General features: G+C 35.3%; 1 protein-coding gene across 4 annotated transcripts; it reads right to left on the reverse strand.

The window, feature by feature from the left end:
* Positions 1 to 10,607: 10,607 nt before the first annotated feature.
* On the reverse strand, positions 10,608 to 43,880 carry LOC122818778 (uncharacterized). Of its 4 annotated transcripts, none has more exons than XM_044093883.2 (4): positions 43,461 to 43,880; positions 12,612 to 12,678; positions 12,049 to 12,237; positions 10,608 to 10,944 (listed from the first exon to the last, which is right to left on the reverse strand). In XM_044093883.2, exons 3-4 carry the CDS (start codon positions 12,193 to 12,195, stop codon positions 10,633 to 10,635), a joined length of 459 nt encoding a protein of 152 aa, XP_043949818.1. In that variant the 5' UTR covers positions 12,196 to 12,237; positions 12,612 to 12,678; positions 43,461 to 43,880; the 3' UTR covers positions 10,608 to 10,632. The 4 variants fall into 4 exon arrangements, with proteins under 4 accessions (XP_043949818.1, XP_050745957.1, XP_050745956.1 ...); XM_050890000.1 differs by lacking the exon at positions 43,461 to 43,880 and adding an exon at positions 37,378 to 37,556; XM_050889999.1 differs by lacking the exon at positions 43,461 to 43,880 and adding an exon at positions 37,364 to 37,556.
* Between the last annotated feature and the right edge of the window lie 28,209 nt (positions 43,881 to 72,089).

A 72,089-nucleotide genomic window follows, 5' to 3' on the forward strand; every position in this document is an offset into this window, starting at 1 on the left:
ATTTTAATTTGAATTGAAAAATAAATAAATTTCGGTTCTGGTCGCCTCGATGACTTCGTACCTCGTTCATTTGCTCCTCGTTCAGTGCTCCGGTCCGTGAGTATGCTCGTCGCTGCTCTTCCCTGACCGGCGACGCGTGGCCTCTGGTACTCGGGGTTTCAGGCATACGCCGATCCGGGAATTCAGTCGAAACCGTATGGCTCTCTTAGTCTACTCCACCTGAGGCCTCCGTTCAAGTTTCCCACAACGACCTTCCATTTGTTCCAACTTAGCACTGATACCCATAAGCTTTCGATAACTCAGCTGGACTCCCCATGATATCGATACCCATCAGCTACCGAACTCGCTGGGGCAGCGTTTCCATTTGCTCTCTGTGATGTCCACTATAAATGATGATTTCATTTTGCTTATTTCCATCCAATCACAAACGTCCAGTGCCAATCGGTAGCCTAATCGATGCGCCCCCTTCCTAGTCTATGATGATTTTGCAAACTTCATGCATATGTTTCCAAATTTTGTAATTCCTTTTTCCTGCATTCTTTCTCTCTTTACTCTTCACTCTCTTCAGTCGGTTTACCTTGGCTTTACGCTGGTAACATTCAAGAGAGAGTGCTGAGACGATTTCGCATTTGCCTCGCAACCGAGGCAACGGGTAAGTATTGTGTTTTTTGTTTTCTGCTTCCTGAACTAACCCTTTTTTTTCCACATTGCATGAAGATAAAAAGTCATTATTGAGAATCAATTAGGGTGAGGCTTCCTCCTCTGGGGTTTAATATGTGTCTAATAACAGAGCAGGCGTTCCTGCTTCCAGTTTCCTCTTCCTTCGGCAGACTACTGATGTGTGTTTTCTGATCAGTTCCAACCTAGTGTTTGGATGCTTTGGCTTCCAGGTCGTTCTAATGTGTTTTTGACATATTTTTTTAAACCTTTGTAGTAACCTTGAAATAACTTTGGATATTTTTTGGGGTTACCTTGGAGTAATTTTGTAGTGCCTTGGAGTTATCTTGTAGTACCCTAGGAGTTATCATGCAAGTTATCTGTACTTTTTAATGTCTTTAGACATATTTTTCCAATAATAGTGCCTCTGGACCAGAGTAGTTCCTAATTAACAACTGAATTGGTAATTTCATTACAATTAAAATAAAAGAAATCGCTTTACTCGAGTGTCTCATGTATTAGGAACCAGTTACTCAGCTTTCAAATAAAAAATTGACAAAAGTTAAGTTAAAATGTTGGGATGGCCGCTTTTAACTTGGAATATGCTTTTAAATTTGGCAAGAAATAGCAATAGGCACACGGGCCTTGCCATAAGGGAGTTAGTCATAGACTAATATGAACACTCAATGATATACAGCGCTTTAAAGTTATATCCCCTCAATTTTACGGGTGCGAACTCTAACTCCTTTTACTGCCATCTAGTTCTTCTCAACACTGGGTACATGGTCTTATTGACGATGCACAATTATACACTCGGTCGAGAAGAACAACGGTATGGTGCACTGCTGACACGACTTCCAAAAGGAAACCAGTTCAACGCAGCGAATGGAGTAAGTATGCTGCCCCCGATATTAACGACTTATCCTCAGTACCCACAGTTTCGATCTCGCCTGCAATCCGGCACCGGAATACCCATAATTACCGGTGCCGCGGCGCGATCCTCCCACCGTAAAAAACGTCACCGTCCCAGTGACAAGGCGCTTACTATACAATTGTCTGTTAAATAACCAAAATGAGCTATATGGGCAAATCAAACAGCTCATTAAGAATTACGGCAAGGATTCCGCGAACGACGCAACCGAAACAGCTGTTATGTCGGAAGACTCGGATATTTAAGAGATCTCTGAAAATATTTTTGCGATCTCGATGAAGAGATCCAAAAACCGGCAATACCCACTGGAAGTAAAAATACATCAAGATTAGTGGTTTTTCAAGAGCTAGTCAAGAAATATCAAAAGATATTCCTGCATAACATTCCAACAGGAAGCGGGCCTTTCAAAGCCCCAGGCGAACTGCTGCCAATATACAAATTACAACAGGAGATTTATACTAAGAATACGAAATGAGTCTGCTTCGAGAAAACGACGCTCCATTGACCTTAAGCTTGGCATTTCCGCCAATTAGCCACCCAGAGCTTAATGGCGAGTGTCTAGACCTGCCATGATTCCATGATCTCTTTGTGGAATTGGTCCATAATAAACCACATTCGGCCGATCAAAAGCTACATATCCTACAGAGTTCACTTCGTGGTAAAGGGTTGAACTTTTTGACAGACACAGCCTTCTTACAGGGTGGCTATGACGACACCTGGTTACGCTTGATGGTTAGGATTCAAAACGGAAAAGTACAAGTATTCGCCGGCATGTTAAAAATAGTTGACTATAAGACTATTGACGCGTAGTTGACGCACTACATGACACTATCAAAAACTTGATTATTACCCTAAAAACCACTTATAGTGTTTCAAGTACGTCGAAAACTAGACAGTATACGTTAGCTACAATCGATTCAAACCACTCACTGAGGCCCCACTGCTGGAAAGTGTTTTATCCTTTTTAGAACGACGCTCCGGTATGTTAGAAAAATTCGATGCTCAACCCACGGCGTATATGAAACCAATGGTAACAATAGACTGCAACTGTTTTGACGAATGGTGTGTCTTAGCTAATTCTTTGTCAAGAAGAATGGCAGATCGACTTGCACTCGCATCACCAGAGCATCACTTAGTATTAACTGAGTTGAAAAACAGGAGGAAGGACCACCACCACGGAATCCGTCCTTGACGTCAAAGTGTCAGATGAAAGTCGAGGTATTTATCTTATCAGATTTGAAGAAAAGCCAACTATCTGAATTCATAGATGTGGGGTGTGTCTGCTTTGGGCGGCGATCATTCCACAATTACATAATACCCTAGACAACATTTCGAGCTCAACGAGACCAACGACGAATAACCCATGTGAGGAAGCAAAGACGACCCAGAGAAAAGACGAGAGACCGACGAGTAATGACGGAGGAGTTGAGTGTAAGCTTTTGACGAGTGCGGTTCGAAGACGTTGGCCGAAAGACGAAAAAGACGCCTAAGATTCAATTTATCAATGTTCATTTCCATATCTTGTATTTAACCTAAATTAAACAATAAATAAACTTAAATACTTAACCAAAATACTCAAAAAATCCCTCATAGATGACACTTTCTATTAAACGAACATTTTTTTTAGTCTGAAACATAGGCTACAAAAACATTTAATTTTATTCTTCAACTGGTTACAATATTTATAACCTTGCAGAGGGAAGTTTGCAACGCAGTGAAGGAGACGTTTCAGACCCCATAAAGTATATATATTCTTGATCAGCGACACTAGACGAGTCGATCTAGCCATGTCCGTCTGTCCGTCTGTCTTTCCGTTTCTACGCAAACGAGTCTCTCAGTTTTAAAGATATCGGGCTGAAACTTTCCCAAAAGGCTTCTTTCTATTGCAGGTAGTATATAATTCGGAACCAGCCGGATCGGACCAATATATCTTATACCTCCCATAGGAACTATCGGGGAAAAAACTAAAATAAAATTATATTTTCGGTGTTTTTTAACATATAACCTTCTAAGCTTGGAAATAGCATTTTTTAATTAGTTCTGAATTTTGAACTAAATATTTTCATAATCGGACGACTATAAAATATAGCTGCCATAGGAACGTTCGAAAAATTAGTGGTACAATAATATGACAAAATTATATCTTCGGTGTTTTTTGCCATATAACCTCCTGCGCTATATCAAAATCGGACGACTATATCTATGATATGGCTATATGCTGCCATAGAAAAAATAGGAAAATTAATCGAAAATTTGGAAAAAATTGTATCTTTGGTGTTTTTAAACATATAGCCTTCTGAGCTTGGAAATAACATTTTTTAGTTAGTTATGAATTTTGATTTAAATTTTATCGAAATCGAAGAACTTTATCATATAGCTGTCATAGGAACGATCGGAAAATTGGTGGGAAAATAATATGAAACAAATTATAGCTTTGCGGCTTTTTGACATATTATCTTACAACATTGGGAATATAACTTCTTATATTTTTAAGAATTTCGAATTCAATTTAATAAAATCGGATCACTCTAACATACAGATGTCAAACATATAGTCTTAAAAAAAATTAAATCATTTTTTTTTTAATTTCACTGAAGTCAGCAACAATCCTTAAAAATGTAAAGTTTATCATTTCTTTTAACTGCAAGGGTATACAAGCTTCGGCTTGTCGAAGCTAACTTCCTTTCTAGTTTTATCAATCGATAAGTATGAGCGTATGTATTCGTTAAATGTTCTGTGACTTCTTTCTACTGTTCCAATTGTCTGGTGGTGGTGTGTTTTAGATCATATATTTTTAATTTTTAAGTATCTGCATAACTCTTTTATAGTCCAATTTTTATACTCGGTTCCCGTGTCCGAAATGAACGTCTTCATTGGACCGTACCTTTATATAAAAGACTCCAAAATAACTTTTGCGACAGTGTTTGCACTTTTATTTGCAACTTTTGGTTACCAAAATCTGATTTTGTGTCTATTATCACTCTGTCGAAAGCACTTATTGGAGTGTCTATGATTGTCACAGGAGTCTTTGTATGTGTTGTCACTTTTGATTTTTGGCATTTTTTACATTTTCTTACGTAATTAGTAATATATCGGGTTATACCTTTTCAATAATAATAATACCTTTTGATCTTAGCCAAGGTTTTTTTTTATTCCGTATTTTTTTTTTGTGAAATGTAAACCCAACCTAGTGTTTGGATGCTTTGGCTTGCTTTCCTTCCAGGTCGTTCTAATGTGCTTTTGACGTATTTTCTTAAACCTTTGTAGTAACCTTGAAATAACTTTGGATATTTTTTGGGGTTACCTTGGAGTAATTTTGTAGTACCTTGGAGTTATCTTGTAGTACCCTAGGAGTTATCATGCAAGTTATCTGTACTTTTTAATGTCTTTAGACATATTTTTCCAATAATAGTGCCTCTGGACCAGAGTAGTTCCTAATTAACAACTTTAGTAATGAATTGGTAATTTCATTACAATTAAAATAAAAGAAATCGCTTTACTCGAGTGTCTCATGTATTAGGAACCAGTTACTCAGCTTTCAAATAAAAAATTGACAAAAGTTATGTTAAAATGTTGGGATGACCGCTTTTAACTTGGAATATGCTTTTAAATTTGGCAAAAAATAGCAATAGGCCCACGGGCCTTGCCATAAGGGAGTCAGTCATAGACTAATATGAACACTCAATGATATACAGCGCTTTAAAGTTATATCCCCCCAATTTTACGGGTGCGAACTTTAACTCCTTTTACTGCCATCTAGTTCTTCTCAACACTGGGTACATGGTCTTATTGACGATGCACATTTATACACTCGGTCGAGAAGAACAACGGTATGGTGCACTGCTGACACGACTTCCAAAAGGAAACCAGTTCAACGCAGCGAATGGAGTAAGTAAGCTGCCCCCGATATTAACGACTAATCCTCAGTACCCACAGTTTCGATCTCGCCTGCAATCCGGCACCGGAATACCCATAATTACCGGTGCCGCGGCGCGATCCTCCCACCGTAAAAAACGTCACCGTGCCAGTGACAAGGCGCTTACTATACAATTGTCTGTTAAATAACCAAAATGAGCTATATGGGCAAATCAAACAGCTCATTAAGAATTACGGCAAGGATTCCGCGAACGACGCAACCGAAACAGCTGTTATGTCGGAAGACTCGGATATTTAAGAGATCTCTGAAAACATTTTTGCGATCTCGATGAAGAGATCCAAAAACCGGCAATACCCACTGGAAGTAAAAATACATCAAGATTAGTGGTTTTTCAAGAGCTAGTCAAGACAGAGTCCTACAGAGTTCACTTCGTGGTAAAGGGTTGAACTTTTTGACAGACACAGCCTTCTTACAGGGTGGCTATGACGACACCTGGTTACGCTTGATGGTTAGGATTCAAAACGGAAAAGTACAAGTATTCGCCGGCATGTTAAAAATAGTTGACTATAAGACTATTGACGCGTAGTTGACGCACTACATGACACTATCAAAAACTTGATTATTACCCTAACAACCACTTATAGTGTTTCAAGTACGTCGAAAACTAGACAGTATACGTTAGCTACAATCGATTCAAACCACTTACTGAGGCCCCACTGCTGGAAAGTGTTTTATCCTTTTTAGAACGACGCTCCGGTATGTTAGAAAAATTCGATGCTCAACCCACGGCGTATATGAAACCAATGGTAACAATAGACTGCAACTGTAATTTAGTAATGACGGAGGAGTTGAGTGTAAGCTTTTGACGAGTGCGGTTCGAAGACGTTGGCCGAAAGACGAAAAAGACGCCTAAGATTCAATTTATCAATGTTCATTTCCATATCTTGTATTTAACCTAAATTAAACAATAAATAAACTTAAATACTTAACCAAAATACTCAAAAAATCCCTCATAGATGACACTTTCTATTAAACGAACATTTTTTTTAGTCTGAAACATAGGCTACAAAAACATTTAATTTTATTCTTCAACTGGTTACAATATTTATAACCTTGCAGAGGGAAGTTTGCAACGCAGTGAAGGAGACGTTTCAGACCCCATAAAGTATATATATATATAGTCGATCTAGCCATGTCCGTCTGTCCGTCTGTCTTTCCGTTTCTACGCAAACGAGTCTCTCAGTTTTAAAGATATCGGGCTGAAACTTTCCCAAAAGGCTTCTTTCTATTGCAGGTAGTATATAATTCGGAACCAGCCGGATCGGACCAATATATCTTATACCTCCCATAGGAACTATCGGGGAAAAAACTAAAATAAAATTATATCTTCGGTGTTTTTTAACATATAACCTTCTAAGCTTGGAAATATCATTTTTTAATTAGTTTTCATAATCGGACGACTATAAAATATAGCTGCCATAGGAACGTTCGAAAAATAGTGGTAAAATAATATGACAAAATTATATCTTCGGTGTTTTTTGCCAAATAGCCTCCTGCGCCTGCAAATAATATTTTTTTAATTGGTTTTGAACTTCGAATTAAATTGTATCAAAATCGGACGACTATATCTATGATATGGCTATATATATATGCTGCCATAGAAAAAATCGGAAAATTAATCGAAAATTTGGAAAAAATTGTATCTTTGTTTTTAAACATATAGCCTTCTGAGTTTGGAAATAACATTTTTTAGTTAGTTATGAATTTTGATTTAAATTTTATCGAAATCGAAGGACTTTATCATAAAGCTGTCATAGGAACGATCGGAAAATTGGTGGGAAAATAATATGAAACAAATTATAGCTTTGGGGCTTTTTGACATATTATCTTATAATATTGGGAATATAACTTCTTATATTTTTAAGAATTTCAAATTCAATTTAATAAAAGTCGGAGCACTCCACGGCGTATATGAAACCAATGGTAACAATAGACTGCAACTGTTTTGACGAATGGTGTGTCTTAGCTAATTCTTTGTCAAGAAGAATGGCAGATCGACTTGCACTTGCATCACCAGAGCATCACTTAGTATTAACTGAGTTGGAAAACAGGAGGAAGGACCACCACCACGGAATCCGTCCTTGACGTCAAAGTGTCAGATGAAAGTCGAGGTATTTATCTTATCAGATTTGAAGAAAAGCCAACTATCTGAATTCATAGATGTGGGGTGTGTCTGCTTTGGGCGGCGATCATTCCACAATTACATAATACCCTAGACAACATTTCGAGCTCAACGAGACCAACGACGAATAACCCATGTGAGGAAGCAAAGACGACCCAGAGAAAAGACGAGAGACCGACGAGTAATGACGGAGGAGTTGAGTGTAAGCTTTTGACGACTGCGGTTCGAAGCCGTTGGCCGAAAGACGAAAAAGACGCCTAAGATTCAATTTATCAATGTTCATTTCCATATCTTGTATTTAACCTAAATTAAACAATAAATAAATTTAAATATTTAACCAAAATACTCAAAAAATCCCTCATAGATGACACTTTCTATTAAACGAACATTTTTTTTAGTCTGAAACATAGGCTACAAAAACATTTAATTTTATTCTTCAACTGGTTACAATATTTATAACCTTGCAGAGGGAAGATTGCAACGCAGTGAAGGAGACGTTTCAGACCCCATATAATCGGACGACTATAAAATATAGCTGCCATAGGAACGTTCGAAAAATAGTGGTAAAATAATATGACAAAATTATATCTTCGGTGTTTTTTGCCAAATAGCCTCCTGCGCTTGCAAATAATATTTTTTTAATTGGTTTTGAACTTCGAATTAAATTGTATCAAAATCGGACGACTATATCTATGATATGGCTATATATATATGCTGCCATAGAAAAAATCCGAAAATTAATCGAAAATTTGGAAAAAATTGTATCTTTGTTTTTAAACATATAGCCTTCTGAGTTTGGAAATAACATTTTTTAGTTAGTTATGAATTTTGATTTAAATTTTATCGAAATCGAAGGACTTTATCATAAAGCTGTCATAGGAACGATCGGAAAATTGGTGGGAAAATAATATGAAACAAATTATAGCTTTGGGGCTTTTTGACATATTATCTTATAATATTGGGAATATAACTTCTTATATTTTTAAGAATTTCAAATTCAATTTAATAAAAGTCGGAGCACTCTAACATACAGATGTCAAAAATATGGTCTTAAAAAAAATGAAATTTTTTTTTTAATTTCACTGAAGTCAGCAACAATCCTTAAAAATGTAAAGTTTATCATTTCTTTTAACTGCAAGGGTATACAAACTTCGGCTTGTCAAAGCTAACTTCCTTTCTAGTTTTATCAATCGATAAGTATGAGCGTATGTATTCGTTAAATGTTCTGTGACTTCTTTCTACTGTTCCAATTGTCTGGTGGTGGTGTGTTTTAGATCATATATTTTTAATTTTTAAGTATCTGCATAACTCTTTTATAGTCGAATTTTTATACTCGGTTCCCGTGTCCGAAATGAACGTCTTCATTGGACCGTACCTTTATATAAAAGACTCCAAAATAACTTTTGCGACAGTGTTTGCACTTTCATTTGCAATTTTTCGTTACCATCATCTGATTTTGTGTCTATTATCACTCTGTCGAAAGCACTTATTATGTGTTGTCACTTTTGATTTTTGGCATTTTTTACATTTTCTTATGTAATTAAATTAAATAAAATTAAATAATACCTTTTGATCTTAGCCAAGGTTTTTTTTTTATTTCGTATTTTTTTATTGTGAAATGTAAACAGTATAGCTTCGTTTTCTTTATCATTATATATTACGGTCACCGGGTAGATTAGCGCTACCCTTAATGATTTCAGTGAATTGTTGTCCATATTTTTTAAATTATTTATTGAAACTTGTTTAATGATTTTTTCCCATTGCGTCACTTTTAGTTGGCTGATTTTGCATCTACCGGCTTTGGAAGTCAAGAACTCCATTGGTAAATAAATATTATTATATTTGGTAGTAATTTGTTTTCTATATTTAAAGAAACAGGTTATATTATTTAACTGCAAGGTCACTACCTTAAGTACTTCGTAATTATTGATGACTCCTTAAACGTTGGGCTTTGAAGTTTATAGATTGCCTAAGCAACTCTCTTTCATTTTCTCCTGCGCAGGATTTCTGTCTACTTTGATATTTTGTAGTGACTGACTTTCGATGTTTATTCTCGATAACGCATCTTTTACGTAATTGTCTTTACCCTTTAGATACTCTACAGTGAAGTTGTACTCTTCTAATTAAATTCTTAATCGCGTGAGTTTGGCACTCGGATTTTTTATTGAAAATAGGTACGTAAGTGGTCTGTGATCTGTTTTGACAGTAAAGTGTCTACCATAATTATATAGTCTAAAGTGTGTTATTCCTCAATGAATTGCCGTACGTTCCTGTTCCGTTGTACTTTTGTTACTTTCACCCTTTGTAAACGAACTTGATGCGTATGCAATTGGGAGTTGGAGTCCATTTTTGTTTTGATTTAAAACTGCTTTTGAGATATAGCTTGCTTACTAGCATCTGTTATTTTGCAACATTCTTTGCTGAGATCTGGGTATTGTAACAATGTTGGTTCTATCAAAGCTTATTTAAGATGTTCAAACGCATGCTGGCAGTCAGTTCATTCAAGTTTTACATTCTTCTTGCATAGCTTAGTTATGTGACGAGAATAGTCGGCCAAATTTTAAAAAAAGCGTCTGTAATAATTGCAGTGCATTTATGTTCTAGAAAAGTGACTTCATGCATGAGGTTTTATTTCCTACATTTCTCAAAAACATCTGTTAAATTATCATGCATATGTTTTTCGGAACAACCAATGACTATGAGATCATCCATGTAAAGGAATGCTTTAGAATTTTCTAGTCCTTAGAATTAGGGTTGTCGAAAATTTAAAAAAATATTGTATCGATGATATTTTTTTTATCAAAAAAAATGATATTATTTTAAATATCATATAAAAACATCGATAATATCGATATTTCCGATATTTTTCGTGTTAAATAAAAAAATTTCCCGTCCCCAATAAAAAGACAATAAGTTTCTTTTTAAAAATAACAGTATTATTAAATAGTTCTTAAGACCAGTTTGCCGTTTTTAGGGATTTTAGGATTACCCATTGGGTGCGTCCGTCATCCTTCTCCTTGAGTCACACACCACACATTTAATGGCGGACGCCAGCCGCTCTGAGGGCGCCGAACATTCCAGGGTGATTAAATATTTCATGGCCAGCTTGTACAGGCCCGCCATAGTCGCTTTGTGCGATTTCCATATTTCCAGGGGATTGCTTTCCGACGCAGCTTTGGGCAAGCTAAAATAAAGTTTTAGCTCCATATTCTCCGATTCGTCACTGTCATTTCCAATGGACTTGTTATGGAAGCACTTAAAGTCCTTAAAGTTATTTATTTGTTCGACATCAGAAATCTGTAAGAATTTAAGTAGTTAGCAAGTGTTTTTCTTATTTTAGCAAAATTTTAAATGTTATAATATTACAATTTTTATTTTTACGAGTTAATGAGTTATTACATTATAAAAATTTGTAATTTTATGACCTACCCTTTTTTCTTGGGTAAATATATTGGTTTCAATGGTTATGTCGAGAATGGCCTCCCTTACGGAAAGCAGTGTCAAATACATTTTTTTGAACCTAGGGTCTAAAAATGACGATTTTACTAAAATTTTATTTACTGAAACGACTGGAACCTCTTTTCTGAATTCCTTCAAAGAGCCTCCCTGGCTCGATTTCCCTCGTCTGTTTCCATATGAAATTGTTTCATGTTGTTTTCCAGTAGCGAAATAAGTGGAACCACCATGCTTACGGTGACGTACTGTTTACCGCTTATCTGCTCAGTGGCTTATTTAAATGTCTGCAGGAGACTACATAAGTCGCTGCACACACTGAGCTATAAGGCATTGAGCATTTCGGGTAGTCCCTTAACTCGTTCTGATCTTTGAATTAATATCACTGCTACTTTGGTGGCTAAGCCTACGAAGGACTCCATATGTCTACACATGAATTCCAGCGGGTGTCTACGTTTTGAACCAATGTTCTTATTTTTCCTTCCGGAGTACCCTCATCGGCTTGAGCCTTTCGCAGTTGGTCCATCATGGACGTACTGTGCTTAAAATGCATGACAATTCTTTTTATTTTATCCTAAATGTTGGTAAATAAATAAATCTCTTTAATAGTATCGTCTACTACCAAGTTTATGGAGTGCGCGAAGCACGGCACATGTTTGCCAGGCCCCATAAAAAGTTTGGCAGCGCACTTCATATTTGCTGCACTGTCGGTAGTGAGGGTGGTCCACTTGGCTCGATCTATTTGAAACTCTGAGCAAGCTTCTTTCAACAATGAGGCTATATATTCACTGGTATGACACTAAATTGAATGTGGAAAATATGTTTTACTTAATTATTTGCTAAAAAAAAATAAGACACAAGACACGTATCGACAGAGCAGAAGACAAACACGAAAAACAATGGACCGCAAAACACATATAAAATACGAATATTTATATTCAAACTAACCTGCTCCATCCTTGTAGATTTCAGACATATTGAGTTCAGTGACTCTTGATAAAGGAAGTGAGCTGTGATTGTGAGGAAGGAGCGACTTGATTTTGGAATGGTAACAGCGTCGCAGGTGAACGCCAAGTCCTCCACTTCACTCAACATCTTATTGAGACTTGTTTATTTCCTTTGTCTTAAATCCTTCTTCTAAAATGAAAATAAAAGTAAGTTAAGGTAACAAACGCCACCGGCTTCCCCTCGATTTTATTCATTTACATAAAGGTAAAGTTGTGCTTTAGTGGCTTTTGCTAAAAAGTTCTAGGAATTTTATTTCATTTTTTTTAAAGCTACCATAAAAAATGGCGGAAAGCGTGATTTCTAAATATTAATTGTTAAAATAGCAAAAAAGCTGCTGCTTATTATTTTCAATTAAATAATTAGAAATCACGCTTTCCGCCATTTTTTTTATTAATGTTTAGGTTTCAAGGTAGCTTAAAAAAAAAAAAAATTCGTAGAACTTTTAAGCAAATGCCCCTAAAGCGCAACTTTACCAACCAAAAAACCAAGAGATTTAAACATACCTTTAAAATGCTCAACATTCCTTAAAGACTACGTTATCGTCATAACTTTCTCGAAGTTCATTGAGAGCTAAGGAAAAAAACTTATTAATATATGTTGTGAACGTATACGTGTGCGTTTGGCGCCAATTTTCAGTCATATGTGCATAAGTTACATATGCAAGTTATATGACACATTATTTAGGGGCTCTTACCCAATTTATAAACAACTTTGAGCCGAGAGCCAATTTCCAAATATCTCTGACAGACCCGAGATAAATCCGTGGTCAGCTATTTCTTTCAACCTGGCATCCGAATCATTTCCACCCAGATCAATTTCACGCAGACCAAATCAAACGGATGCTGTAAACATCCAGTCCGCTAGCGTAAACAAAAGATACCCAAAGCGGTCCCTAAAACTCCGCTAATGTAAACACCAATTTCCGGCCAAGATTGGACTTCAAATTTAATTGGCAAACTGCATCATCCTATTTTCCGACTTTCTTTATCAATTTTTGGGGATAAATTCTCTTAATCCGAGGTTTGATTATTGATCATTGAACTAGAGATCAGGCAGTCCGTTTTTGAGATCCGAATCGAGCAGTAGTACAAATCGAGTAAAAGTAAACGAGCAGTGAATTAACTAAGTAACTAAGATTAAGTGATTAAAAAATAAAAATAAATTTTTTTAATTAAATCAGAAACCCAAAGCTTTAAAATAAAAACAAAAAAGTTTTAAAGTGAAAAATGAATTTAGCGCGGCCAAAACAACCCGATACAACCGACGAATAAATAAAAAGTTTGTGTTGATCAAAAAAACGAAGGTGGAAATTAATTAATGAAATAATCTCCTTGAAATCTCAAACTACAAAATAGTGATCGTAACATAAATTCACTGCTCGTACAATATAAAAATCAAAAAGCGACAAAAAAATTTTTCATAAAAAAAAAAATAAAAATAAACATTGTGAAAAACAATTTAAAAAAAATCTTCAAAATCAACAACAAAGACATTCTAAGAAAACAGGCTGAAGGGCAATCCCTCTCCAAATATTTGAAAGGAAGGAAGACCCAATTTAAAAACATAAAAAAAGAAGGACGACCGCAATCAGGATCATCATTCAGGATAAGGACGACCCCAACAGGAAAAATAACAACGAGAAGAAAAAAAATAAGGACGATTCGTGAGCGATACTATTTTTTTGTATTATTATTATCATACATTTTTTATTATTATTATTTTATAAAAAATTTGTAAGAAAGGAAATATAAATATACAAAGTGGAAGAGTTAATTTCTAATTACGAAAAAGCTCTCAAAATGTCAGAACCTTCAACAAGCCAGGCTGGAGCAAATAAAAGACTCCACATGAATCCGCCACAAGAGAATACAAGCCATCAGGCAATAACAAGCAACACCATGTTAAATGTAGGAGATTTATTTAAGCAAATTGTAAATTTTGAATTAAATCCATTAAAGGAAGAGATCGTTAACTTAAGATCGCAGCTTTCTCACAAAATTAAAACGAATAAGGATTATTAGATAGAGATCGTAGATCCGAATATAAAATGCGACACGTCTTATGAGATCATCAAATTTGTTAGGGAATATAAAGGTGAAGAGGATAAATATGTAAGCTGGAGAGAATCGGCAGAAGTAGCCATGGGGCAATATGCCAGCGAGATTGAAAGATTTTATTCTGCCTTATCTATGTTACGAAACAAAATAACAGGAATGGCAAACGACGCCTTAACCCATAACGGCACTGTATTAAATTTCGATGCCATAATGGCCAGATTGACTTCGTCTTTAGCTACGACCAATACACATTATTGAACAGGAACTAAGTGTATTGAGTCAGGGAAAGTTATCCATAATGGATTATTATGGTAGAGTTAATAGAAAATTAACTCTGCTAATTAATAAAACTATTATGACCTACGGTAGAAACAAACCTATAACAGCGGAAATGAATGAGAAACATAGGAAGACAGCTCTTAGAGTTTTCATTACCGGCCTCAACGGCCAAATTTCAGATACTATTTTCTCAATAAATCCACCTGACCTACCAAATGCAATGGCCATAGTTCAGGAATTGGAAAGCAACAACATGAGGGCTCATTTCGCAAATAGATTCTCTACTACTCAGAGAAAACATAGCGAACCAAACTCTAGTGGAAATGGACAAACACATTTCAACCACAAGACAAGACAGCAAAACAATAGTTACAGTAACCAGCGAAACAATAATAATTTAAGGTTTAATCATGACAACTACCAGAACAAAAATACTTACGGTTGTTATAATCAGAATAGAAATAATTCTTGGAACCACGGTAGATTTAATAATAACCAACAAAAACAGTGGAACACCTATAGGCAGCCACAAAATAACCCGGAGCCAATGGAGGTAGACGAGTCTATCCAGGTTCAGAATAAGCCCAACAACGGCTATAATCAAGGCAATAATAAATATCAAAATAATAACTATAGTCAGAACAAGTGGGATCAAACAAAAAAATTTGAGACCCAGAACACTCACCAAGGCCAAGCCCAAAATAAAAGGATACCAACTGGAACTGTTAACCAACCGGCTAACAAGAGGGTGAGATTAAATAACATTGAGGAGAACCATTTTTTAGACAAAAGTCAGGAGTGGGCTTACCCAACTTAATTAGAAATGATCCAAAAATAAATAAAAAATTAAAAATATTAATTGTCACTGGGGCAACCTCGTGTTATATAAGAACAGGAATTTATAAAAATAAGAACGAGCTTCCAATTTACAAAAGAGTATCCACAGTGAATGGATATTCAATAATTAAATATTATCATATGATAACTATTTTTGATATGCGATATACTTTTTATGAAATAGATGGGCTAGACTCAGATTTACTGGTCGGCTATAACCTATTAAAAAAAATAGGAGCGGTAATTGATACAGCTAAGAGAGTAATTAAATATAATGGAATAGAAGAAAAATTAAATTATGATAACGGAAACATATTAAACCAACATTCTTTAACAGAAGAAAACACCATTAAAAGAATTTATATTAAAAAAATACTTTGATAAAAAAGCTCAAATCAGATCCGAATCTGAAATGGGTAATCAAAGCTAATCTAGTTTGGGATATACAAATCCTGAACACGCCGTCGTTGAAAAATCCGACAAAAATAAAAGAAATAATAAATATCATCAATGAAGAGCATTCAAAAATAAATATGCAGATCCCATATAGGACAGATATCCGCGGTGAAATAAACACCGTAAATGATAGGGCCATTTACAGCAAACAATACCCTTATGCTCAATCAGCTTCAGATTTTGTGAATTCTGAAATAAATCGAATGTTAAATGAAGAAATTATAAGGCCAAGTAGAAGTCCTTATAATTCACCAGTACTAGTAGTACCAAAAAAGAGTTTCAATCAAGACGGAACTCCAAAACTCAGACTCGTAATTGATTTAAAAAACTTAATGAAAACACAATACCAGATAGATATCTAATGCAGGACCCTTCAGTGATTTTGTCAAATCTTGGAAAAGCCAAATACTTTTCAACAATTGACTTGGAATCTGGATTTCATCAGATTCTCATGAATGAACCAGACATTCAGAAAACCTCATTTTCAACAAACAACGGGAAATACGAATTCCTAAGAATGCCTTTCGGTTTGACCAACGCTCCAGGAATATTCCAACGAGCGATGGATGATATTTTAAGAGAACAAGTGGGTAAAACATGTCAAGTTTATATGGATGACATAATTATATTTTCAAAAACATTGAACAGCATTACAAAGATTTAATTCTCATTATTAAAGTTTTGCTGAACTCAAACATGAAAATTTCAATTGAAAAATCAAAGTTCTTTCAATTAGAGACCAATTTTCTCGGTTACGTTGTTTCCCACAATGTGATAAAAACCGATCCCGAAAAAATTTCTACTATCGTAAAATATCCGATACCTAAAAATATTCGAGAGCTTAGAAGCTTCCTAGGCCTTACAGGATATTACAGAAAATTTGTGCAAAATTACGCAAAGATAGCTAAACCTCTAACAAAATATTTAGAAGGCCAAAACGGCAAAGTATCAAAAAAGGCATCACGTAAAACTTTAATACAGTTTGATGATTCAGCTGTAAGAGCTTTTAACGAGCTCAAAGAAAATTTAATTGCACAAGTAGAACTAGTACATCCAGACTATAATAAAAAATTTACTCTAACAACGGATGCATCAGACTTAGCAATTGGTGCTGTTCTTTCTCAGGAAGGAAAACCAATTACATTTATTTCAAAAACTCTGACAAAAACCGAACAATTATACGCAACCAATAAAAAGGAACTTTTAGCCATTGTATGGGCTTTTAAAAATCTTCGAAATTACTTATATGGGGTTAACATCATCGAGATCTATACTGATCATCAACCTCTTTCATTTTCCATTTCTCAAAAAAATCCAAATATTGAGATGAAAAGGTGGTATTCCTTTATTGAAAGCTATTTACCCAAAATTATTTACAAGCCAGGAGCAACAAATGTTGTTGCGGACGCTTTATCTAGGATTCAAATAAATAACTTAACGGAAAGTAATGAATCGGTCTCAGATCAAAATACTCAGCATTCTGCAGAGAGTAGTTTTGAGAATGTGATACAAGAAACCCGAAAACCCTTAAACCAGTTTAAGCAACAATTGCTAATAGCAACGGGGAGGTATACAATACATGAGTCGATAAATATATTCGGAAATAATAGACATATAATAGAGAATGACACTCCAGAAAATTTAGTATCAATCTTAAGGGAATATATTCCACCCAATATAACAATAGGAGTTCACAGTACTCTAGAAGATTTTTACAGAATTAAAAAACCACTTAAGGACAATTTTATAAATACATCTTTATACACTAAGAAATTTGTCCAGGATGTCGAGAAAGCTGAAGACAGATCTCTTATTATCACAGAAACTCATTTTAGTGCTCATAGAGGGCTTGATGAAAATTATAAACAAATAACTAGACTCTATTATTGGCCAAATTTATACAAAAAGCTTAAGGAGTTTATAAAGAATTGCACTATCTGCAATCAAAACAAATACAACAGACACCCAGTACAGATTCTTATCGGTCAAGCACCAATTCCAGAAAGACAAGGTGAGAACTTGCATCTTGACATATTTTACGCCCAAAATCTTATATTCATTATTTGTATAGATTCGTATTCAAAATACTTAGTGATAAAAAAATCCCTAATAAACTAAATATAGAAAATAAAGTTTCAGAAATTTTACAACAATTTCCAATTGCCAAATCGTTGATGATAGATAACGAACCAAGTTTTTCTTCATCCCAATTTAAATCTTTTGCACAAAGAAAAGGAAAATCTTTATTTTTTACAGATCCTCGACATAGTACGTCTAACGGACAAATAGAAAGGGCACACCTACCTTAACAGAAATTGCTCCCTGCATTAAAGATGAGCTTAATTTAATTGATTAATCCGAAATTATAATTAGAGCAGCACAAAAATATAATTTAAAAATTCATTCAATAACCAATCATCGACTTGTTGATTTATTATTTAATAAAATCAAACACGATGATATTCCTAAATTATTGCAGCAAGCCCAAGAGAAAATGTTACATTTTCAAAATAAAGATAGACAAAATAAGAATTATCACGTAGGAGAGGTAATTTACGAAACGAAACATGGGGAAAGGAACAAGCTTAATTCTAGATATAAAAACAAGTAGTTAAGGAAAACCTCCCAAATAAAGTTATTATAAATAACAGAAACCGTACGATTCATAAAGAAAATATTAAATAACTTGTTCCAAATTACAGATAATGATTTCAATAATGTACTTATTATTGCTGGTAGCAACTGGTAGATTTAATACAAAATAATAACGATCAATTCGTTATTATTCTAAAATATTTAAAGAGATAAAATCTTTGTCTGAACAATTTAAATCAGCCTTTAAAAATCAGGAAATTCCACTTAGAAAATATCGTCTGCGTTTGCTTACTTACGATTCTATGAATTTAATGGACACAATTACACTTGCCAAAATTGATGTTTTTAATACTAAAATTCTAAACAATCATGATATACTAGAAATTTATAAGCACGAAGATAGACCTGTAATTATAACAGACCTTTTAGATATTATAATAATTATAATTATAATTTACATAAAATACCCTATTATTACCGATCGTTGTGACGTTTACAATTCAAGATCCATTTCACATAATGATGGTAAATTATTAATAGATATTCACGTCGCAAAATGTAGAAACAAGTACTATGTAATGTCTAATTTTAGGACAGAAATAGACAATAAGATATTGGAATACATCACAGCTCGAAAATATACCGATTTTTTAGTATCCGAATATATTATATCTAATGATTCGGAACTCACATTCGATAATATTAACATACTAAATCCATTTATTCAAATTAAACAAACTCAAATACCAGTTACGTTAATATTAATCATATTCACATTTATATATTTAACTATTATGATTATAATCAAATTCAGAAAATTTTTAATATTCAAACCATGGCAAAATCATATAGAAATTGAACCAGAAAATAATATTTCCGATAATGAAATAAATAATATACCCGACAATGAAAATACCCTAGAAGAAAATATCATTGTCGAATTAACCCAACAATTACATTCAATATACCCATCAGTTCCAATGAATCGGGACGATTCAATTTAGAATGGGGAGAGCTATATGACACATTATTTAGGGGCTCTTACCCAATTTATAAACAACTTTGAGCCGAGAGCCACTTTCCAAATAACTCTGACAGACCCGAGATAAACCCGTGGTCAGCTATTTCTTTCAACCAGGCCTCCGAATCATTTCCACCCAGATCAATTTCACGCAGCCCAAATCAAACGGATGCTGTAAACATCCAGTCCGCTAACGTAAACAAAAGATACCCAAAGCGGTCCCTAAAACTCCGCTAATGTAAACACCAATTTCCGGGCAAGATTGGACTTCAAATTTAATTGGCAAACTGCATCATCCTATTTTCCGACTTTCTTTATCAATTTTTGGGGATAAATTCTCTTAATCCGAGGTTTGATTATTGATCATTGAACTAGAGATCAGGCAGTCCGTTTTTGAGATCCGAATCGAGCAGTAGGATGACATAATTATATTTTCATAAACATTGAACAGCATTACAAAGATTTAATTCTCATTATTAAAGTTTTGCTGAACTCAAACATGAAAATTTCAATTGAAAAATCAAAGTTCTTTCAATTAGAGACCAATTTTCTCGGTTACGTTGTTTCCCACAATGTGATAAAAACCGATCCCGAAAAAATTTCTACTATCGTAAAATATCCGATACCTAAAAATATTCGAGAGCTTAGAAGCTTCCTAGGCCTTACAGGATATTACAGAAAATTTGTGCAAAATTACGCAAAGATAGCTAAACCTCTAACAAAATATTTAGAAGGCCAAAACGGCAAAGTATCAAAAAAGGCATCACGTAAAACTTTAATACAGTTTGATGATTCAGCTGTAAGAGCTTTTAACGAGCTCAAAGAAAATTTAATTGCACAAGTAGAACTAGTACATCCAGACTATAATAAAAAATTTACTCTAACAACGGATGCATCAGACTTAGCAATTGGTGCTGTTCTTTCTCAGGAAGGAAAACCAATTACATTTATTTCAAAAACTCTGACAAAAACCGAACAATTATACGCAACCAATAAAAAGGAACTTTTAGCCATTGTATGGGCTTTTAAAAATCTTCGAAATTACTTATATGGGGTTAACATCATCGAGATCTATACTGATCATCAACCTCTTTCATTTTCCATTTCTCAAAAAAATCCAAATATTCAGATGAAAAGGTGGTATTCCTTTATTGAAAGCTATTTACCCAAAATTATTTACAAGCCAGGAGCAACAAATGTTGTTGCGGACGCTTTATCTAGGATTCAAATAAATAACTTAACGGAAAGTAATGAATCGGTCTCAGATCAAAATACTCAGCATTCTGCAGAGAGTAGTTTTGAGAATGTAATACAAGAAACCCGAAAACCCTTAAACCAGTTTAAGCAACAATTGCTAATAGCAACGGGGAGGTATACAATACATGAGTCGATAAATATATTCGGAAATAATAGACATATAATAGAGTATGACACTCCAGAAAATTTAGTATCAATCTTAAGGGAATATATTCCACCCAATATAACAATAGGAGTTCACAGTACTCTAGAAGATTTTTACAGAATTAAAAAACCACTTAAGGACAATTTTATAAATACATCTTTATACACTAAGACATTTGTCCAGGATGTCGAGAAAGCTGAAGACAGATCTCTTATTATCACAGAAACTCATTTTAGTGCTCATAGAGGGCTTGATGAAAATTATAAACAAATAACTAGACTCTATTATTGGCCAAATTTATACAAAAAGCTTAAGGAGTTTATAAAGAATTGCACTATCTGCAATCAAAACAAATACAACAGACACCCAGTACAGATTCCTATCGGTCAAGCACCAATTCCAGAAAGAGAAGGTGAGAACTTGCATCTTGACATATTTTACGCCCAAAATCTTATATTCATTATTTGTATAGATTCGTATTCAAAATACTTAGTGATAAAAAAAATCCCTAATAAACTAAATATAGAAAATAAAGAAATTAGAAATTTTACAACAATTTCCAATTGCCAAATCTTTGATGATAGATAACGAACCAAGTTTTTCTTCATCCCAATTTAAATCTTTTGCACAAAGAAAAGGAAAATCTTTATTTTTTACAGATCCTCGACATAGTACGTCTAACAGACAAATAGAAAGGGCACACCTACCTTAACAGAAATTGCTCCCTGCATTAAAGATGAGCTTAATTTAATTGATTAATCCGAAATTATAATTAGAGCAGCACAAAAATATAATTTAAAAATTCATTCAATAACCAATCATCGACTTGTTGATTTATTATTTAATAAAATCAAACACGATGATATTCCTAAATTATTGCAGCAAGCCCAAGAGAAAATGTTACATTTTCAAAATAAAGATAGACAAAATAAGAATTATCACGTAGGAGAGGTAATTTACGAAACGAAACATGGGGAAAGGAACAAGCTTAATTCTAGATATAAAAACAAGTAGTTAAGGAAAACCTCCCAAATAAAGTTATTATAAATAACAGAAACCGTACGATTCATAAAGAAAATATTAAATAACTTGTTCCAAATTACAGATAATGATTTCAATAATGTACTTATTATTGCTGGTAGCAACTGGTAGATTTAATACAAAATAATAACGATCAATTCGTTATTATTCTAAAATATTTAAAGAGATAAAATCTTTGTCTGAACAATTTAAATCAGCCTTTAAAAATCAGGAAATTCCACTTAGAAAATATCGTCTGCGTTTGCTTACTTACGATTCTATGAATTTAATGGACACAATTACACTTGCCAAAATTGATGTTTTTAATACTAAAATTCTAAACAATCATGATATACTAGAAATTTATAAGCACGAAGATAGACCTGTAATTATAACAGACCTTTTAGATATTATAATAATTATAATTATAATTTACATAAAATACCCTATTATTACCGATCGTTGTGACGTTTACAATTCAAGATCCATTTCACATAATGATGGTAAATTATTAATAGATATTCACGTCGCAAAATGTAGAAACAAGTACTATGTAATGTCTAATTTTAGGACAGAAATAGACATTAAGATATTGGAATACATCACAGCTCGAAAATATACCGATTTTTTAGTATCCGAATATATTATATCTAATGATTCGGAACTCACATTCGATAATATTAACATACTAAATCCATTTATTCAAATTAAACAAACTCAAATACCAGTTACGTTAATATTAATCATATTCACATTTATATATTTAACTATTATGATTATAATCAAATTCAGAAAATTTTTAATATTCAAACCATGGCAAAATCATATAGAAATTGAACCAGAAAATAATATTTCCGATAATGAAATAAATAATATACCCGACAATGAAAATACCCTAGAAGAAAATATCATTGTCGAATTAACCCAACAATTACATTCAATATACCCATCAGTTCCAATGAATCGGGACGATTCAATTTAGAATGGGGAGAGCTATATGACACATTATTTAGGGGCTCTTACCCAATTTATAAACAACTTTGAGCCGAGAGCCACTTTCCAAATAACTCTGACAGACCCGAGATAAACCCGTGGTCAGCTATTTCTTTCAACCAGGCCTCCGAATCATTTCCACCCAGATCAATTTCACGCAGCCCAAATCAAACGGATGCTGTAAACATCCAGTCCGCTAACGTAAACAAAAGATACCCAAAGCGGTCCCTAAAACTCCGCTAATGTAAACACCAATTTCCGGGCAAGATTGGACTTCAAATTTAATTGGCAAACTGCATCATCCTATTTTCCGACTTTCTTTATCAATTTTTGGGGATAAATTCTCTTAATCCGAGGTTTGATTATTGATCATTGAACTAGAGATCAGGCAGTCCGTTTTTGAGATCCGAATCGAGCAGTAGGATGACATAATTATATTTTCAAAAACATTGAACAGCATTACAAAGATTTAATTCTCATTATTAAAGTTTTGCTGAACTCAAACATGAAAATTTCAATTGAAAAATCAAAGTTCTTTCAATTAGAGACCAATTTTCTCGGTTACGTTGTTTCCCACAATGTGATAAAAACCGATCCCGAAAAAATTTCTACTATCGTAAAATATCCGATACCTAAAAATATTCGAGAGCTTAGAAGCTTCCTAGGCCTTACAGGATATTACAGAAAATTTGTGCAAAATTACGCAAAGATAGCTAAACCTCTAACAAAATATTTAGAAGGCCAAAACGGCAAAGTATCAAAAAAGGCATCACGTAAAACTTTAATACAGTTTGATGATTCAGCTGTAAGAGCTTTTAACGAGCTCAAAGAAAATTTAATTGCACAAGTAGAACTAGTACATCCAGACTATAATAAAAAATTTACTCTAACAACGGATGCATCAGACTTAGCAATTGGTGCTGTTCTTTCTCAGGAAGGAAAACCAATTACATTTATTTCAAAAACTCTGACAAAAACCGAACAATTATACGCAACCAATAAAAAGGAACTTTTAGCCATTGTATGGGCTTTTAAAAATCTTCGAAATTACTTATATGGGGTTAACATCATCGAGATCTATACTGATCATCAACCTCTTTCATTTTCCATTTCTCAAAAAAATCCAAATATTGAGATGAAAAGGTGGTATTCCTTTATTGAAAGCTATTTACCCAAAATTATTTACAAGCCAGGAGCAACAAATGTTGTTGCGGACGCTTTATCTAGGATTCAAATAAATAACTTAACGGAAAGTAATGAATCGGTCTCAGATCAAAATACTCAGCATTCTGCAGAGAGTAGTTTTGAGAATGTAATACAAGAAACCCGAAAACCCTTAAACCAGTTTAAGCAACAATTGCTAATAGCAACGGGGAGGTATACAATACATGAGTCGATAAATATATTCGGAAATAATAGACATATAATAGAGTATGACACTCCAGAAAATTTAGTATCAATCTTAAGGGAATATATTCCACCCAATATAACAATAGGAGTTCACAGTACTCTAGAAGATTTTTACAGAATTAAAAAACCACTTAAGGACAATTTTATAAATACATCTTTATACACTAAGACATTTGTCCAGGATGTCGAGAAAGCTGAAGACAGATCTCTTATTATCACAGAAACTCATTTTAGTGCTCATAGAGGGCTTGATGAAAATTATAAACAAATAACTAGACTCTATTATTGGCCAAATTTATACAAAAAGCTTAAGGAGTTTATAAAGAATTGCACTATCTGCAATCAAAACAAATACAACAGACACCCAGTACAGATTCTTATCGGTCAAGCACCAATTCCAGAAAGACAAGGTGAGAACTTGCATCTTGACATATTTTACGCCCAAAATCTTATATTCATTATTTGTATAGATTCGTATTCAAAATACTTAGTGATAAAAAAATCCCTAATAAACTAAATATAGAAAATAAAGTTTCAGAAATTTTACAACAATTTCCAATTGCCAAATCGTTGATGATAGATAACGAACCAAGTTTTTCTTCATCCCAATTTAAATCTTTTGCACAAAGAAAAGGAAAATCTTTATTTTTTACAGATCCTCGACATAGTACGTCTAACGGACAAATAGAAAGGGCACACCTACCTTAACAGAAATTGCTCCCTGCATTAAAGATGAGCTTAATTTAATTGATTAATCCGAAATTATAATTAGAGCAGCACAAAAATATAATTTAAAAATTCATTCAATAACCAATCATCGACTTGTTGATTTATTATTTAATAAAATCAAACACGATGATATTCCTAAATTATTGCAGCAAGCCCAAGAGAAAATGTTACATTTTCAAAATAAAGATAGACAAAATAAGAATTATCACGTAGGAGAGGTAATTTACGAAACGAAACATGGGGAAAGGAACAAGCTTAATTCTAGATATAAAAACAAGTAGTTAAGGAAAACCTCCCAAATAAAGTTATTATAAATAACAGAAACCGTACGATTCATAAAGAAAATATTAAATAACTTGTTCCAAATTACAGATAATGATTTCAATAATGTACTTATTATTGCTGGTAGCAACTGGTAGATTTAATACAAAATAATAACGATCAATTCGTTATTATTCTAAAATATTTAAAGAGATAAAATCTTTGTCTGAACAATTTAAATCAGCCTTTAAAAATCAGGAAATTCCACTTAGAAAATATCGTCTGCGTTTGCTTACTTACGATTCTATGAATTTAATGGACACAATTACACTTGCCAAAATTGATGTTTTTAATACTAAAATTCTAAACAATCATGATATACTAGAAATTTATAAGCACGAAGATAGACCTGTAATTATAACAGACCTTTTAGATATTATAATAATTATAATTATAATTTACATAAAATACCCTATTATTACCGATCGTTGTGACGTTTACAATTCAAGATCCATTTCACATAATGATGGTAAATTATTAATAGATATTCACGTCGCAAAATGTAGAAACAAGTACTATGTAATGTCTAATTTTAGGACAGAAATAGACAATAAGATATTGGAATACATCACAGCTCGAAAATATACCGATTTTTTAGTATCCGAATATATTATATCTAATGATTCGGAACTCACATTCGATAATATTAACATACTAAATCCATTTATTCAAATTAAACAAACTCAAATACCAGTTACGTTAATATTAATCATATTCACATTTATATATTTAACTATTATGATTATAATCAAATTCAGAAAATTTTTAATATTCAAACCATGGCAAAATCATATAGAAATTGAACCAGAAAATAATATTTCCGATAATGAAATAAATAATATACCCGACAATGAAAATACCCTAGAAGAAAATATCATTGTCGAATTAACCCAACAATTACATTCAATATACCCATCAGTTCCAATGAATCGGGACGATTCAATTTAGAATGGGGGGAGCTATATGACACATTATTTAGGGGCTCTTACCCAATTTATAAACAACTTTGAGCCGAGAGCCACTTTCCAAATAACTCTGACAGACCCGAGATAAACCCGTGGTCAGCTATTTCTTTCAACCAGGCCTCCGAATCATTTCCACCCAGATCAATTTCACGCAGCCCAAATCAAACGGATGCTGTAAACATCCAGTCCGCTAACGTAAACAAAAGATACCCAAAGCGGTCCCTAAAACTCCGCTAATGTAAACACCAATTTCCGGGCAAGATTGGACTTCAAATTTAATTGGCAAACTGCATCATCCTATTTTCCGACTTTCTTTATCAATTTTTGGGGATAAATTCTCTTAATCCGAGGTTTGATTATTGATCATTGAACTAGAGATCAGGCAGTCCGTTTTTGAGATCCGAATCGAGCAGTAGGATGACATAATTATATTTTCAAAAACATTGAACAGCATTACAAAGATTTAATTCTCATTATTAAAGTTTTGCTGAACTCAAACATGAAAATTTCAATTGAAAAATCAAAGTTCTTTCAATTAGAGACCAATTTTCTCGGTTACGTTGTTTCCCACAATGTGATAAAAACCGATCCCGAAAAAATGTCTACTATCGTAAAATATCCGATACCTAAAAATATTCGAGAGCTTAGAAGCTTCCTAGGCCTTACAGGATATTACAGAAAATTTGTGCAAAATTACGCAAAGATAGCTAAACCTCTAACAAAATATTTAGAAGGCCAAAACGGCAAAGTATCAAAAAAGGCATCACGTAAAACTTTAATACAGTTTGATGATTCAGCTGTAAGAGCTTTTAACGAGCTCAAAGAAAATTTAATTGCACAAGTAGAACTAGTACATCCAGACTATAATAAAAAATTTACTCTAACAACGGATGCATCAGACTTAGCAATTGGTGCTGTTCTTTCTCAGGAAGGAAAACCAATTACATTTATTTCAAAAACTCTGACAAAAACCGAACAATTATACGCAACCAATAAAAAGGAACTTTTAGCCATTGTATGGGCTTTTAAAAATCTTCGAAATTACTTATATGGGGTTAACATCATCGAGATCTATACTGATCATCAACCTCTTTCATTTTCCATTTCTCAAAAAAATCCAAATATTGAGATGAAAAGGTGGTATTCCTTTATTGAAAGCTATTTACCCAAAATTATTTACAAGCCAGGAGCAACAAATGTTGTTGCGGACGCTTTATCTAGGATTCAAATAAATAACTTAACGGAAAGTAATGAATCGGTCTCAGATCAAAATACTCAGCATTCTGCAGAGAGTAGTTTTGAGAATGTGATACAAGAAACCCGAAAACCCTTAAACCAGTTTAAGCAACAATTGCTAATAGCAACGGGGAGGTATACAATACATGAGTCGATAAATATATTCGGAAATAATAGACATATAATAGAGAATGACACTCCAGAAAATTTAGTATCAATCTTAAGGGAATATATTCCACCCAATATAACAATAGGAGTTCACAGTACTCTAGAAGATTTTTACAGAATTAAAAAACCACTTAAGGACAATTTTATAAATACATCTTTATACACTAAGAAATTTGTCCAGGATGTCGAGAAAGCTGAAGACAGATCTCTTATTATCACAGAAACTCATTTTAGTGCTCATAGAGGGCTTGATGAAAATTATAAACAAATAACTAGACTCTATTATTGGCCAAATTTATACAAAAAGCTTAAGGAGTTTATAAAGAATTGCACTATCTGCAATCAAAACAAATACAACAGACACCCAGTACAGATTCTTATCGGTCAAGCACCAATTCCAGAAAGACAAGGTGAGAACTTGCATCTTGACATATTTTACGCCCAAAATCTTATATTCATTATTTGTATAGATTCGTATTCAAAATACTTAGTGATAAAAAAAATCCCTAATAAACTAAATATAGAAAATAAAGTTTCAGAAATTTTACAACAATTTCCAATTGCCAAATCTTTGATGATAGATAACGAACCAAGTTTTTCTTCATCCCAATTTAAATCTTTTGCACAAAGAAAAGGAAAATCTTTATTTTTTACAGATCCTCGACATAGTACGTCTAACGGACAAATAGAAAGGGCACACCTACCTTAACAGAAATTGCTCCCTGCATTAAAGATGAGCTTAATTTAATTGATTAATCCGAAATTATAATTAGAGCAGCACAAAAATATAATTTAAAAATTCATTCAATAACCAATCATCGACTTGTTGATTTATTATTTAATAAAATCAAACACGATGATATTCCTAAATTATTGCAGCAAGCCCAAGAGAAAATGTTACATTTTCAAAATAAAGATAGACAAAATAAGAATTATCACGTAGGAGAGGTAATTTACGAAACGAAACATGGGGAAAGGAACAAGCTTAATTCTAGATATAAAAACAAGTAGTTAAGGAAAACCTCCCAAATAAAGTTATTATAAATAACAGAAACCGTACGATTCATAAAGAAAATATTAAATAACTTGTTCCAAATTACAGATAATGATTTCAATAATGTACTTATTATTGCTGGTAGCAACTGGTAGATTTATTACAAAATAATAACGATCAATTCGTTATTATTCTAAAATATTTAAAGAGATAAAATCTTTGTCTGAACAATTTAAATCAGCCTTTAAAAATCAGGAAATTCCACTTAGAAAATATCGTCTGCGTTTGCTTACTTACGATTCTATGAATTTAATGGACACAATTACACTTGCCAAAATTGATGTTTTTAATACTAAAATTCTAAACAATCATGATATACTAGAAATTTATAAGCACGAAGATAGACCTGTAATTATAACAGACCTTTTAGATATTATAATAATTATAATTATAATTTACATAAAATACCCTATTATTACTGATCGTTGTGACGTTTACAATTCAAGATCCATTTCACATAATGATGGTAAATTATTAATAGATATTCACGTCGCAAAATGTAGAAACAAGTACTATGTAATGTCTAATTTTAGGACAGAAATAGACAATAAGATATTGGAATACATCACAACTCGAAAATATACCGATTTTTTAGTATCCGAATATATTATATCTAATGATTCGGAACTCACATTCGATAATATTAACATACTAAATCCATTTATTCAAATTAAACAAACTCAAATACCAGTTACGTTAATATTAATCATATTCACATTTATATATTTAACTATTATGATTATAATCAAATTCAGAAAATTTTTAATATTCAAACCATGGCAAAATCATATAGAAATTGAACCAGAAAATAATATTTCCGATAATGAAATAAATAATATACCCGACAATGAAAATACCCTAGAAGAAAATATCATTGTCGAATTAACCCAACAATTACATTCAATATACCCATCAGTTCCAATGAATCGGGACGATTCAATTTAGAATGGGGGGAGCTATATGACACATTATTTAGGGGCTCTTACCCAATTTATAAACAACTTTGAGCCGAGAGCCACTTTCCAAATAACTCTGACAGACCCGAGATAAACCCGTGGTCAGCTATTTCTTTCAACCAGGCCTCCGAATCATTTCCACCCAGATCAATTTCACGCAGCCCAAATCAAACGGATGCTGTAAACATCCAGTCCGCTAACGTAAACAAAAGATACCCAAAGCGGTCCCTAAAACTCCGCTAATGTAAACACCAATTTCCGGGCAAGATTGGACTTCAAATTTAATTGGCAAACTGCATCATCCTATTTTCCGACTTTCTTTATCAATTTTTGGGGATAAATTCTCTTAATCCGAGGTTTGATTATTGATCATTGAACTAGAGATCAGGCAGTCCGTTTTTGAGATCCGAATCGAGCAGTAGTACCAATCGAGAAAAAGTAAACGAGCAGTGAATTAACTAAGTTTGACCTATTAAAAAATTGTAGTAGTGATTAAGTGATTAATAAATAAAAATTTAATTTTTTTAATTAAATCACTAGTAAGAAACTTAATTGGCGCCCAACGGGGGACCGTGCGATTAAAAAATTCTAAAAAAAACAAGCTTTAAAATAAAAACAAAAAAATTTTAAAGTGAAAAAAGGAATTTAGCGCGGCCAATACAACCCGATACAACCGACGAATAAATAAAAAGTTGATCAAAAAAAACTAAGGTGGAAATTAATTAATGAAATAATCCCCTTAAAATCTCAAACTACAAAATAGTGATCCTAACATAAATTCACTGGTCGGACAATATAAAAATCAAAAAGCGACAAAAAATTTTCATAAAAATAAATAAAAAATAAACAATGTGAAAAACAATTTAAAAAAATCTTCAAAATCAACAACAAATACATTCTAATAAAACAGGCGGAAGGGCAATCCCTCGCCAAATATTGGAAAAGAAGGAAGACCTAATTAAAGAAGGAAGACCCCGAGACAATTTAAAAACAGAATTAAAGAAGGACGACGCCAATCAATATCATCATTCAGGATAAGGACGACCCCAAAAAAAAAATAACAACGAGAAGAGAAAAAAATAAGGACGATTCGTGAGCGATACTATTTTTATCATACATTTTTTATTATTATTTTTTTTATAAAAAATTTGTAAGAAAGGAAATATAAATATACAAAGTGGAAGAGTTACTTTCCAATTTCGAAAAAGTTCTCAAAATGCCAGAAGCTTCAACAAGCCAGACTGCAGCAAATAAAAGACTCCACATGAATCCGCCCCAAGAAAATTCAAGCCATCAGGCAATAACAAACAACACCATGTTAAATGTAGGAGAATTAATTAAGCAAATTGTAAATCTTGAATAAAATCCATTAAAGGAGGAGATCGTTAACTTAAGATCGCAGCTTTCTCACAAAATTAAAACGGTTGAGGATTATCAGACACATCTTATGAGATCATCAAATCTGTTAGGGAATATAAAGGTGAAGAGGATAAATATGTAAGCTGGAGAGAATCGGCAGAAGTAGCCATGGGGCAATATGCCAGAGGGAGTGAAAGATTTTATTCTGCCTTATCTATATTACGAAACAAAATAACAGGAATGGCAAACGACGCCTTAACCCATAACGGTACTGTATTAAATTTGATGCCATAATGGCCAGACTTGACTTCGTCTTTAGCGACAAACGACCAATTCACATTATTGAACAGGAATTAAGTGTATTGAGTCAGGGAAAGTTATCCATAATAGATTATTATGGTAGAGTTAATAGAAAATTAACTCTGCTAATTAATAAAACTATTATGACCTACGGTAGAAACAAACCTATAACAGCGGAAATGAATGAGAAACATTGGAAGACAGCTCTTAGAATTTTCATTACCGGCCTCAACGTCCAAATTTCAGATACTATTTTCTCAATGAACCCACCTGACCTACCAAATGCAATGGTCATAGTTCAGGAATTGGAAAGCAACAACATGAGGGCTCATTTCGCAAATAGTTTCTCTACTACTCAGAGAAAACAAAGCGAAACAAACTCTAGTGGAAATGGACAAACACATTTCAACCACAAGACAAGACAGCAAAACAATAATAATTTAAGGTTTAATCATGACAACTACCAGAACAAAAATACTTACGGTTATTATAATCAGAATAAAAATAATTTTTGGAACCAGGGTAGATTTAATAATAACCAACAAAAACAGTGGAACACCTATAGGCAGCCACAAAATAACGCGGAACCAATGGAGGTAGACGAGTCTATCGAGGTTCAGAATAAGGCTAGCAACGGCTATAATCAAGGCTATAATAAATATCAAAATAATAATCATAGTCAGAACAAGTGGGAACAAACAAAAAAATTTGAGCCCCAGAACACTCACCAAGGCGAAGCCCAAAATAAAAGAGTACCAACTGGAACTGTTAACCAACCAGCTAACAAGACGATGAGATTAAATAACATTGAGGAGAACCATTTTTTAGACAAAAGCCAGGAGTAGGCTTACCCTACTTAATTAGAAAAGATCCAAAAATAAATAAAAAAATTAAAAATATTCATTGACACTGGGGCAACCTCGTGTTATATAAGAACAGGAATTTATAAAAATAAGAACGAGCTTCCAATTTACAAAAGAGTATCCACAGTGAATGGATATTCAATAATTAAATTTTATCATATGATAACTATTTTTGATACGCGATATACTTTTTATGAAATAGATGGGCTAGACTCAGATTTACTGGTCGGCTATAACCTATTAAAAAAAATAGGAGCGGTAATTGATACAGCTAAGGGAGTAATTAAATATAATGGAATAGAAGAAAAATTAAATTATGATAACGGAAACATATTACAACATTCTTTAACAGAAGAAAACACCATTCTTCTATTAAAAGAATTTATATTAAAGAAATACTTTGATGAAAAAGCTTAAATCAGATCCGAATCTGAAATGGGTAATCAAAGCGAATCTAGTTTGGGATATGCAAATCCTGAACACGCCGTCGTTGAAAAATCCGACAAAAATAAAAGTTTGGAATATAAAAATTCTGAACACGCCGTCGTTGAAATATCCGATAATCAAAAAATAAACAACGTAAAAATATCGTCTGCAGATCAAAGAAAAGATCTGGAGAACGAAATATTAAATAATATCAATGAAGAGCAATTAAAAAATAAATATGCAGATCCCATTTAGGACAGATATCCGCGGTGCAATGAACACCGTAAATGATAGGGCCATTTACAGCAAACAATACCCTTATGCTCAATCAGCTTCAGATTTTGTAAATTCTGAAATAAATCGAATGTTAAATGAAGAAATTATAAGGCCAAGTAGAGTAGGCCAAGTAATTCACCAGTACTAGTAGTACCAAAAAAGGGTTTCAATGAAGACGGAACTCCAAAACTCAGACTCGTAATTGATTATAAAAAACTTAATGAAAACACAATACCAGATAGATATCCAATGCAGGAGCCTTCAGTGATTTTGTCAAATCTTGGGAAAGCCAAATACTTTTCAACAATTGACTTGGAATCTGGATTTCATCAGATTCTCATGAATGAACCAGACATTCAGAAAACCTCATTTTCAATAAACAACGGGAAATACGAATTCCTAAGAATGCCTTTCGGTTTGACCAACGCTCCAATAATATTCCAACGAGCGATGGATGATATTTTGTGAGAACAAGTGGGTAAAACATGTCAAGTTTATATGGATGACATAATTATATTTTCAAAAACATTGAACAGCATTACAAAGATTTAATTCTCATTATTAAAATTCTGCTGAAAAATCAAAGTTGAAAAAATTGAAAAATCAATGTTCTTTAAATTACAAACCAATTTTCTCTGTTACGTTGTTTCTCACAATGTGATAAAAACCGATCCCGAAAAAATGTATACTATCGTAAAATATGCGATACCCAAAAATTTGTGCAAAAATTACGCAAAGATAGCTAAACCTTTAACAAAATATTTAGAAGGCCAAAACGGCAAAGTATCAAAAAGGGAATCACGTAAAACTTTAATACAGTTTGATGATTCAGCTGTAAGAGCTGAAAGAAAATTTGATTGCACAAGTAGAACTAGTACAACCAGACTATAATAAAAAATTTACTCTAACAACGGACGCATCTGACTTAGCAATTGGTGCTGTTCTTTCTCAGGAAGGAAAACCAATTTCATTTATTTCAAAAACTATGACAAAAACCGAACAATTATACGCAACCAATAAAAAGGAACTTTTAGCCATTGTATAGGCTTTCAAAAATCTTCGAAGTTACTTGTATAGGGTTAACAACATCGAGATCTATACCGATCATCAACCTCTTTCATTTTCCATTTCTCAAAAAAATCCAAATATTGAGATGAAAAGGTGGTATTCCTTTATTGAAAGCTATTCACCAAAAATTATTTACAAGACAGGAGCAACAAATGTTGTTGCGGACGCTTTATCTAGGATTCAAATAAATAACTTAACGGAAAGTAATGAATCGGTCTCAGATCAAAATACTCAGCATTCTGCAGAGAGTAGTTTTGAGAATGTAATACAAGAAACCCGAAAACCCTTAAACCAGTTTAAGCAACAATTGCTAATAGCAACGGGGAGGTATACAATACATGAGTCGATTAATATATTCGGAAATAATAGACATATAATAGAGTATGACACTCCAGAAAATTTAGTATCAATCTTAAGGGAATATATTCCACCCAATATAACAATAGGAGTTCACAGTACTCTAGAAGATTTTTACAGAATTAAAAAACCACTTAAGGACAATTTTATAAATACATCTTTATACACTAAGACATTTGTCCAGGATGTCGAGAACGCTGAAGACTGATCTCTTATTATCACAGAAACTCATTTTAGTGCTCATAGAGGGCTTGATGAAAATTATAAACAAATAACTAGACTCTATTATTGGCCAAATTTATACAAAAAGCTTAAGGAGTTTATAAAGAATTGCACTATCTACAATCAAAACAAATACAACAGACACCCAGTACAGATTCCTATCGGTCAAGCAACAATTCCAGAAAGAGAAGGTGAGAATTTGCATCTTGACATATTTTACTCCCTTGTATAGATTCGTATTCAAAATACTTAGTGATAAAAAAAATCCCTAATAAACTAAATATAGAAAATAAAGTTTCAGAAATTTTACAACAATTTCCATTTGCCAAATCTTTGATGATAGATAACGAACCAAGTTTTTCTTCATCCCAATTTAAATCTTTTGCACAAAGAAAAGGAAAATCTTTATTTTTTGCAGATCCTCGACATAGTACGTCTAACGGACAAATAGAAAGTTTCAGAAATTTTACAACAATTTCCATTTGCCAAATCTTTGATGATAGATAACGAACCAAGTTTTTCTTCATCCCAATTTAAATCTTTTGCACAAAGAAAAGGAAAATCTTTATTTTTTGCAGATCCTCGACATAGTACGTCTAACGGACAAATAGAAAGGGCACACCTACCTTAACAGAAATTGCTCGCTGCATTAAAGATGAGCTTAATTTAATTGATTATCCCGAAATTATAATTAGAGCAGCAAAAAAATGTAATTTAACAATTCATTTAATAACCAATCATCGACCTTTTGATATATTATTTAATAAAATCAAACACGATGATATTCCTAAATTATTGCAGCAAGCCCAAGAGAAAATGTTGCATTTTCACAATAAAGATAGACAAAATAAGAATTATCACGTAGGAGAGGTAATTTACGATAAGAAACACGGGGAAAGCAACAAGCTTAATTCCAGATATAAAAAACAAGAAGTTAAGGAAAATCTCCCAAATAATATTTATATAAATAACAGAAACCGTACGATTCATAAAGAAAATATTAAATAACTTGATTCAAATTACAGATAATGATTTCAATAATGTACTTATTATTGCTGGTAGCTACAAATCCGAAATTATGGATTACGCGAACCATGATTTCCTTCTTTACAAGGATACCAAAGATGTTCTTACTTATGAATCACACGCAGATTTATTTCATATAACTAATAAAAGTCTTTATAAAGAAATAATTAATCTTGAAGCAGAATTTCTAAAGGGTCACGACAACAAGAATTTTCTTTGGGTAATATCCCACGATTTAGAAATTATCAAAATACTTATCTCTCAAGTTATACCCAGTAGATCAAAAAGAGGCATTAATGAAATAGGTACCATTTGGAAATGGATAGCGGGAACACCAGATCATGATGATTTCATAACAGTCCAAAATAAAAACGATGATTTAATACAAAATAATAACGATCCATTCGTTATTATTCTAAAATATTTAAAGAGATAAAATCTTTGTCTGAACAATTCAAAACAGCCTTTAAAAATCAAGAAATTCCACTTAGAAAATATCGTCTGCGTTTGCTTACTTACGATCCTATGAATTTAATGGACACAATTACACTTGCCAAAATTGATGTATTTAATACTAAAATTCTAAACAATCATGATATACTAGAAATTTATAAGCACGAAGATAGACCTGTAATTATAACAGACCTTTTAGATATTATAATAATTATAATTATAATTTACATAAAATACCCTATTATTACCGATCGTTGTGACGTTTACAATTCAAGATCCATTTCACATAATGATGGTAAATTATTAATAGATATTCACGTCGCAAAATGTAGAAACAAGTACTATGTAATGTCTAATTTTAGGACAGAAATAGACAATAAGATATTGGAATACATCACAGCTCGAAAATATACCGATTTTTTAGTATCCGAATATATTATATCTAATGATTCGGAACTCACATTCGATAATATTAACATACTAAATCCATTTATTCAAATTAAACAAACTCAAATACCAGTTACGTTAATATTAATCATATTCACATTTATATATTTAACTATTATGATTATAATCAAATTCGGAAAATTTTTAATATTCAAACCATGGCAAAATCATATAGAAATTGAACCAGAAAATAATATTTCCGATAATGAAATAAATAATATACCCGACAATGAAAATACCCTAGAAGAAAATATCATTGTCGAATTAACCCAACAATTACATTCAATATACCCATCAGTTCCAATGAATCGGGACGATTCAATTTAGAATGGGGGGAGCTATATGACACATTATTTAGGGGCTCTTACCCAATTTATAAACAACTTTGAGCCGAGAGCCAATTTCCAAATAACTCTGACAGACCCGAGATAAACCCGTGGTCAGCTATTTCTTTCAACCAGGCCTCCGAATCATTTCCACCCAGATCAATTTCACGCAGCCCAAATCAAACGGATGCTGTAAACATCCAGTCCGCTAACGTAAACAAAAGATACCCAAAGCGGTCCCTAAAACTCCGCTAATGTAAACACCAATTTCCGGGCAAGATTGGACTTCAAATTTAATTGGCAAACTGCATCATCCTATTTTCCGACTTTCTTTATCAATTTTTGGGGATAAATTCTCTTAAGCCGAGGTTTGATTATTGATCATTGAACTAGAGATCAGGCAGTCCGTTTTTGAGATCCGAATCGAGCAGTAGTACAAATCGAGTAAAAGTAAACGAGCAGTAAATTAACTAAGTTCGACCTATTAAAAAATTGTAGTAGAGATTAAGTGATTAATAAATAAAAATAATTTTTTTTAATTAAATCACAAGTGAGAAACTTAATTTGCACACATAGACTCAACGAAATCTGGCCATACGCATACTCGTACATACATACACAAACCAAACATACCTTGAAGGTATTACCTTCTTTTGTCCGCATTTTGCGGATGCATGCTTGTTTTTAAGATGCGAAGCCAGGTTGATGGTATTGCCGCTGGTTTTTATTACTTTGTTGCAAAGTTTGCACTTTGCTGTCCCGTTTTTCTCAATAAAATAGTTAAATTTCACACTCATTTTCTTGTTTGTTTGCGCATTGATTTTTTCACGTGCAGCCAGCCAATTCAGAATTCAGAGTAACCGAAGACAAAAATATCAAAATTTTTTAATCGATATTCCGATATTTGGCAAAAAATATCATATCTTTTTTAGAAAAAATGTCGATATATTGATATTTTGATATATTATCAACAACCATACTTAGAATGCTATAGTTATCATTCTCTAAAAAGAGTTTGGTGCTATATTTAACCTGAATGGTAATCGCGTGAAGCGATACGAACCATTGCTTGTTGAGAGGGACGTTATATCTCTAAAGCTTTTTTCAAGCTCGATTTGGTGAAACCCTGACATTAAGTTGAGACATAAAAAATATTTTCTTCTATCTAGTTGGTCTAAAATGTCGTCAATTCTAGGTAGTGTGAACTTATCAGAAAATAGTTTTTCAATCGCCATTTTTTTTTATCTGAGTCCGGTATGGACTTTTTCGGAGGGATCTGTTATACGCAGATACAAATAGTTCCACAGTTTTATCTTTTATTAATTTTTGTATCCGTCTTTTTGACTATGAGGACTTATATCGTTCTTGATATAGACCTGTCCATCATTCTTTAATCTCAGCTTTTGCTTAAAAAAATTATTTTTACTCAAAGATTCGGTTTCCAGTTTGTATACATCGCTTTATTGTGTGCATAGGGTTGACAGTTGTGTTCGGGATTGTGGACGAAAATTTTTGGCAAGTTGAGATGATACAGACAATTTTCTATTTTCTTTGTTTGATTGAACTATGTCGTAGGTTGAAAGTTATTCATAACTAAATTTAGTAATATTGACTACCTTATCTGTAATTATTGTGTTAAGTAGTTTTATGAAAGCATTTTTAGGGGATGCTATGGTGTTTGCTTTGTATACTCGTATGATATAGTCGTCCGATTTTAATAAAATTTAATTCGAAATTCAGAACTAATTATAAAATGTTATTTTAAAGCTAATAAAGTTGTAGGTTAAAATAAACCAAAGATATAATTTTCATTTCATGTTTTCCGACTAATTTGCAGATCGTTCCTATGGCAACTATATGATATAGTCATCTGATTTTGATAAAATTTTATTCGAAAATCAAAATCAAATTAAAAAATGTTAGTTCCAAGCGTAGGAGGTTGAAAAACACCGAAGATGTAATTTTTCAATATTATTTTACCACTAATTGTTCCTATATGATATAGTCGTCCGATTTTGATAAAATTTTATTTGAAATATAAATGAAAATAGTTCCTATGGAAGCTATAAGATATAGTTGTCCGGTCCGGCTGGGTCCGACTTATATACTACCTGCAATAGAAAGACTTTTGGGAAAGTTTCACCCCGATAGCTTTAATCCTGAGAGACTAGTTTGTGTAGAAACGGACGGACAGACGGACATGGCTAGATCAACTCATCCTGTGACGCTGATCAAGAATATATATACTTTATGGGGTCGGAAACGTCTCCTTCACTGCGTTGCAAACTTCTGACTGAAATTATTATACCCTCTGCAAGGGTATACAAAATAAACGAGCTCAGAGCGGGCGATAAAGTCGCTTAGCTCCAATGGGAAACCAACCAAATCAGAAGTGTTTTTTATCGATCCCTAAACGAAAGTGGATCAAGTTAGAAAAAAATGAAAGTAAATAAAAATGGAAACAAAGTTTCTACATGGCGCCCGTGACACTCGAAGCTGCATTTAAAAGTGTAAATATATTACAAAAGTTATCTGCAATCGAGAGTAAAAAATGGACAACAACAAAAAAATAATAAATAAAATAAATACAAATTAACCCTGTGAAAAAAGACAAAAAAAATTAAAAAGGACACCTGTGCAAAATAGACAAAAATAAATAAAATAATTACAAAAAAATACATGTTTGAGAGGCAGTCCGCACTTGCACCTACGCGTATATCTCTTTAAAATTATTACAGATATATTTCTTTAAATTAAAAAAATAATAATAATAAAAAAACAAAATAGATAACAGAGAGAAATAAATCCCTACAAATGGGAGGATATGAAAGAAGCCCGAAAAAGCCTTTTGAGAGCACTGAGTGCACATTTACAAGTAGTCCAAAAAAAAAATAAATAGAAAAGAAAGAAGAAAAAATATGAATAAACATTTTTCTTTCAATTAAATTTAAAGTTATGCGATATCTAAATACAGTATAGAAATAACTCCCGAAGTGGGTTTAATTCACAACAAAACAGTTGACTACACTGCTGATGATACCGATTTAACAAATATATTGTTATCAATAATTGTTTTTATTACGAGTGCATACATTTTGTTTAAAGCCTATGTGTACCACAAAAGAGGCCAATAAATACAAGCCAGGCTAATGATCCGGATAAAATCTAAATTATTAAAATGAAAACAATTGTTATAACAATATATTCAAAAAAAGTAATATACAAAAATGGTATATGTATGCAGCGACATACACCTAGCCTGACCTAGCTTTTTCCCCGGCCTAAAAAAGCCAATACATAAAGACACTATTAATAAACATGAAAGGATTCTTGTTGATTCTTTCAGTAAGGCAAGAACTTTAGAATATGAAAATAGGAAAGCAATAAACAAAGCCAATTGGTCAAAATTATCAAAATTATTATTCAAGTTACGAACAAATTTAATAACTGTCAAAGATAGGCATAATTTAAATATATCGAAACCGACAATTTTAAATACCCCTTTGACAATAGATCCAAAAATAGACCTAACCGAAAATTAAGATTCTGATTCGAGCAAAGGAATTGAAATTAAAGAAAAAGATCTGCAAGATCTAACAATTCCTGCATTTATAACAGTAACAGAAGCGAAAGAAGAAGAAGATATACCCTCTTATATAAGTGCGCCAGACATAAAAGAAAAAATAATAGCAGATACAGCAGCTCAAAGGGCATATATTTTATTAAACGGAAAAAGGATATACCTTCAAGGATTTGTAACAGCTTTAAAGTTAACCAACTTTACTAAAGGCTGTAGAAGTCAATAAATCATAAATTATAGGATCTACATTATACAAGAAGAAGAACCCCTGACAATAAACTCTATCATAAAAAGAATTGCAAGACACTATAGACGGTGAAACATCTGACGTAGTCAAAGCTAAAATGGAAACATGCCAAACAAGCCATTAGCACAATGATTAAAAATTGTGAGCATTGAAAACTTAAAACAATTCTTGAGGCAGGAAACTTAGCAACGATGAACGAAGCAATCACTAAGTACTTATAATGTAGTACTGAAATGGCAGGTAACGCAAAATCCCTTTTATACGCCCAAAGAAGACATGGCCAGCGTGGTAATTACAATAACAGAAGTAATTATCGCGGTAGAGGCAATGTCCGTGGATATAATAATAATAATAATAATTATTATAATAAGAATTGAATAAAACAATAACAAAAAATACAGAGGAAATAACAGACGAAATTATAGAGGAAATAACAAATAATATACAAGTTAAACTGCGATAAATAATAATAATAATAACAACAACGTCAGAGTAAACCACAATATTTCGGGAAATTCCCAACAACTTTTAGATACCCAGCAATAGGAACCACAAAAATTCGCACAATTAATCTTAGCCAAAATATTTGCAACTTTTAATAATGTCGCAACCGGAAAGGAATCAACTTAAAATATTCAGTTTATTTTCCAATAACATACAGTTCTGGCAATAGCTCCACAATTCTGCCAGCAAGATCCCAAGATCCAAAGAAAAATTAAATTAGATTCAGTGCATTGATTCCAAACCTAGAAAATGAGCATGGTATACGAGTATAGATGTCATAGGAACGATCGGATAATTGATAAGAAATAATATGAAACAAATTAAAGCTTTGGGGCTTTTTGACATTATCTTATAATATTGGAAATATACATTTTTATATTTTTAAGAATTTCGAATTCAACTTAATAAAATTATTGATTATTTTTACAACTGCAAGGGTATATAAACTTCGGCTTGCCGAAGTTAACTTCCTTTCTTGTTTTTTAACTTCCTTTCTTGTTTTTTTTTTAATTACATACATTGCTTTTGGAACACAGTCATGTCAAGTATGCTGACTTTCTAATGTCTAGTCCCAGTGCACTCAAGGGTGTTCATATAACCATGCACTCTGGGAACTGCTTGGGTTGTACTTTTGTCTGTAAGTATTGTAACCAAGTGCTACAATATGTTTGTACTTATATTATTGAACACTGAACACTGAGTACAGTGTGGATTCGATATGTTAACATGCTACAATAGAATGTGTTTTTCCAATGAAGTGAACAAAATTATAATATCATCTAGATATACTAAACAATCTTTATAGATTAAATCTTCTAATAAATCTTTGGAAAGTAGCGGTGGCATTTTTAAGACCAAATTGCATTCAAGTACATTTGTAATGACCATGTTTTGTTAAGAACGTTGTTTTTGATATTGATTCTCGTTCCATTTGAATTTCATGGAATCCTCTGGCTAAATCAATGGTAGTGAAATATTGACATCTTCCTAATTTGTCTAATATTTCATCCATTCTGGGTATCGGGAATTTATCATTGATAGTGTTTTCGTTTAAATTTCTGTAATCTACTACTAATTCTTATTTCGGTTTTCCTGATGCGTTGCTCTTTTTTTGAACTATCCAAATTGCTGAACAATGGGAACACATTTCAATCATTTCATTTATTTGTTAAAGGGTATTTTTATGGTTTTCTATACACTGGATCTTCATGATTGGTTTGAATTGAATGTATAATAGTACCTGTAAAAATCAGATTTTCACGTTCTTTGTACTGAATGTCATTAATTTCAAGTAAAACCATTTTAAATTTTCTTTTTCTTCCTCGTTCAAATTAACCTGTATTCATTAAATTCTTTTAATTCATTATTTAGGGCAAAATTAAATGATTGGTCCTTTGATAAGGGCGAAGTAAGGCATTCTAATGCAGTATTATCCTCTTCAATCTTTTTCTCAAATGATGGTGAATTAAGGCATTTTAGTGCGGTCTTATCCTTTCCTATATCATTTTCTCCATACTTTATATAAAGTCTCCTAACATCACTGGTTCCTCTTCGCAATTTATTTTTGCCTTACTTTCTTTGAAGTAATCACTGCCTATAAAAATATCATAATTGTCAGAAAATTTACATTAATAAAATTTTTGTTTAGTAGGACAGGTTTTACAATATTATTTAATTCCATTGATCCATTTTTTGTAAACGCTTTCAGCTTTTCCTCCTCTTCTTTATTTTCTGCAAAATTCTTTGTCAATAAATTGATAGATGACCCTGTAAATATCATAGCTCTATGGAGTTTTCCCATTAGTCATTACTCTGACATATAAGCAACACTTTCTGTATCCGAGGCAGTTTGCTGAAAATGTACGTCCATCCTATTCTGTGCACTATCGGTTTCCCTTTGTCTCTTAACAGGTGCATTAGGAGAATTATTTGAAGAAGATGCCTGGAAATTTACCTTAGTCTAGATTTCTCTTAAACTCATGTTTTTAAGGGAATTTAATTTTTATTTTAAGAAACTTGAAAATTTGATTAAATATTTGAATTATTATTATCCCTTGAATTGTTATTGCTACACTTTGGGAAGCTTTGTGATTGAGAATTAAATTTTTGATATTAATTTTGATGTGATATGAACTTTCCATTATCATGACGTTTAGACGTATAGTTATCGAATGGATCTGCATCCCAATGGCCTAAAGTCATTGCTGGTTCTTTAAAGTTACCAAGAGTTGTAATATCTTTTTTAGATAAACAATTATACAATCTGCTTCTCTCGATACAATCCTTTATAGTCTTATTTAATGAACTTGTATAAAGTAACCTTTCTGTTCTGTCTGACTGTAATTCTAGTTTATTGTGTACTTTTGAAGATCTAAATTTAAGTTCATTCGGGAACTTACTAATGCTTCCTTGATATGGGGTGTGCCGGATATGCCGGATGATGCCTTCATAAGGCCTGTGGTCCTTGAAGGCCTTGATTAGAGATGCTCTCTTAGTTAACCAAGCATTGCACTTTTCTTCTTCGATGACTGCTTGCCCTGAGTCGACGATGGTCCTTTAGATGGCTTTATATATAATGTGAGTTTGTCGGGCATCTTGAGTAGGGTATAGTTGTAAAATATGGCAATTCTTTGATTTGCCCAAGTGACTCTCGGACAGCTGTGGTAGCGCTGAAGGATTTGCCATTTTGGTCGTCCTTACTTTTTGTTATTTTACAATATTTGCCCTAAAATTAATTAAATTCTTGCACCATAAGTTTATAAAAAAAAAACTTTATGTAATTTTATTCTTAAGCTGGTTCAAATATGTTTATGATTGAAAAACACCGACTTGCTATTGACAAATTTCAAACTGTTCTCGCTCTCTAACTCCTACTTTATTACGACTGACTGCATCCCCCAATATTCATAACAAGGAAGTACGATCGGGACAACAAGGAAACAGATAGACAAAGTCAGGCAGGAATAAATGGAGCCACAAATATTTGCAAGAGGTGCAAAAGCGGTCAAAATTGACAAGAATAAATAAAGATAAATGTCAGAAGGTCTCCAAGGTTATATATCGACTCATGATGTTTTTGGCCCTGACCAACACCACACAGGCTTTGCCGATCGTGGCAGAACCCCCGTAAAGGGACTATGTAGAATGGAACATATGTAAAATTCAGAAATTGATATGCTCTGACGTCAGCAGATAGGACGATATCATCAATTCGATCTGCAATTATTGGCAAAGAAAATCACGGCATTTAAAAAGAGTATGAAAGACTTCTCAGCATGGTGCTTGCGGAACGGATCCTATCCAACAATAATAAAGGAACTCGAACAAGAGGTTATATGATGGTTAAGAACTGTTCGATCATCATCGGCATCGGAGAGGAGCATTGCTTGTTACGCAAGTTGCCCTGCATGACATATATCAGGTAATGGTCTTTAAAGTCAAGGAATTGGACGATACCCTGATATTCCTTACAAAGATATCGTTATTTGACGATCCGAATGATTACGGTACAGTGGCACCTATCTGTAAGGTCGACAATAGAAAAAATTCCATCTACAATAGGTCCACACGAAGTCCAAATAAAAACTGTAAGGTCGTGGTGGCGTACGTAAAACCCAAGGATGTTAGCTAGTAAAGACCGGCAATAGGAGCTTATAAGTCCATCGGGGTGGAAGAATGTTCGCAACCAAGGTTGCTTGACGTGGGTCAAGCATATGCATCATCCAACACAACGAAGTTGTATGTTGTCTACCTACAAGCAACTCAACTGATATAAAATAGCGAAAAATGAAGGGCCGAGGATTTACGTTGGATGGGAACAACAAGACTACAATGCACTGCTGACACGGTAGCTTGCTCGATCAATTAGCAGTCACCAAGGGGAAACCAGGCCAACGCAACCAATGGAGTAGATAAGCAGCCCTCGATATGAAGATGTACATAGACAATATCTTATAAACAAGCATGGGGACAAAATAGTATCTAAGCACTAATCAGCTTAATAAAATCAAATACAAACTTTATCTCACTCGACTCATAATTTCTATTAACGGCTAATCCTCAATACCCACCAACACAGTTACCCTCCTGTAATCCGGCACCGGAATTTCCATAATTACCCGTTATAACGAAGTTATTTTTGTGGTCTTCTCGCTACGAGATTCGTACGGCTAGGTTAGTAGATAGTGTATTCGTCTCACCAAATTGCTAATAGATGTGCTTGCTGCCCGGCTGGTCGACGCGTGGCTTCTGGTATCGCTTCTACATGATCGGCCGCTCTGCCTTTTTGGCTGATCGTGCCAGGATCTGCTTAGTTTCCACTTGACTTACTGGGCTTACGCCGGCACATGCCAAAGTAGTGATTGTAGTTGAAGTAGTGATTTCGAGGCTACCTGTGCCTCGATTCGGAGATTTCTGGTTTCTCAATTCCGAAATCTCGATGTAGCTATCTCGTTTCTTGTGGGCTCTCTCGGCACTGCTTCCGACGACTCGACTTGTTGTGGTTCACTTATAGTTTGCTTGGTATCTAGTCTGATCTTGACGGATTGACTTATCGTGATCGACTGATGAATTCGCCAGCGCCCTGCGGCCTTATACTTACGGCCCGGCGAATTCCTCCACTCCAGGTCCAAAGTCCATGGCTCACGCTTGACCAATTGGTCCGTTTCGTACAACTTCTAACTGACATCATGCCTATTGCTGCCGTCCCGCTTGTTATCGTGATGCATGAAAGCCTCCACCCTTGGTCACCAAACTCTCTTATTCCCTGGTAAGGGTCGGCAATCCGTTGTTACGGCTGTTAGAATTTTAGTGGAGCTATTTAGCTCCTCTCAGTACTTACGCTGTATTTGTATTGTATTGGCAAGTTTTAATTAATTTAATTATGTGCCATAGTGTAGTGTAGTGTTAAAAACGCAATGGAAGTATAGAAGAGGCCGGCCCGCTAAGTCGTGTCTCGTGGTGTATAAGGCTATGAACTGTTGCTTGGTATCCATCTCGGCCAGAAAACTCTTGAAGGTTCTGCTGGCAAACTGTGCTCAGCTTGTCTGTTATAAGATGTCCTTTACTTCACGCTGTCTCGGGTCTCGCCTTTTCCTCTTTAAATGCCTTCTGATGTTCCTGTGTCCACACCCTCTTGTTGACCTTAACTATTTTTTGCAAAGACAGATACAAATCGGCGTTACCATGAAGATGGGCCCAGAAACTGTTGAAGTTTTCTTACTGTGGATGGTGGTTCTGGTTCGGCGATTCCAGATCCGTGTCTATTCCTTCGCTAGTCACTCGATGGCCGAGAAATAACAGTTTTTTCTTGAAAGATTTTACATTTTTCTGGGCTTAGTCACAAATTTGTTTCCTGTAGCAGCCGGATTTGCTTTGTATTTTTATAGGGTGCGTTCGATCACTATAATGTAATCCTGATAGACAAATGCGTGCGGTGGCATTTCGAGACCGATCAAACCGATCAAACCGACCAGCTCCTGTTGAAAAGTCGCAGACGCCGAGTGAAGCCCGAATGGCATTACTTTCCACTCGAGTGACTATTAGAGGCATCGGTCCCATAGTTTAAAACTGTTTGCAAATACGCTCTATAACGATCAAATTTACCATTTTGGGACACCAATATGCTATTTAGATAAACTGAAGAACTTCTAACCAGAGAATGTAAAAAATTGCTTACTACACAGACGGTGTTTACTTCAATGACGGTATTATCATTTTTTCTGAGTTGCAGTATAATATATTTAATGTAGTTATTGAAATATAAATTTTTCATTTAAACTTCCCAATCAGCAGCAATATCTTCAGGAATATTAATATTAACCTGCTTTTCGTGAGGCTGAGCAAGCAGCCGTTACTCGACGTCGTGCAATAGGACGGGGAAAAAGCCACGTACCAGCTACAGAGCAGGTTCAAGACTCTGCTGACCACTCGGAAAGGCGCTTTAATCCTGCTTTTCGTGCGGTTGAGCAAGCAGCCGATACTCGGCGTCGTGCAATTGGGCGGGGAAATAACCACGTACGAGCTACAGAGCAGGTTCAAGTACTGTTAACCACTCGGAAAGGCGCTTGAATCCTGCTTTCCGTGCGGCTGAGCAAGCAGCAGGTATTCGGCGTCGTGCAATAGGGCGGGGAAACAACCACGTACGAGCTACAGAGCAGGTTCAAGTACTGTTAACCACTCGGAAAGGCGCATGAATCCTGCTTTCCGTGCGGCTGAGCAAGCAGCAGGTATTCGGCGTCGTTCAATTAGACGTCGAAATAGCCAAGTCCGAGCTAAAGAGCAGGTTCAAGTACTGCTGACCACTCGGAAAGGCGCTTGGATCCTGCTTTCCGTGCGGCTACGCAAGCAGACGATACTCGGCGTCGTTCAATTAGGCGCTTGGATCCTACGTATCGTGCGGGTAAGCGAGAAGCAAATACCACGCAATGAGCGCAGGTAAGAGCAACTAGGGCTAGGAGAGCTACAGCTAAGAGTTTTAGGGACCGCAGGGTCGTCGAGCAGGCGAGAAATACACTGCATGGGCGAAGGTCATATATAGCTGCTCGACAATAAACTAGCAAAGCAATTAGAAATATTAGTCAAAGAGTTAGTCAGTACAGAAGTAGTAGTGATAATAAGGTAGCAGAAAACCTTCGGAACTCCATCCGAAGTCAGGAGTTACGACTTAGTATATCTCACGAAAATAGGCCCAGTAGAAGACCTACTGAGTTGGAAAGTCTTATTGCTACTTTTAATAGAAAAGTCAAGCTTGGACCTAATCAGATTTGCTTTTGTTGCAAGGGATTGTGGTTCCCCAAGCAAATAAATAAGCTTTCTAGGGCCTATTTAGAAGAACATGGAGAGTTCAGGAAAGAGATTTACCAGAACGCAAGCAAGCTTGCTTTAGTGAATCTTTTAAGTTCTGTGCCACTTGTCACAGCCATATAAAAGCTGTAAGAAAGCCGAAAGGTTTTCCAACGGCTTAGATTTTCTAGAAATTCCTCATTTTTTGAGGGGGCTTACTTCTGTGAAAAACGAATGATTATACTCGTACCTCGCCTTCCATTTATGATTATTAAGTCGATAGGTCATGCGCGTCAGATTGCTATTAAAGGAGCTGTTGTAAATGTTAAAATTCCAGTTAGAAATATCATGACGTCCCTTCCAAGAGCGTTCAATGAGGTTGAGGTTATACAGCTCCACCTCAACAGAAGAATGGAATATGGATATGATGACATAGACCATTAGGCCTTCTAAAATTGTTGACGCTATTAGATACTTAGTAAATACCGAGCTTTATAGAATACATAATGTGTCAGTAAACAAGCAGTGGATTACTGATTTTAGCTTCTCAAGCTGACTTACTATTAGCTATCCAGCAGGAGGATGTAAAACCAGAGGTGACTAATTCCGATTAGAATACGGAAGCAGAAGATCTAAATCCTGTAAGATGCTTAAGAATAACCAGAGCCACAGAGTAGGAATTCAGAGAATACCAGTGGCTCCAGGTGAGAGCCAAAGGTCTCTCGAAGTGCTGCTCGATGCTGACTTTGAAGAATTAGCGTTCCCAAGCATATATGCTGGCGTCAAGAGACAATCTTCAGAGAGTTATACAACTGTAGTTAGGTATGATCTTAGGAACGTATATAGAAGAGATTGTAGAACCGACAAATTATTCTTTAAGAGCGATAACAGCGGCTAACGTACTGGACGAAGATTTCATTGGCAACTTAATTAGCCATGATGATGAATATCGAATTGTTAAAGATATTCGCACGATTCCTGCTCACTGGGAAGATGAGAAGAAAAAAGTCGTGGCTATGATTCGCCAGTTTGGTTTTCCAACTTTCTTTATGACTCTGTCGGCCGCTGAAACTAGGTGACCAGAGCTGATAGTACTGCTCAAGCGCAATGTAGGTAGAAATGAAATTAATAAAGAAGAAGCTATAAATTTACAATTTAGGGAAAAGGCGCGCCTGATTAAGACAGACCAAGTGATGTGGTTTGAATATAGATATATGACGTTTGATTAAAGATATAGGGAAGTCCTTAAATTGATAAAGAAAACTGGTGGTATTTTTGAAAGTAATTTTTGTTACTACCTATTGGCGAGTTGAATACAAACAGAAAGATCACCCCCTATTCACGGTATGTTTTGGGTGAATGACGCCCCGGAAGTGGATTTCAACAATAATCATTGATAAGATTGTAACTGTAGATGTTACACAGACAGATTTGGCTCCTTATGTAAAATAGCAAATGCATAAGCACGGGCACTCGTGCCTTAAAAAGGTGCGCGGGCAATCTGATTGTCGATTCGGTATTCCATATCCATATTGAAGCAACTCCCCAAAGAAACTCCAAACTTTTCTTTTACCACGAAAACTTTCAAAAAATTCGTATTCCTTTGCTTCGCGATCAATCATTAGGTCTAGTTTGAAAAGCCACAGATTTTTCTGAAGAGAACATTTGCAGAAATACAAGTTAATGCTTATAATAAACACATTATTTCTTCACAAAGGGCAACTATGGATATCCAGTTAATTTTTGACGCTTTTGCTTGCTAAAGCAACATCATTAATTATATTAACAAATCCCAAAGTGTTATTTCCAAATTAATACGAGAAGCAGCTAATGACATTCGAAGAGGCAATTTAAGCATGCGTTATGTACAGTGTCTTGATCACAAATTTGTTTCGGGCACTGAGATTACTGCTCAGGAGGCCGTATATTGTTGTCTAGGATTTACGTTGTAAGAAACTAGCAATAAATGCGTTTATATCAACACCTTCCCTCCAGGACACCGAGTTCATATGCTTAGACCTACAAGCGTCCTGCAAAATATTCCTCAGAATTCCACTGACATCTTTCAGAAAGGTTTGCTGGCCCTGTGCTTAGCAGATTTTGCTGCAAGTTATGAGTCTTCAAAAAGCCGTGGAAGAACTCGTCAAGGGGAAAATAGTGACAATGAAGCTGAAAAAGGAAGTGTAATTTTAGGAGAAGTTTATTGAACATAGATAGACAGAATTATTTTAGAGAATTAGTTATGCTTTATACTACGTGGAGAAACGAACAGGTAAAAATGAATACATATTGATTGATCCAAAAAATAATTTGGCAACGCCTGCTTTAGTGCCCATTAACGGTTTAAACGCTTATCTCACAGTCGAAACACACGACTTCTTCCTTGTTTATATTAAATTATATCGTTATTTGCTTAATTTAGCATTAGGACTTAAATACAAATTTTTTTAAACGTACAGTTAGGTCTAGTATTCAACCTAACAAAAACTGGCAAAAATATATTTTTCTTAGGCCAATATATCTGAGGGTCAAGTGTTGATTAATGTGGTATATTGGTTTATTTTATCAAAAGGCCTGTCAAAATACGGGGAATACCGAGATTTGCTTTTCGGAGGAAATTCCTGTTAAAAGGAATACCTCTTTTGCTTTCTATAGATAATTAAGAGGTATCTGATAGTCGATGCTCTCAACCATGCGTTTTTCTTTGAAAACCTCTGAGCAGGCTCCTAGCGCCTGAGTTTATTTTTTAGTTTAGAACCCTACTATGTGCGACAGCTTATAAAACGTGAATAATTTTAAAAAACTAGTAAAGAAAAAAATATTTATTTTGGGCGTTATTAACTCTCAAAACTTGAAAAATACTTTAGATTAGGGGACTCACTGCCGAAACTCGGAAAATTATCCTCGATAGTCCGCGATTTCTTAATAATTTACGTGCAAATTGCTAATTTTGATATTTTCTTTATTTTTTTTAAATTAATGTTTTTTTTTATCTACTAAAAAAGTAAATCCAAAAAATCATGTTATACGTTGAGTGCGTTCGGTAAAGAACACATAATTGATGACACAATGCTGTACCATGATTCTAATTACCGCCAGGAACGATCTAGCCATCCACAGTCCCCCACCATTTTATTGCATTAAATAACACTCCAAAAATGTGTTTCTTTTTATTTATCTTAACATCTAACATCAATTAAAAAGTATTTCTAAAACTAAGAGGACTGCATACCACACTTTAAGAAAATTAATTCGTTTGGGAGAAAAAGTGGTAAAAGTTCAAATTTGGAACATTTTTTGTGATAATTACCTTAAGTTGCGCTATTAAACTAGTTCTTTTTTTCCTTAAAGCACGCGTCGAATGACACCTCAACTGTCAGAATCGGGTGATTCGTTCAAAAGTAATACGCAAAACAAGGTTTTGGCGGCTTTCTGTTTGTGAGATGGCCGTTTGTCCAAAATTATGTTTTAAGATCTTAAGAATTTTAGATGCATTTTTTTCAATATATTTTTTTAATATATAAATACATACATAAATAAATACATATGTTGAACTAATAAGCTTTTTTATTAATTATTGCTAAATTAGGTGCTTGCTTACAATTTAATAGCGAAAGAGAGTACAGCAGGCTAGACGAGAATGCATTGAATGTCGAGATCAGAATTCGTACTGATTTTACAAAGTGACAGCCATCCGAATGCTGGGCTGAAGAATGCAAGAAAAATCGAAAGAGCTAGATAGAGAGAGCTACCTCTCGCGATGCAATCGAATTAGAGATCGAATAAGAGATCGTATAAAGACGTTAGTTAGCTGCTGTGGCTGCGTGACGCGACAACATACATAAATAAATAAATACATATCTATATATATAAAAGAAAGTCGCGTTAGTTACACCACTTATAACTCAAGAACGGCAGAACAGATTTGGCTGAAAATTTGTAGGGAGGAGCCAGGAGACGGACATAGGATACTTTTTATCCCGTTCGACAGCGTTCCTCTGTGACTTGACATGAAACGTCAGTCACTATAAAACGTGGTATAACAAAAAAGAATCAGACTTGGAATAACAAAACGCAAATGACAGCTATGTAATTGACGTAAAATGACAGCTATGTAATGACGTATGGATGACACTTTGATATTTGTAAGAAATCAATATTAAAACTATTTCTATTAAATAAATAATTAACAAGTGGATTGAAGTGAAGTGAAGTTTAATTAATAATGCCGCGACCAAGATGATCGAATCTTTCCCGACAAAGCCGTAATGCAAGAAGAATACAAAATACTGCAAATGAATGGGCTGAGGAAGAACAAGAAATTGCACGTGAACAGCACCGCAATAGTATGGCTCGACTTCGTGCTTCTCAATCACGAAAGTAAAGTGAAGCAGCCCGTGAAACAGCTCGGTTGGCAATGCAGAATCGTCGAGCGAACAACAGAAGTCAACAAAGAGATAATTTGCGACGCAGAACAAGATATTTAGCTGATTTGAATCGAGCTGCGTTTCGATACGATTGAAGCAATGATTACAGCCTGCATCCTAGCGTTTGCATTGGGCAAATGGACGTTGTTTGCGAGTATTGTGGTGCATTAAAGTTTTCCGGAGAAACGCCTGGATTATGCTGCGTTAATGGTAAAGTGAAATTTCCAGTGTTGACTCCGCCACATGAGCCATTGTATTCATTGCTTTGCGGCGAAACACAATAATAACGCCACTTTCTTGCAAATACTCGAAAATACAATAGTTGTTTCCAAATGACGTCATTTGGGGCAGACATTATCGAAGAAGGAGGTTTTAATCCGACAATTAAGGTATTTATTTTTGTACTTACATAAAATGTAGTTAAAGAATAACTTAGTTTATCTATTGGTATGTAATATACTACTCTCCTACAGAAAAAGTGTTTATAACCCAGTTAATACGGTCTGGTTTTTATTTTGTAGATACAAGGACAGATTCACCATCGAATTGGATCATTACTACCTTTCGAATATACACAGAATAAATTTTAACAAATATATTTCATGGGCAACATGCAAGAACAACTTGATCGACGCCTAGGGATCAATGCATAAATGAAGCGAGCAATTCTTCAAGACTTGCAGTGCCTGCTTCATGAACATCATGCGTTGGTCAGGTTGGTCGGAACAAAGTTAGCCGGGTCAGATAGTAAATAAATAAAAAAAAAATAATAATAAAAAAAGAACATATTTAAAGACATATATAAAAAAATATATATAAAAAAGTTAATAAAAAAAAATAATAAATAATAAATAATTAATACATTTACGTTTAGATTTTTACCTCGTTAAAAGGGGCTTTTATTTGATTGGAAATTCAGCGAAAATTGAATAATGGAAAAATACTGACGCCAAAAGAATACCTGAAAATTAGAACAGATTTTGTATTGTAACATTTTCTAAAAATATATATATATTGGTCTTACTATTAGGACAATTTTTCATAAATCTACGATGAGTTTTCTTAAAATTAAATTAAATCTTTTTATGCATACTACCCTTTAAAGATAACGCGCTTTAAAATAACAAGGGCAATTGTACGTACAATTTTAATAAAAAAAAAAATATTTTTGAAATATTTGCTGGCTCTTCAACAATTTCTACGGTACTTTACCAATTTTTTTTTTGGATTTCTTGTTTGTTGTATTATTTGAGGGGCTGAAAAGGGAAGGTTATTATTCGGCGGCTCAGTGTATGTTGGTAAACTGCTAATTAGAATAATAAGAACTGAAAGTAGTCTTAACAGAATCGGGGAAATAAAAAATGGTTCATATCCCAATTTTTGGGGTCTAAGAACTATTCTCACTAAGGACAATCAACTATTTTAACAATGTATAGTACATCCTATAGTAGCTCACATTTTACAAGTGTACAAACTGAAGCTTTTTATAGCTTTTTTCTCTTCCGGAAGTGTTTAATGATTATTTATATTGAGCTGTTTAACATCCTTTAGAATTTCCAGGACTCTAAAATAATATTTTGGGAAAACCCGAAAACAAAATAAGCGGACAAATTGACAAACGAAATACAATTTTCATTTAAAGAAGTCCCCCAAATTCTTGCTTTTTTTTTCTCTTAGATGTCAGCACAAACAAATGGCGCTTACGACACCAAGCAATGCTTGTCTCGCGCGGAGCCCATTCATCGTTTAGGGCGAGTAAACGGGCGGACAAAAAAAAACAATATAACAAAAGACAATTGAAAACACGGGTCAAAATACGCATAGGAAAGATACATGAAGTAAAACTAAGGATAGGCAGTGAGTCGGTAGTAGATATTAGATGATATAGTCTATTAAAATCATTGTACTTTAAAGTTCTTTAAAAGGTTCATGCAATGCATAATTGGAAGTACATTGATTTAATACAAGCGGAATATAGTTTCTAGTGAATCTATTTGGCACCTTAAGACCCACCTAAAAAGATCACATGGAAACTCTAAAATGTCCAATTTCCGGACTAGAATCAGGTGATTTACAGAATGAAATGCCTTACCGAAATCAGTGTAAATTACATCAGTCTGACGATTTTTTCTAAAAGCAGTTATCACAAATGAAGTAAATTCCAAAAGGTTTTGTTGTCGTTGATCTACGTTTTATAATTCCGCGTTGACAAGAGGAGATAAAGGACCTCAATAAGGCGTAATAATGTTCATAAAGAGCTTTAAAATAGCTGAAACCTTAGAAATACCTCTGTAATTACATGCTTTTTTTATGAAGAACGATAACGAATGAGTCCTTCGATCTGTAAGGGAAATTTTACATTTCTAAAGAAAAATTCTTAGCCAATATCTAAGCACACACTCCGTCAGGACCCGGAGAGTAGAGTGGTTTGACCCTTTGCTCTGAAAGAAGTGCTTTCACATATAAAAGGACAAACAATAAACAGATCTGGAGGACTTGATGTTAAATAAGTGAATTGAAAAAACTGTGCAAAAGAATCGGCTATGGTCTGATCCGTGTTTGCGGCCGAATTTTCAAATTTAAGTGATGATGAAAGAAAAAAGAAAAAATGCTACGCAAGTTAAGAGATAGTTAGAGAGCGGAAGAGAGTTTGCGGTGGTGAGTAAGCTGGGGGAGAGTAAGTTATGATATTCCAGCAACAAAGGGTGGACGGGTAACTACAGTTTAAACTCTTACCGCTCCAGGCAGCGTTTGGAAGAAAAGGAGAAGGTAATAAGATAAAACAAAAACAACAAACACTACACAGAGATTAGATGTGCAAACTAACTTTTTTAATTAAGCACAAAACAATCACTATGTTGGGGACATAAATAAATATACGAAAATATAAATGAAACCCCAATGGTTTATGGACAAAAAGAATACAAAATCGGAGTGCAAGACAAAACTACGAACGTAGCACCTTCCCAGAAGCAATTTCAAATCCCCTGCGTCGATCTGTTTCCACTGGGCACCGATGCTCATCAGCTATTGATAACCACCATATGCATCTTAATCAGCTACCGATACTTCAGGGGAAGCGTTGCCACTTGCCCGCCGCGATGTTCACCATAACCGATATTTCCATTTGGCGTGTACCCTATATCGTTCAGTGCCAATCGACCGCCTATCGATGCGAATTTGCAACTTTCATGGGTAAGTTTCCGAATTCCTTCACACTTTTCTCTTTCATCCTTTTTCTCTCTTTTTCATTTCTCTCACCATTTATTTGTCCTCAGCCGGTTAAAACGAGTGCCACGCTAGCAGCACTCGAGAGCGGGAGCGGACAGGATTAGTACTTGCTTTGCTGCACGTAAGTACGGTGGAGTTTTTTTTTCTGCTTCCGATGGCAGCTTTAACTTTGGAGTGAGTGGCCGCGTTGGATTCCCTCGTGCTGCGTCAGCGGTGATAGCGAGTATGGTTGCGGCTATGTTTGCGGCTCAGGTTGCTCCGGCGTCGGAGGCTCGGGTCCTGGTGTGGGTAGTCCATCTCGCTGACCCCTTGTACCGCGGCGTGTACTCCGGTAGGGATGATTCTTGGACTCTTGGTTCTCTGCCTTGGGTAAAAAAGGACGGTGTGTAGCCTGCGGACTCCGAAACGCTTGTCTTTACTGGAGCCGTGAACTGTTGCTTGACTCCCATCTTGGCCAGCCAGATTCTGCTGGAGAACTGTACTCCGTTGTCCGCTATGACAATTTTAAGTTTTCGAATCGCCCAAAAGATTGCGAAGCACTCCTTGTCGGTTGTGGAGTAGTTCTACCCAGCGCCGTTAAGCGTTCGGCTTGAGGATGATATCACTTTTTCGCCTCGTTTAGTTTCCTGGGTCAAAATTGCCTTTATACTGTAGTCGCTCGCGTTCGTGTGCAAGATAAAAGGTTTGTCGAAATCCGGGCCGTCTGATGTTCCTGTGTTCACACCTTCTTTTTGCCCTTACGTAGCAGATGGTTGAGGGGTTTGAATATTTTTGCGAAGTCAGGTACAAATCGGCGGTACCATGTTGCTAAGTCCAGGTGCTGTCGGAGCTCTCTAACTGTTGACGGTGGTTCTAGTTCGGAGATGGCCGCTAACATTTCCGGGTCCGTGCCTATTCCGTTTCTAGCCTCCTCAAAACAGCCATTGTGTCGATCCTGGCTGGTATTATTATTTCGCGTCCATCACATTTAACCTCGGTTCCGACTTGTGTTAGAAAATGCTACCCCAACCCCAATTAATTCACTAAACCTGGCAGTATCAGCATGCTCATAGTCGCTTGTTCCCGAATTCGATTTCCTCTAGCTGTTTATCGATTCCACCGCATCTTCCTTCTGCCAACCCCTTCTTGCCTTAATCTTCCCGAGGGCAGCCGGTTGTCGTCAAGTTCTTTGCTTATAAAGCTTGATGTTGCCCCGGTGCCGATTGTGTCCTTGTATGTCCCTCCACCAATCGTCACCGCTACGAACAACTGCTGCTTCTCCTCGATCTCCTCGCCCGTTAGTTTCGAGAGTTAGCATCTTCCGACCCCCGCCTCGCCTCTCTTCGGCTAAGATTGGCTGCATCTGTTGCTGTTGTGGTGGTTTCCATTCCACCACGATGTCATGGTGCTCCTGTTGGCTGCTGCCGTGGCACTTCTGGCGACCATTGGTAATTTCCCGCTGTCTCTTAGTTACCTGCCTCTTCGCGTTTTCTGCATGTGACCTGCGTTAGTGATGCTGACTTAGCCTTCGAGAAGTTCCTTTTCTCTGCGAACGCTTACCGTTCCTTTTTTAGCTCTTCGGGTCCGACACTTTGTAATAAAACTTGGGGTGCAGTTTTTTTTTATGATTTATAAGTTATCTTTTGAGGAATACTTAAGTGGCCTTAGATCCACTTCTTTTCCATTCTATTTTGCTTGCTTGCACTGGTGGGACAATCACGCTTTGGGCTCCGAATGTATCGAGCTGATTTTTGTGGTCTGCTCGCTACGAGATTCGTGCAGTAGATTGTGTACTCGTCCCAACAAATGTATATAAACGAGACCGTCCAGTAGACCAGCGAGGAAGCGTAGAACTCATGGGGTCGAAGTGGGTTCATTGCGAATATATTATTACAAACGATTTGGTAGCTCGGCCCCTCTCCCTTTCTATCTGATTGCGCCAGGACCTCCTCAGTATCCACTTAACGTACTCGGTTTCCGCCTGGACACGCCGAAGTAGTGATTGGGTCGAGGTACACTGAAGCCTTAGACAGGCTTCTCCCCGAGTTCAAGATTTCTTTTTGAATGTCTCAGACTCTGCCATACTCTCTAGGCGTGATGCTAGGTTTCATTTGTGACAGGACTAAAGAGATCGCCGTGACCTAGCCGTGTGATGGCCCCTTGCACCTCAGATAACGCTGTCTCAATTCGGAGATTCCTGGTGTCCCAATCCCGAACGTCTTGACGTAGATATCTTGCTCCCTGTAGGCTCCCACAGCGCTTGCTCGTGATCAACAGATTCACTTGTTGTTTTTTTGCTTGATTTACTTATTCACGTTGATTGATCTGCAAGCCCCTGCCGCTTTATATACGGCTTCCGGGAACCGTTGTTTCCCTTTTGCGCACGGCCTGCTGCGTCCAAAGTCCGTGTCTCCCGCTTGAACAACATCTCCTTTACACACAGCATTAAACTGAAATCCTGAAATTCTGGGAAGGCAGCAATCTTTCCGCTGGTTTTCGAGAAGCATGCGTCACGCCTATGTGGCGCTGCCGATATGCCGATATGTGGCACTTCCTTTTCCGATCCAAAGTTCACATCAAAGTCCAAAGTCCAGTAGAGTTCCGTTATTCCTTCGGCACTCTCGCTCTGCCCGAAAACCTTGGCCTCAAAACTTATTCTTCAACATTGGTTTCAAACTCTTTTATTCACCACCACCGGTCTCTAAACTCTCTTATTCCCGTCCTTGGAGTCCAAACTCTCTTATTCTCCAACCTTGATCTCCGAACACGCGAATTCGCCGCGTATCTGGTAAGCGGACGGCCATCTATTTTAAGTGTTGCTTGAATGTATGGGGAGTTATTCAACTCCTCACAAATTTCTTTGTCTTATCATTCTTTATGCCGCGCCTTCTCTTACACCCACAACCGTCCAAACTTTTCACGCCAGAAATATAAATTTAACTGAAATGTGTTTGACTCATCAAAACCTAAAAAGTATTTCATGCCCACTTCAGCACGCACAAACCCTGTTTCTTGTGTTTACTTTATGGTCGCATTTTTTTTTAATATTTTATTTTATTTCTATTTTATTGTTTTTTATACCTGTTACTCGTAGATTAAAGGGTATACTAGATTCATCGGAAAGTATGTAAGGAAGCGTTTCTGACGCCATAAAGTATGTCGGATTTCTACCGAAATCGGGATTGCTGAAAAGTGTTTTTTTTTCCTCAAGTACAGAACCAGTGGCAATAGTCGCCGCAATAAGTACGGAACCAATTGGGCTGCGGAGAAGTGAATACGTCAAGAATTCTTTTCGTACTGTTTTTATTGAGCATGGATCCGGATTTATATACATGACTTGGGGTTACAAGGATATTTACTGAGGTCTAGTCTAGATACAAATGGACAACATGATTTGTTAACAGATTTCAGGAAAATATCCTAAATAAGCAATTACATCTACCAAAATGGTGTGAAGACACGTCCGTCGGCTGGATGCACATGGTTTATCACATGCAGATGTGCGCAGACCAAGATATCAGCCACCTATTTATTTAGGTCAAAGTAGCTATCAGAAGCGAACGAATTTCTGCTATGTCGAAATCGTACGTATTCCCGGCCGTTAAACTAATGTTCAACAATCGTTAATTTTGATCGTGAAGGGCTGGACCGAAGAACCGTCTCTATTTACAGGTGTGCCTTGACTTGTAATTGTGAATAAGGAATTTCAAATGGTGCATCCACGTTTTGCTACCATTAACCTTGAACCTCTTAAATTTATATTGGAGGTTCCGTCTAAGCACACTGCAGATAATGTTACGTGGATCTTGTTGTAAAAATCCAGTGATTTTTTACATGTGTCCTCAGCCAGACTTACGGTCTTTCTTCCTTTATTAATCTGCAAGAATAATCAGTTTTATTATGAAACATCTGCTTTCGCAGCTAGTTTCTGAAAAGAGCATTTCTTGTTTGTCGTAGCATATAAAATCATCTTTTGCTCTCTCTTGACAAGCCTTCAAATCAGTCTCTGATATTTCAAAGAATTCATCGCGATGACTGTTGATTGCAATGTATGGGGCTTTAACTGCAAACATTCTATTTCCATCTTCAGTCAGAAACGGAATTGGTGGCAATCTGTGAATATCCAAAATCTGCGTAGATACCAAAGCCAAATTTACCCTGATGATAACATTCTCCTTTGTCCAGGCTTCAAATGATTTCGTATCTGATCTAAGTGATTCTTTAATTGCCTTCGTGACAGCAAAATTGGACTTATTGTGTTATGCCGAATATCTGTTAAAGCGTTTCTAATCTCGGTTTGCATTCTTTGCAAAGTGGAGGCTAATAGAGAGAGTTAAGTCGCAAGTGTTATGTACCATGAAAATGTATTAAATCTACTTTTAGTACCAGTTGAGTGGAGATCTCATCCTTTTAAATGACATTAATTGTAGAGTCAATCAAAAATGTTTGATTTTTTAACAAAGTAAGCAAATGCTTCTCATTCTCCTTAACGTTTGTTATCGTTTGCACCATTTTATCAGCATAGGTAGAGTCTAATACGCCGCAATATTTCCAACGATGTCCAATGGCGCTCTTGTCTGACTTGATCTTGCTATCAGCATGTTTTCTGCTTGAAGATCCTCCTCGTTGATGGCTCTCTATCTGCTTGTGCGGTTAATGGTTCTCCAATTAGAAAGTGACCAGGGGTAAGTGCCGTCACATCATTTGGATCGCTCGATATCGGAACCAATGGTCTTGAATTCATGATAGCTTCTATTTCTACTATTACAGTTTCTAGTACTTCATAGGTAAGATCCACTGTAGAAACATTCTTAAGCAATAAATGTTTTGCCGATTTTACCGCAGCTTCCCAAAGTCCTCCAAAATGCGGTGCTCTTGGTGGGATAAACTTAAAGTTGACTCCATTATTATTGCATGTCTCCACTTCAGACCTCTTGGCTTTTTTCTTCCAATTCTTCCAATTCTTGAAGCTTTTCCTTGCTCCAACAAAATTCGTAGCGTTATCGCAGTGTAAAGTCTGACATTTCCCCCGACGACTTATGAATCGACGAAGTGCTGCCAAGAATGCTTCTGTGGTTAAATCGCTGACTAATGCCAAATGCACTGCCTTGGTCGCAAAGCAACAAAAGTTTGCTGTGTAGGCAGTATGTGGTTTCTTTCCACGAATTTTATAGTGAATCTTAAATGGTCCACAAAAGTCAACTCCAGAATTAAAAACCGGTCTAGCTTGTCTGACTCTAAAGTATGGTAACTGTCCCATTATTTGTTCCATTAACTTTGGTTTAGCTCTCGTTCATTTCACACATTTTAAAATGACATTTCGAGCTATTGTTTTTTGCCTTTATTGCCCAATATCTTTGCTTTGATGTGGCTATTAGGGTTTGGGATCTACAATGCATATTTTGCATCTCTTCAAATTTCACCATTGTCGTTGTGTCTGAAGATTTCCTTTTGAAACGCATGATGTGGTCTTCTATTCTAAGTAATTTATTGAACGAATTCCCGTGGTTTATACCATAAAGCCAATTCGGACTTTGCGTGGTAGCTACCAAAATTTCTGGGTTTTCCTGGGGTATTGAACGGCGTTCTGATTTTGACGCAACAAATGGTAATGGCCATTTTGAGGACATACCATGCAAAAACAGTGGACCATAGAACCAAAGACAAAGATTCCTCTTGATGCTATATCTGCAGCATTGCCTTCCGAAAGAACATGGCGAAATTCTCTTTGCAACGATGCTTCACACACGATGCTAGCCACATTTTTGTCCTTTATTGTCTTTGGGCTATTTGTCCAGGACAACACAGGTTCGGAATCTGCCAAAAATATGTTGCAGTTCCTTGCAGCGACAATTGTTCCTTTATGATCGCTGTTAATTGAGCTCCTAAAACTGCTGCCTTCAATTCTAGTCTCGGGAGTGTAATCGCATTTACTGGGGCCAAACGAGACATAATACAGTTACTCGCTGTGGCATACGCATTTTCTGAAGCGTCGACGAACGTTTGTATTTCCTTTAATACCGGAATCTTTCCATCAAACACATGACCGGAAATTTTAATGTCATTTAACATTTTTAAATCTTCCCGGAATTGCTTCCATTCCGATTGTAATTGCTTTGGCAGTTCTTCATTATATTCAAATTTCTCCTTTGTTAAGCCTTGCATGAATATTTTGGACATTATAACTACTGGAGAAAATAGTCCGAGAGGATCGAATATTTTGAATATTTCTGAAACCACTATGCGTCTTGTTATTTTGTCTGTGTTCACCGTTTGTGTTTTTCCACAGAGTTTGTCAATCGTAGGATTCCAAGTGATTCCCAAGGTCTTAAAATTGTACTGTATGAATGATATCTTTCTTATCCAGTCCTTGAAGAAGATGGTTACTATTTGCGCACCATTTTCCTTATTTAAGTCCGGAACTTAATAGTATGTGATTAAGTTCCTTTTGAATTTGAAGATCCTCCGGTATTGTATCAGCTCCGGTGTTACAGTCGTCGACATAAAATTAATTTTTAAGAGCAGACGATCCTATAGGATATTTCTGCATTTCCTTGCTTGCCAAATACTCAAAGCATTTCGTCGCCAGATATGGTGCAGACTTAGTGCCATAAGTGACGGTTATCAACCGATAAAACTTAAGCCTTTCTGCCGGCTCATTTCTCCAGACGATCATTTGATATTGTTGATCACTTGGATTTATCCAAATCTGCCTGTACATTTTTTCAATGTCAGCAGTGAATACATATTTATGCATTCTAAATCGTACTTCCTTGATATGCCCAAGAGCTTCATACTCCTTCATAAACCCTATGTATCCTTGTTTTATTGCCTGATCCTTTTGAAATCGTTTCTCCAATGATAGAAACCGTCTCATGGCAATGTCACGACTCTCCCACACTGCTGAAGTATGCTCCAAAAAGGGCAATTTAACAATCAGTCTAGAGTCCTGAGCATTCTGAACGTTTTGAAGGAAGTGACCTTGACACTATTTCTTCATTGGTGAATAGCATTTTGATTCTGGTTCAAAATTATTCAATTCCCAGAATCTAACGAGTTGCTCATTAACTTTTTCTCCTTCCGTAAGTACAGCACATACTGATGATGTAGGTGTTCTCTCCGAATTTTTCCCGACTACAATCCATCCAAGTTTAGTATTCTGTAACTTGGGGAGTCCATTCTTTAAGCTCATGTACTCGGCTTGCATTATATTGAAGTAATGCTCGGCTCTAAGAAGAATATCAATAGGTAACAATATCAAATTGAGGATCAGCCAATATTATATTTTTTGGCTTTTGGCTTTAGCTGAACGTTGATCCTTGCTTCGGAAGTCTGATATTTTCCGCCAATGCCATTTATTTTCAGCATCGAATTTGTGGTTTTCAGTGAGAACATTTTAATTGCTCTTTCGGAAATGGCATTAATTTGGGATCCAGAGTCGAGCAGGGCTCTGAATTCTGCCTTTTGTCCATTTATTCCTTGAATAATTACACGTGCGGTCGCCAGGAGAATATAGCTGGAGTGCTTTCCACTCGCAGATGCTTGCTTGTGCTTTTTGATGCATTTAAAGCAATCTCTCTTTGTGCATGTCTTTGATGGTTGATTTTGACTCAGACATTTAAGACATCATTTTTGTTTTTGAACCCAGTTAAGACGTTCTGCTGATGTTTTCTTTAAAAACTCATTACAAAAGTAACAGTTATATTGTGTCTCAGCTCCAACTGATGCAAGTGTATTTTGTTTTCTTCCTTTTTCTGATACAATGTCTTCAAGCATGAGAAACCTTTGTTCAAGAAAGGTTAAAAATTTGGTTCAAAGGTTGAATTTCACTTGTATTTTGAACGGATTGTTCATAGAACAAGTGGTTTTGTCGATCAAGCTTATTTGTTAGAAGACAGAGTAGAAGTGGATCCCATTTGTCTTTTTCTATGCCGATATTATGAGAGCAGACAATGTTTCCTTCACATTATCATGCAACGATTTAATTGTTTTGGAATCATTTGTTATCATTGAATGATCCAATAATTTTTGAATTAAGGTTCCACGCAGTGGAATAATTTGCCTCCGTTAGTGATAACTGGCGAATTAGGCGCTCTGCCTCTCCAATAACGTTATACTTCAAGTACCACATTTTTTGTATAGTGGGTAATGTTGATTCATGAATCATTTTTCTGAATATATCATGAAACTGTTGCCATTTTAAATAATCCCCAACAAATTTGGGTATGGCTAAATTTGGAAAATGTAATGCATTTTGAACAGCACTTGGTGAAGAACTAATTGTTGTCTCCTTTATCACATACATTTCGGTTTGTACATTTATTACTTCATCTTCTGCTGCCATGTATCTGCTGTCGTCATATCCAAGTTCCTTCGGGTCCTAAAATTTTTTATAAATTTGGACATGAATATATTTTATTTCATTCCAGGATTGTGTAATGACGTGTGTGAAATTTTGTTTCGTTTCTTCTGTCATTTTATTCATGATGCTCTCTAAACTGTCAAGCAACACCCTCGCTTCTCTGAACATCGATTCTATTTCAATGTCCTCTGCTGTGGATGCGATGGATGTAACATCCGCTTCCAAGAGAGACCACTTATTGTTGAATTCCGTCTTATAATCCTCAACCAGTTGCTTAATTTTATTAAAGAATTCATTATTAAAATAATTGTGTTCTAGCGTGACTCCTTTGAGGAAATTATTTATTTCATTATTTCCGGAGTTAAATTTATCCCACAGGTATTCTAACGTTAATAAACGTTCTGTGTAGGCTGGCTTGGTATTCCTGTCGACGGAATACTTTTTGAATTCCGAATGACATTCTGAATTTGCTTTCCTATCGATATCTGTCCTGTCAACAACTGATGAATATTGTTCGGTGCCATTTTCACCTAATGATGTGCCTCGACACACACCGTTGGATACATATATGTAAATTTGCTTTGAACGGATCGATCAGTGAAACAGCAGTTTATCTGGTTCAAATCGCCTGGTTGATCAGAACCTGTCCTTTTGAACTTAAATCCTCACAGTGTTTGATTGCCAACTTGATCGCACACCTGAAGTAGTTAAACTTGTCGTTTCAGCTTGAAGATCCTCCTCGATGTGTTTAAAATGGTGATACATGCTTGTACATGCCTCAGATTTGGAAACTGATTGCACAAGTGACCAATATTTGTTGTGCCCATTGAAAAGGTACTCATATCCTTCCAGTAGGGTTGAAAATTATAGTAGACAATCAAAGTCAAATCCGTTTTCGCAAGTTGACTCTTTCCAATCTTTTCAAAAAATATTCCAGTTTTCGATGCAAATTGAGTAACTTTAATCGATTGTGCTGCTACTAAAGGTAATAGAAGAAGCATAACTATTACCACCATTGTTAGTGAAGGCATTGTTGATTTCTTCTGCCTTTTCGCCTGCCTCTCATCAGGTGTATTCTCATCTTCCTCTACGGCAGCTGGATGCTTATAAACAGGTTCCTCCTCTGAGAATAGTAGGACGATATGTTGAATATCTCGTTTAAATATTCCGTTACTCGTTTTGACTTCTACAACTCTGACAAAATTATCCTTGCCATGAATTGTCTTAATTATTCGTCCCAATGGCCATTGTAAAACTGGAGTATTGTCTTCCTTTATCAACACTAATCCTCCTTCTTTTACGTTTGCCGAGGATCTTCTCCATTTCTGACGATGCTGAAGTTGTTGCAGATTATCAGCTGACCATTGAGTTCAAAACGTACCCTTTAACTTGGAGACGGCTTGCCATCTCTGTCCCATTGATTGTGGTTGCTAAGATGGCTTACTATCTGCTTGTGCTGTTAATGGTTCTCCAATTAGAAAGTGTCCAGAGGTAAGAACCGTCACATCACTTGTATCGCTCGATATCGGAACCAATGGTCTCGAATTCATGATAGCTTCTATTTCCACTATCACAGTTTCTAATTCTTCATAGGTCAGATCACGCTGTAGAAACATTCTTTAGCAATAAATATTTTGCCCATTTCACCACCGCTTCCCAAAGTCCTCCAAAGCGCGGTGCTCTTGGTGGGACAAACTTAAAGTTGACTCCTTTATTATTGCATGTCTCCACTATAGACCGCTTGGCCTTTTCTGAGAAGATAGCTTCCTCCAATTCTTAAAGGTTGTTCCTTGCTTTTATAAAATTCGTAGCGTTATCGCAGTGTAAGATGTGGTTAAATCGCTGACTAATTCCCATAATTTGTTCCAGTAACTTTGGTTTAGCTCTGGCGCATTTGACACATTTTAAAATGACATTTCGCGCTATTGATTTTGCCTTTATTGCCCAATATCTTTGCTTCGATGTGGCTATTAGGATTTGGGATCCACAATACATATTTTTCTTGTGGATTTTTTCAAATATTAATTTGACTATTGGCGATAGCACAGGATGTTTTGCATCAAAGGAAAGCTCAGATGCTTCCAATCTGCCTCCAACTCCAGTGAGATCATCCTGATCCAAGAAAGGCGTTAGGGCGCTGAGATTACTGCCTCGTCCAACTTCCCGGGATTTCCCTAATTCTTTGATTTCAGCGCTAAAATTATTGTGCTGAATTAAACGGAGAACTATCTTTCGAGATTGTTCCAACTCTTCAAATTTCACCATTGTCATTGTGTCTGAAGATTTCCTTTTGAAACGCATGATGTATGCTACTATTCTAAGTAATTTATTGAACGAATTCCAGTGGTTTATACCATAAAGCCAATTCGGACTTTGCGTGGAAGCTACCAAAATTTCTAGGTTTTCCTGGGGTATTGAACGGCGTTCTGATGGCCATTTTGGGGACATACCATGCAAAAACAGTGGATCATAGAACCAAGGACTGAAATTGTCGAACTTGGTACCACTTATTCCTCTTGATGCTATAATCTGCAGCATTGCTTTTCGAAAGAACATGGCGAAATTCTCTTTGCAACGATGCTTCTTGAATGGTGGTGATTCTAGTGGCCACAAATTTGTCCTTTATTGTCTTTGGGCTATTTATCCAGGACAACACAGTTTCGGAATCTGCCCAAAATTATGTTGCAGTTCCTTGCAGCGACAATTGTTCCTTTATGATCGCTGTTAATTAAGCTCCTAAAACTGCTGCCTTCAATTCTAGTCTCGGGAGTGTAATCGCATTTACTGGGGCCAAACGCGACATAATACAGTTACTCGCTGTGGCATACGCATTTTCTGAAGCGTCGACGAACGTTTGTATTTCCTTTAATACCGGAATCTTTCCATCAAACACATGACGGGAAATTTTAATGTCATTTAACATTTTTAAATCTTCCCGGAATTGCTTCCATTCCAATTGTAATTGCGTTGGCAATTCTTCATTATATTCAAATTTCTCCTTTGTTAAGCCTTGCATGAATATTTTGGACTTCATAACTACTGGAAAAAATAGTCCGAGAGGATCGAACATTTTGAATATTTCTGAAACCACTGTGCGTCTTGTTATTTTGTCTGTGTTCACCGTTTGTGTTTTTCCACAGAGTTTGTCAATCGTAGGATTCCAAGTGATTCCCAAGGTCTTAAAATTGTACTGTATGAATGATATCTTTCTTATGCAGTCCTTGAAGAAGATGGTTACTATTTGCGCACAATTTTCGTTATTTAAATCCGGAACTTAATAGTATGTGATTAAGTTCCTTTTGAATTTGAAGATCCTCTGGTATTGTATCAGCACCGGTGTTACAGTCGTCGACATGAAATTAAGAGCAGCATTTCCTTGCTTGCTAAATACTCAAAGCATTTCGTCGCCAGATATGGTGCAGACTTAGTGCCATAAGTGACTGTTATCAACCGATAAAAATTAAGCCTTTCTGTTGGCTCATTTTTCCAGACGATCATTTGATATTATTGATCACTTGGATTTATCCAAATCTGCCTGTACATTTTTTCAATGTCAGCAGTGAATACATATTTATGCATTCTAAATCGTACTTCCTTCATATGCCCAAGAGCTTCACACTCCTTCATAAACCCTATGTATCCTTGTTTTATTGCCTGATCCTTTTGCAATCGTTTCTCCAATGATAGAAACCGTCTCATGGCAATGTCACGACTCTCCCACACTGCTGAAGTATGCTCCAAAATGGGCAATTTAACAATCAGTCTAGAGTCCTGAGCCTTCTGAACGTTTTGAAGGAAGTGACCTTGACACTATTTCTCCATTGGTGAATAGCATTTTGACTCTGGTTGAAAATTATTCAATTCCCAGAATTTTACGAGTTGCTCATCAACCTTTTCTCCTTCCGTAAGTACAGCACATACTGATGATGTAGGTGTTCTCTCCGAATTTTTCCCGGCTACAATCCATCCAAGTTTAGTATTCTGTAACTTGGGGAGTCCATTCTTTAAGCTCATGCACTCGGCTTGCATTATATTGAAGTAATGCTCGGCTCCATGAAGAACATCAATAAGTAACAATATCAAATTGAGGATCAGCCAATATTATATTTTTTGGCATTTTCCAATTATCAGTTGAAATTGTATAAGTGGTTGATCAGCGACTATGTGAGGCAAATCCATTGATTCAAGCCGTGAACTAAAATAGCCTTGCTTTGGCTTTAGCTGAACGTTGATCCTTGCTTCGGAAGTCTGAAATTTTCCGTCAATGCCATTTATTTTCAGCATCGAATTTGTGGTTTTCAGTGAGAGCATTTTAATTGCTCTTTCGGAAATGACATTAATTTGGGATCCAGAGTTGAGCAGGGCTCTGAATTCTGCCTTTTGTCCATTTATTCCTTGAATAATTACACGTGCGGTCGCCAGGAGAATATAGCTGGAGTGCTTTCCACTCGCAGATGCTTGCTTGTGCTTTTTGATGCATTTAAAGCAATCTCTCTTTGTGCATGTCTTTGATGGTTGATTTTGACTCAGACATTTAAGACATCATTTTTGTTTTTGAACCCAGTTAAGACGTTCTGCTGATGTTTTCTTTAAAAACTCATTACAAAAGTAACAGTTATATTGTGTCTCAGCTCCAACTGATGCAAGTGTATTTTGTTTTCTTCCTTTTTCTGATACAATGTCTTCAAGCATGAGAAACCTTTGTTCAAGAAAGGTTAAAAATTTGGTTCAAAGGTTGAATTTCACTTGTATTTTGAACGGATTGTTCATAGAACAAGTGGTTTTGTCGATCAAGCTTATTTGTTAGAAGACAGAGTAGAAGTGGATCCCATTTGTCTTTTTCTATGCCGATATTATGAGAGCAGACAATGTTTCCTTCACATTATCATTCAACGATTTAATTGTTTTGGAATCATTTGTTATCATTGAATGATCCAATAATTTTTGAATTAAGGTTCCACGCAGTGGAATAATTTGCCTCCGTTAGTGATAACTGGCGAATTAGGCGCTCTGCCTCTCCAATAACGTTATACTTCAAGTACCACATTTTTTGTATAGTGGGTAATGTTGATTCATGAATCATTTTTCTGAATATATCATGAAACTGTTGCCATTTTAAATAATCCCCAACAAATTTGGGTATGGCTAAATTTGGAAAATGTAATGCATTTTGAACAGCACTTGGTGAAGAACTAATTGTTGTCTCCTTTATCACATACATTTCGGTTTGTACATTTATTACTTCATCTTCTGCTGCCATGTATCTGCTGTCGTCATATCCAAGTTCCTTCGGGTCCTAAAATTTTTTATAAATTTGGACATGAATATATTTTATTTCATTCCAGGATTGTGTAATGACGTGTGTGAAATTTTGTTTCGTTTCTTCTGTCATTTTATTCATGATGCTCTCTAAACTGTCAAGCAACACCCTCGCTTCTCTGAACATCGATTCTATTTCAATGTCCTCTGCTGTGGATGCGATGGATGTAACATCCGCTTCCAAGAGAGACCACTTATTGTTGAATTCCGTCTTATAATCCTCAACCAGTTGCTTAATTTTATTAAAGAATTCATTATTAAAATAATTGTGTTCTAGCGTGACTCCTTTGAGGAAATTATTTATTTCATTATTTCCGGAGTTAAATTTATCCCACAGGTATTCTAACGTTAATAAACGTTCTGTGTAGGCTGGCTTGGTATTCCTGTCGACGGAATACTTTTTGAATTCCGAATGACATTCTGAATTTGCTTTCCTATCGATATCTGTCCTGTCAACAACTGATGAATATTGTTCGGTGCCATTTTCACCTAATGATGTGCCTCGACACACACCGTTGGATACGTATATGTAAATTTGCTTTGAACGGATCGATCAGTGAAACAGCAGTTTATCTGGTTCAAATCGCCTGGTTGATCAGAACCTGTCCTTTTGAACTTAAATCCTCACAGTGTTTGATTGCCAACTTGATCGCACACCTGAAGTAGTTAAACTTCTCGTTTCAGCTTGAAGATCCTCCTCGATGTGTTTAAAATGGTGATACATGCTTGTACATGCCTCAGATTCTGGAAACTGATTGCACAAGTGACCAATATTTGTTGTGCCCATTGAAAAGGTACTCATATCCTTCCAGTAGGGTTGAAAATTATAGTAGACAATCAAAGTCAAATCCGTTTTCGCAAGTTGACTCTTTCCAATCTTTTCAAAAAATATTCCAGTTTTCGATGCAAATTGAGTAACTTTAATCGATTGTGCTGCTACTAAAGGTAATAGAAGAAGCATAACTATTACCACCATTGTTAGTGAAGGCATTGTTGATTTCTTCTGCCTTTTCGCCTGCCTCTCATCAGGTGTATTCTCATCTTCCTCTACGGCAGCTGGATGCTTATAAACAGGTTCCTCCTCTGAGAATAGTTGGACGATATGTTGAATATCTCGTTTAAATATTCCGTTACTCGTTTTGACTTCTACAACTCTGACAAAATTATCCTTGCCATGAATTGTCTTAATTATTCGTCCCAATGGCCATTGTAAAACTGGAGTATTGTCTTCCTTTATCAACACTAATCCTCCTTCTTTTACGTTTGCCGAGGATCTTCTCCATTTCTGACGATGCTGAAGTTGTTGCAGATTATCAGCTGACCATTGAGTCCAAAACGTACCCTTTAACTTGGAGACGGCTTGCCATCTCTGTCCCATTGATTGTGGTTGCTAAGATGGCTTACTATCTGCTTGTTCTGTTAAGGGTTCTCCAATTAGAAAGTGTCCAGGGGTAAGAACCGTCACATCACTTGTATCGCTCGATATCGGAACCAATGGTCTCGAATTCATGATAGCTTCTATTTCCACTATCACAGTTTCTAATTCTTCATAGGTCAGATCACGCTGTAGAAACATTCTTTAGCAATAAATATTTTGCCCATTTCACCACCGCTTCCCAAAGTCCTCCAAAGCGCGGTGCTCTTGGTGGGACAAACTTAAAGTTGACTCCTTTATTATTGCATGTCTCCACTATAGACCGCTTGGCCTTTTCTGAGAAGATAGCTTCCTCCAATTCTTAAAGGTTGTTCCTTGCTTTTATAAAATTCGTAGCGTTATCGCAGTGTAAGATGTGGTTAAATCGCTGACTAATTCCCATAATTTGTTCCAGTAACTTTGGTTTAGCTCTGGCGCATTTGACACATTTTAAAATGACATTTCGCGCTATTGATTTTGCCTTTATTGCCCAATATCTTTGCTTCGATGTGGCTATTAGGATTTGGGATCCACAATAAATATTTTCCTTGTGGATTTTTTCAAATATTAATTTGACTATTGGCGATAGCACAGGATGTTTTGCATCAAAGGAAAGCTCAGATGCTTCCAATCTGCCTCCAACTCCAGTGAGATCATCCTGATCCAAGAAAGCCGTTAGGGCGCTGAGATTACTGCCTCGTCCAACTTCCCGGGATTTCCCTAATTCTTTGATTTCAGCGCTAAAATTATTGTGCTGAATTAAACGGAGAACTATCTTTCGAGATTGTTCCAACTCTTCAAATTTCACCATTGTCATTGTGTCTGAAGATTTCCTTTTGAAACGCATGATGTATGCTACTATTCTAAGTAATTTATTGAACGAATTCCAGTGGTTTATACCATAAAGCCAATTCGGACTTTGCGTGGAAGCTACCAAAATTTCTAGGTTTTCCTGGGGTATTGAACGGCGTTCTGATGGCCATTTTGGGGACATACCATGCAAAAACAGTGGATCATAGAACCAAGGACTGAAATTGTCGAACTTGGTACCACTTATTCCTCTTGATGCTATATCTGCAGCATTGCTTTTCGAAAGAACATGGCGAAATTCTCTTTGCAACGATGCTTCTTGAATGGTGGTGATTCTAGTGGCCACAAATTTGTCCTTTATTGTCTTTGGGCTATTTATCCAGGACAACACAGTTTCGGAATCTGCCCAAAATTATGTTGCAGTTCCTTGCAGCGACAATTGTTCCTTTATGATCGCTGTTAATTAAGCTCCTAAAACTGCTGCCTTCAATTCTAGTCTCGGGAGTGTAATCGCATTTACTGGGGCCAAACGCGACATAATACAGTTACTCGCTGTGGCATACGCATTTTCTGAAGCGTCGACGAACGTTTGTATTTCCTTTAATACCGGAATCTTTCCATCAAACACATGACGGGAAATTTTAATGTCATTTAACATTTTTAAATCTTCCCGGAATTGCTTCCATTCCAATTGTAATTGCGT

This window comes from Drosophila biarmipes, unplaced genomic scaffold (assembly GCF_025231255.1).
Source record: "Drosophila biarmipes strain raj3 unplaced genomic scaffold, RU_DBia_V1.1 ptg000013l, whole genome shotgun sequence".
Classification (NCBI taxonomy): domain Eukaryota; kingdom Metazoa; phylum Arthropoda; class Insecta; order Diptera; family Drosophilidae; genus Drosophila; species Drosophila biarmipes.

Bases quoted from the DNA above. Each gene is read 5' to 3' on its own strand.
- LOC122818778 (XM_044093883.2), bottom strand. From the start codon at position 12,195: ATGTTGAGTGAAGTGGAGGACTTGGCGTTCACCTGCGACGCTGTTACC. The intron at 10,945-12,048 runs GTTAGTTTGAAT...AAATTCTTACAG, and splicing joins AATCTACAAGGATGGAGCAG to ATTTCTGATGTCGAACAAAT.